This window comes from Sapajus apella, unplaced genomic scaffold (assembly GCF_009761245.1).
Source record: "Sapajus apella isolate SASKATOON/1434 unplaced genomic scaffold, GSC_monkey_1.0 scaffold28, whole genome shotgun sequence".
NCBI classification, from domain to species: domain Eukaryota; kingdom Metazoa; phylum Chordata; class Mammalia; order Primates; family Cebidae; genus Sapajus; species Sapajus apella.
In genome coordinates this window covers 9,980,583-10,052,671 of record NW_022436968.1, presented here as the reverse complement: position 1 = coordinate 10,052,671, position 72,089 = coordinate 9,980,583, and positions in this window count along the sequence as shown.

Here is a 72,089-nt window from a genome sequence, read left to right as displayed (position 1 = left end):
TTACCAATGGCAAATCAGCTTCTAAAACCACCAATTATTTAAATGAACAATTTTGTGAGCATCTAAAAAGGAAGAAAAATGTCATAAAAGACATATTCCCCAGAAGGTATCTTTGAAAAAATATCTTGTGCGATGACAAACTTTTAGCCTTTCATTTCAACCCACATTTTTTGGAGTGTAATAAATCAGGTATAGAGAAGACAACAGTATTAGAAAGCTGTTGATGCATTGCATTGTCTATGTGTGGGTAGGAAGAAATAATCATGAACTCTGCTCTAACAGACAAATGTCAGAGGGAAGAGTATTATGTGACTGAAAGCTAAAATTCTAGTGAAAATGTGTCAGTGTGATTATTAAGGTTGTGTACATTTATAAGAATTTTTTTAAAGATTGTTGAACTCTAAGTTTGGTGTAACAAACAAGACATGCTGACTAAAAATAACCATCCCTATATAAAAATAGCCTGAGTCAAGTCATGCTACAATTTTAAGACTGTTAATAATGGGTCATCATTGTTCAAATGTACATTGAAACGCATTAAGAGAAAAAGGTGATATTAATTTTACGAATCTGTTTTGTTTTGAGATAGAGTTTCTATCTGTTGCCCAGACTGCTGGAGTTCAGTTTTACAATCATAGCTCACTACAGCCCCAAACTCCTGTGTTCAAGTAATTCTCCTGCCTCAGCCTCCTGAGCGGCAGGGACTGCAGGCAAGCACCACCACACCAAGCTAATTTTTTTTTTTTTTTTTTACAATTGGTTTTATTTTTTTTTTAATTTTATTTTTATTTTCAATTGTACTTTGGGCTCTGGAGTACACGTGCACATCATGCATCCTGCAGGATTCTTGCATAGGTACATAATACATGCCATGGTGGCTTGCTATCTCCACTGCTCCCGCCCCCACCCTGTCACCTACATCAGGCATTTCTCTGGGTGTTATCCCTCCCTATACTCCCCACCCACTGCTGTCCCTTCCCTCCATCTCCCCACCTAACCCAGTGAGTATTTTTCCCTTCCCTGTGCCCAAGTATTCTCATTGTTCATCAACCGCCTATAAGTGAAAACATGCACTGTTTGGTTTTCTGTTCTTATGTCAGGTTGCTGAGAATGATGGTTTCTTGATTCATCCATGTTTCTACAAAGGACACAAACTCATCACTTTTTATGGCTGCATAGTATTCCATAGTGTATATGTGCCACATTTTCTTTGTCCAGCCTATCATTGATGGGCATTTGGATTGGTTCTAGGTCTTTGCTATGGTAAACAGCGCCGCAACGAACATACGTGTGTCTTTATAATAGAAAGGTTTATAATCCTTTGGGTATATACCCAGTAATGGGATTGCTGGGTCAAATGGAATTTCTATTTCTAGATCCTTGAGAAATCACCACATTGTCTTCCATAATGGTTGAACTAATTTACACTCCCACCAACAGTGTAAAAGTGTTCCTATATCTTCACATCCTCTCTAGCATCTGTTGTCTCCAGATATTTTAATGATCGCCATTCTAACTGACTTGAGATGGTATCTCAATGTGGTTTTGGTTTGCATTTCTCTAATGACCAATAATGATGATCATTTTTTCATATGTTTGTTGGGCTCATATATGTCTTCTTTTGAAAATTGTCTGTTTATATACTTCACCCACTTTTGAACGGCTTTGCAATTTTTTAGAACTAGGGTTTTGTTGAGTTGCCCAGGCTAGTCTCAAACTCCCAGCCTCAAGCAATCCTACCACCTCTGACTGAACTGCCACACCTGGCCTAAATATGCTGGGTTTTTTTTTTTTTTGTTAAACGTATTCTCTTAAATCTTTCAGAGTGGATGACTTAACACACAATGATTGTTTATTCTTTCATCATATAATGAAAGAATTGTTCTACTTAATATATGTCATCTCTTACATATATACATTCTACTTTAGTATTAGTATAGACAATATTATATGCTTGTGCATTCATTGCAACTATTATACATAGTACTCATAAAATATGTTATCCTTATAAATATCTTCTAATATTAATTTTATATTAAAATTTATATTATATTCAATATTCATTCATTATATGAATATGAATATTGTGTGTGTGAATAAAACATTTGTTGCAATGTATTCAAATATATTTGCAAAAATTATATAAATTTATCAACATGATTTATAAAGTAAAATCATAAGAAGGACTAAATATGATACCAATTCTCATGATGGCATCATAAATACAGTCATTCACTATATTTTACATATATTGAAAATATGTAAAGGCCACCTGTCTTATTTTTGGTTACAAGTTGTATACTATTATTATTACTAATTCTATTGTATGCATACTGTATAATCACAAGTGCAAAAAAAAAAAAAATAGCTTGATGTGGTGGTGCTCACCTCCAGTCCCTGTTGCTCAGGAGGCTGAGGCAGGAGAATTACTTGAGCCCAGGAGTTAGAGGCTGTAGAGAGCTACGATTGTACCACTGCACTCCAGTCTGGGCAACAGATAGAAACCCTATCTCAAAAAAAAATGAAACAGATCCATAAAATTCAGTTTAGGGCCGGGCGCGGTGGCTCAAGCCTGTAATCCCAGCACTTTGGGAGGCCGAGGCGGGTGGATCACGAGGTCAAGAGATCGAGACCATCCTGGTCAACATGGTGAAACCCCGTCTCTACTAAAAATACAAAAAATTAGCTGGGCATGGTGGCACGTGCCTGTAATCCCAGCGACTCAGGAGGCTGAGGCAGGAGAATTGCCTGAACCAGGGAGGCGGAGGTTGCGGTGAGCCGAGATCGCGCCATTGCACTCCAGCCTGGGTAACAAGAGCGAAACTCTGTCCCAAAAAAAAAAAAAAACCCAAGGGTCTCTCTGAAAAAATAAACAAATTCAGTTTAGGATTTACAATCCATTGCTTAAAAAATTGCATTGTTTGATATGGGGGGAATATATATATATATCCCCATATCAAACAATGCATTTCTAAATATATATATATATAAATTTAGAAATCCAGGTGTATATATCTCCAGAGAGACCCTTGGGTTTTTAAATATCTATGTAAAGAAATTTGGCTAAAACTATTTTATTTTTATTAGAGAATTTAAAATAATATTTGAAGAAAATGTTAATGAAAAGATCAAACAATAGAACAGCATGCCATCTAAGCAAAAGAGGTGATCTATGTAAAAGAGGTATGGTCAAAATGTTTTAGTTGCTTAACACATTTATTTCATATATTGAAATACTATTATTAAAGCCTATTATATATTAAAAGAAAAAAGATAATAAATGACTCAAAATTCAATTAATTTTTGATTGTATAAGAGTGACCACCAAAATCTGAATCTCTCAGCATATCCCCCAAACCACTGAGATTAAAAACAAATAAATATGAAATAAATAAATATTATTCATAATCCACAGACAGCTAATTATAGCACAAAGAATAAATATTGCAAACATATAGTTAGCTAAAATTAGAATTGAGGGTCCTGGAAGAAAAAAAAAAGGAAAGGAAAGGAAAGGAAGGGAAGGGAAGGGGAGGGGAGGGGAGGGGAGGGGAGGGGAGGGAAGGGAAGGGAAGGGAAGGGAAGGGAAGGGAAGGGAAGGGAAGGGAAGGGAAGGAAATATTAGAACACAAATCAGTCCTTCATCCAATACATGCAGGAGTAAAAGTATTTTTCTAGAGCAGATGCCGATAACTAGATTCGCTTGGTGATATTCTTGGCCCACCTGCCTGCCCACCTGCCTTCTTTCCCTCCTATCTGCCCTCCTTTCTTCCTTCGTTCCTTCTCTTTCTATTTTCTCTCTTCTTCTTTCCTTCTTTGTACTTTAAAAGAGATTGATATTTTGTTTTACATATACAATGACCCCTCGTTATAAATGCATCAGTATGCTATATTAAATGTGTTAAAAATATTAATAACAAAATTGACAGAAAATTTAAAAAATGTAAATGAACAATAATAATGCTTTCAATAAATAAGAAGGAGCCCAAAAGAAAAATGGCAGAAGACATGAATAGGCATTTCCTTTAGAGAAAATATAAATGGTTAATTATTATAGAAAAATTAGTGAACTTTGCTGGTAAGCAGGAAATACAAATTGAAACCAAAATGAGACATTTTACATCTTCCTGACTGGATCAATTAAAAAGGCTTATAACATGCTCATCCCAGCATTATTTTTATAATCAATTTGGAAAATATTTTGGTATAACCTAATAAGTTTTAACAGATACACCCTTAAAATGCAATGATTCTATTCATTGGTACAATTATAATGATTCAATAGATAATTAGCAAAATAATGTATTGTTTAGGAAAGTGCATATTTGTGACAAAGCTATATAGTAAATTAATAGAATGCTTAACTCAACATTCACTAGAAGAATTACGTCTTCTATTTCTTTTTCTATTTTTAATGTTTGTTATTCTTTTCATTTTTCAAAATGAAAATTTTCACATCATATGGAATATTAAAGGGTATTAATCAATATTCAACAGCAAACTTTAAAAGCTTTCTTCATCTAGAGTTTTATATTGATTGCGAATAGAGGGCTATTGCTTTTATATGTGGAACTTGTATTAGATCAATTAAAATAACAGGTTTTTATTGGAAGAGTTTGATGATTGTTTGGTTATTTATTCTACTGACTTTCTATGTAGACAAACATTTTATGTAAAATAATGACCGCTTTAGTTATTTTCCCCTGACCTTCATCTTTTTCATTATCTTATTGAATTATTTAGACTGTTGAATAAAATCTTACATAGATTTACTTTCAGTGTGTATTTAATTATGTCTTTAATGGGTATATTTATGCAGTTATTCATTTGAATTTACTTTTCTCCACCTGGTATTAAAATTCATGAAAATGGCCAGTTGTGGTGGCTCATGCTTCTAATCCCAGCACCATAAGAGGCTGAGGGAGGTGGATCTCTTGAGCCCAGAAGTTTTGAGATCAGCCTGGGCAACATAGTGAGATCTCATGTCTAGAGAAAATACAAAAATTTGCCAGGCATGGTAGCTACTCAAGTGGCTGAGGTGGATGGATCATTTGAGCCCAAAGGTAGACGCTGCAGTGAGCTATGATGGTGCCACTGGACTCCACACTGGGCAGCAGAGTGAGATCTTGTCTAATAAATAAATTAATGAAATTCATGAAGATTATTTATTTTAAAAATGATTTTATTTTCCAGTGTCTAGATAAGATTTTTTTCAATTTTAAACACTGAAACATGTACCTGTATTGAATGAGTAAATAAATAAAGGAAGGAATTAACTAAGAATGGATATAATGATGTGACACAGTGACATCAAGCAGTTTTGATCTTGCATATAATGAAATTAGTAATTTTCTCCAACTCAATGCAAAGAACAGTGGACCATCCAATATACCCTTTGACAAATTATATTTACCTCAAAGGCAAAAGATAGTTGGGCTCATGGAGTTGTACATCTGCCCATCCCTGCCTTCTTGCAAATGAAATTCACAGTCTTGGGCTTATATTCATATAATCGATGTTAAAAAGTTGGAATGATGTAAAGCGATATATGTAAATGTATATACACAAAAATAAATTATAATTTACATTTATGTCAGCAAAAATCAATTGGATTTTTATCACAAATATTAATAAAACTCATTAATCAAACTCAAAGCACTAAGGTAAGTACTTTGAGTAAAAAGGTTATGTGCCTTTGAGGAGCAAATATGCACATTGCAGTGATAGTTTTAACAAAATGGCTTCTGAACAATAGTAAAATATTATGCACAAAGGTTTACAGGAGAGGTGAAAGAACTGACTAACCCAACCTTAGATGTGGGTGTTTTGACAATGTGTACTTGTCAGCTGTTAAAGGATTACTAAATAATAATGAGATAAACATTAAAGGTAGTTGATACATTTTAATCTAATCATTCCAATCATTTGCAGAGATTTGAAGAGGTATGGTGTATAGCAAGGAATTGCATGCTGTTCAATGTAATTCAATTATAAACTACAAAGTAAAGAGTAAAAGATGAGGCAGAGAGATAAGATGGTTCTAGATATGCAGAAGGTTGTAAATTTGGGGAGGTGTTAAGAGTTTCTATTAAATATTTGAATATGTGGTGTGGTCAGATTTACATTTCAGTCAGATTCTATGATGTTCATAGTAAAACACTGCTTCAGAAATTCAAACAGGGAGATTATTTAGGAGATATTTTACTTTTCTGAAATAAGGCAATATAAAATGGACTGTTCTAATTAAAAAATATTTAGTAATTACATTTGTGATAATTTGTGATTAATTAGATGTAAATAATAGGAAAAAGAAAAAAAAATCATCTATTTGAGCAGTACCATGAATGGCCTTTCTAACCTTAGTGATAGAAAACATTTTGAGGCAAGATAATTCTGGATTAAAAAAGGTAGAATGAGGAGGAGGAGGACTTATAGAATGACTAAGTAAGAAGCTTGGTTAATCTTGGTGCTATCCTCCAACTTAGCAAAGTTATCAAAAGCAACCAGTGTAAAGATTTAATAAACCGAGAAACATTCAAGGAAGCCTATTAAATCTTAGTAAAATTGGAAGTCCAAGGCATTTCAGCCTGAGATGGCTCTCACCTTCCCAACAATTTGCATTCAGTTGCAAAACATACATGTAGAAGTAGATTCATGCAGTTCAGAACCAGTTGTTCAAGGGTCAATTGTGTGTGTGTGTGTGTGTGTATACAAATATATAAAATGAAATATGTGTATATATATGTATAAATAATATACTATTTTTCAGCCTTATTAAAGAAGAAATTACTGCCATTTATAACAATTAGATGAATCTGGAGTACCTCATGTTAAGTAAAATAAGCCTAACACAGAAAAAAAGTACTGCATAATCTCACTTACATGTGGAACCAAAAAAAGATAGTTGAGTTAATAGAAACAGATAGCAGAAAAGTGGTTACCAGAGGCAGGGAGGTGGAGGAAATGGGGAATATGTAGGTCAAAGCATACACATTTGCACTTACGTAGTATGCATAAGTCTAGAAGATGTAATGTAGCCACGAAGACCAGAGTTAATATTATTGTACTGTATATTAAAGATATACTAAGAGAGAGGATTTTAGGTGCTCTTACCATAAAAAGTAACCATGGATGGTAAATATTTTAATGTGTTTTACTACAGTAATTATGTCACTTATGTATATGTCATAGTATGTATGAAAACATGTTGTATGCCTTAAATGCATACAATAAACATTGAAAACAAATATTTCAATGACGTCATTATCCTCTAGACATTTCAACTAATTACTTCATATTTTAGAGAACTGAATATTCAGTTCCTGAACTAGTTAACTCTTTGTTCTTTTGAACTTGAGAAAGGTGAAACAGAAAAAAATATGCATTTTCCACACATGCATTTCTTGATTTTTTCATGTGTTCTGAATTTCCTGTCATGATATCTATTTTTCCCTGTCTGTAACTAGTATCAGTAGTATAAGGAAAAATGGTCTCTCATAGGCTCTGTATACAGAGCAGCAACTTCTAGTAATATACCTAATATGCTTTTTAGCATGTTTTGTCTGAAATTGATGTTGTGGGAGAAAACTAGTGAAGATTGCTAACTTTATAAAATATTTCTAAAGATCCAATTCCTTCAGTAAGTCAGAGACAATCAAACTTACTTTAAAAGTCACAATTTTTTAATCAATGAAGAGAATGCTTCAGGTTGACTCAGTTTTCCTTCATGGTATCTTCTAAATACGTTTCTAATCCATGAAATATTATATATAATCTACATTAAGAGATTTAGCTTGTAATGAAAATTAGATTGTGGTTCAGGCATAAAGAAAATCCACAACCTAGGATCTGATTTTAAATTAATTAACTAGGATAAGTTGTAACATCTTTCATGTGAAAGTAGGTTATTTATAGAATATAATACAAACCAGCAAACATAGTATCTAATATAATAGAAATGCAGCTTTTTGAAATCCCTAAGTTAAATTATTTGAAAGGAATGGCTTTTAAAATTACTGTTAGAAACTATTAATCTATATCAACAAAAACAGGTTTCTTGAATCTATGTATACAATTAATAAGTTGATTCAAAATGAAGTTGATTTTTTAAGCAATTTGCATTTACTTAACACTTACTTCCCAGATAATTAATCCCAAAGACAAAATTAGGTTGGTACGTTTTACATATTTCTAGTCTTGGGGTAAAACACAAACAAGTCTATAGGAAACTATTTGAGAATGATGTTATATCTTCTTTTGACAAATTCTAAAAAAAAATTTTTGCATGCCCATGCAATGTTGTTCTTTTGTTTAAATTACAAAAAGCAAGAGTCAGCACTTTAATTTGCCTACATTATTAAAATTAATAAATCATAGCTTCAATCCTTTATTTGACCTATATTCTTCTTAAGGAGAGAGGAAGTACATGTCCTGCTCTCCTTTTACTTAAATTCACTGAAATAAGGATCCTTTAATGAGAGTTTAAATTTAAAAAGCAAGGCTAAGCTTGGCTCACTTGTAAATCACTCAAGCATATAATTTGTTTTATGTGGTTTGATTGGTGTTTTTGCTAGTCATGATTAATTTGATTATAATCAAGTAATGATATTGCAAAATTGCTTTATTATTTTTAGTTTGGCTGTTTCAATGTGCCTTTCTATGTTCTGTAAAGTCAGCATAAAACCACAGGCAATTCCTAGACTTCAGTGTCTTCTAATGAATATACACAGATAATAACTATTTCCCTATATTCTTTCTGTTTGTTAAGATAGCAAGTAAGAATGCATGTTGTCACATTTTTTTTTGAAACAGAATCTCACTCTGTAAATGCATCTTTAATTTTCCTTATGCCTCTTTTTTTTTTCACTAATCTGTTTATGTGGAATGACATTGTATATGCATCTGCTCTAAAAAGGCATTTAAAATAATTTAGTTAATTCTAGCAGATGGTTTTGGTGCACTGGACCACATTTCCTCAGCCCGTATAATTTAAGCACCTTATATATCCGACATGGCTTTGTTCTGTGTCACTACCCAAATCTTATGTTGAAATGTAATCCCCATGTATTGCAAGAGGGCCCTGGTAGCAGGTGATTGGATTATGGTGGCATATTCCCCTCTTGCTGTTATCATGATAGTGAATGAGGTCTCATGAGATCTGGCTGTTTAAAAGTGTGTAGCCCTTCCACCTTCTCTCCTGCCACCATGTGAAGATGTGCTTGCTTCCCCTTCCACCATGAATGTAAGTTTACTGAGGCCTCCCCAGCCATGCCTCCTATACAGCCTTTTGAACTGTGAGTCAATTAAACCTCTTATTTTTTTAAATAAACTGTCCAGTCTCAGGTAGTTATTTATAGCCATGTGAGAATGGACTAATACAGTATCATACACAGATTTCTAAAATGGTGCACAAAAATACCACTGGCTAGTATTCACACCTCGTGTAATTTCCTCCCTGTGAGCATGCACTGAATCTAGTGACTCAATTTTTAGATAATAGAAAACAGCAAAGATGTAGGTTGCCACTCCTGTAATTAGGTTAAGAAATAAATTTGCTTTCATAATTTTTTCTGACTATTGCTTCTTCCTTGGCTTGGATGATTTGATGAAGCTAACTGCAATATTGAAAAGGTCCTCATGCCAAGCAACTAAGGAAATCCTTCAACTATCAGTCAGATATAAACTGAGACCTTTTGTTCAATTATACATTTAATTCAAATAGCTCACAAAGAACTGAACACTAACAACAACCTTACGAGTCAGTTTAGAAGTGAAGCCTTCTCCATTTAAGCCTTAAAATGACAAAGGCCCTGGCTGACATCTTGAGCACAACTTTTCAGAGTCTTTGAAGCAGACGGCTCAGGTAAGCTATGTCCAAATTCCTAGCCCACAGAAATGCTAAAATAAATTTGTGCTGTTTTAAAAGTCATTAATTTTAAAATAATTTGTTAGACATCAGTTGTTAATTTTTATGCTACAAGTGACAGTTCCATGCACCACTGACTGCCTCAAGCTATAGGAAACCTCTAAACTGCATGCAAATAAATCCCAGAAGTATTTCCCTTAGCCAAATGTGTTTAGTTGTAAATGGACAAGTGACTCAGTCTTCTCATTCTTCTGTGGGACAATTTTGAGGTATTGTTCTATGTGACTTATCAGAAAGGCTACAATGTGATTGAGTGCTCTTTTCTCATATGCCACAGATTAAGAAGATAACAGAGTCTGCAGGAAATATGGGGTATTATGTTGCATGGAGTAAACAGGGCAACGGATAGCAGAAATATAATCAATATTTTTGGATGGGATCTTAACAATAGCTGGTAGCCTGTTGAAAAAAAAAAAAAAAAAAAAAAAAAGATAAATATAGTATCAACTGCCATTACTTGACACAAAAGGCTTACTGAGTTCTGTGCTCTATGTAGTCAGGTAGATTCTGACATGGAATATGTTAGGAGATTAGGGAGGTTATGACTGATGAGAATGGATATAATTAAGAGAATAATAACCTTAACTTTTCATATTCTTAAGATATAGACCATAATTCTGAATTTCTATGACATTGTTAAAGTACTCTCTTGGCTTACATAGACAGAATCTTCCAATTCATGAAAAACAAACTTGGGGCTTGATTTTCAGAGTTATTATTTTGAGGTAATGCCAGTAAAAGTGATAACTTTCTAAGTGTCATATGAGAAAATGAGGATATTGATAAGGAAAAAAAAATACCTTTTTGAAAAAAAAAAACTCTAATAATTTCTTTAGCAACTATTCTTCATGCCTCTAAGCCTGGGAATACCGCATAGATAAAGGAATCCAGCTAGAAACTTGGTAGCAGGAATCTAGATTTGCTTTTATTCAGACATCTTGGCTTTGCAAGTACTGCCATTCAGGTATTTAATGATTGTTTTATATAACTTTACAATATTGTACCCAACAAAACATTGCAACATTAACCTCGTTCACAGTGAAGGATGTAAGGCAATGGATTAATGTTGAGGATGCAATAGTTTTATTATCTATTTCATTAATCAGAAGCAGAAGGCATTCTTAAGCACTTGATGACTCAGTATTTTAGTATAGTGTTGGGTGGATGGCAATTCCTTATGAGTTTGAAATGCTGTCCTGAAGAATGATACTGTAAACCACTGAAAAATAGAGTAGGGCCTCCTAAGTCTTTCAAATATAATCACTATGTTTCTTACTGTACTAGCCAGTCTAGTTCAACTACAGAATTTAGAGTTTAAGAAAGAAATGTTTCCAGTAGGGGTAATAATTATGATACTTTTCAGGGAAATGAGATGACAAGATGGTCATTGGGTTATTTAAAATACACACATCACAGGTAATGAGGCAAGAAGTTTAGTTATGCATTTTTATTGAAGTGATTGACCCTAACAGAGTTATTCTTGTGAAGTTGGGGAAGGAAAGTATATGGATGAAAATTTAGGCATAGTTAATATTTCACCTTGTACTAACACATTCATTAGAGTCTTCAGAAAACAATCATCACAGTCTTCTTCAAACCTATTCAGGTAGTACAAACAGGTTCAGATTCATTAAGAATAAATATTTAGCTCACTCTATTGCACAAAAAAATTTCAATCTTCTGATGTTTTAAATGAAAATATGCAGGACATCAAGTATATGAAAAGTATCTTCTCTACGTAGATGGTCAGTTTCAGACATGAGTACTATAGTATTTAGCCATATTCACTATTTCCGTATCATTTATTTAGCTGTGACATTTAACATTTTCTCTTTTCTGCTATGCTACCCCAATACACATACATACATCCCTTTTTATTGTGTATGTATGCTGTATTGTCATAGTTAAATTTGCCTTACATTTTTCCTACTGCTTACTAGTTATGTGACTTCGAACACTTATTTTGAGAAATATTTAAAAAATAATAATCCTGAATCTTATTTTACAGATAAAAATTCTGAATCTTATTTTACAGACAGAAATTATCTCATTATAAGCATTGCATTACAATGTAGAAGAAGACAATGGACTAAGATGAAAATTGCAGAGAAGACAATAACAAACAGAAGCTTGAAGAATATGTGTCCTATATGGCAGTGGTTGTCAAAATGTGGTCCCCAAGCAAGAGGGATTAATGCCACAAGGGAAATGCTTAGTAATGCAAATTATTAGGCCACCAACCTAGAGTCAAAAACCATGGAGATGACATTAATCAATATGTCTACTAAAAAGCCATCCAAATAATTTTAATCTGTGTTAAAGTCTGAGAAAGCCTGCCATATAGAAAAGTGGAAGAAGTTTGTCTCAAAAAGAGCACAAAGAGTGGGTAAAACTCAGCCCATTTTATTAATGTCATACAGTGTAGTATGGCTGGAGTGCAGTTCATGAAGTGGAGATTGCAGGAGATGAAGTTGGTAAAGAGAGAGGGAAGAACCAGATTTTAAAGGACAATGTAAGTAAAAAATAAAGTTAGCAGGATGGCAGTATATAAAAAAAGAGAAACTGTGAAGCCAGGCAAATCTCAGTTCAAGCCTTAGGATTAGAACATGATTTTAACTTTCTGAACATATAAAAGTTAAGATCTTAGCAAATTAATATAAGTAATTATTCCCCACGTATAAATTAATAATTTGAGTTACTATTCTATCCCAATTGATCTGTAGCTATGTATAATACAATTTATTTGTATAATTACTAATCCATCTGAACTATTTTATTCAACTATATTTTATTTTAAATACATTTTTCATTATTGTATTTAGGAGCTTTCTTGATTATGTCATTGGCATAGGTTTCTTTTGGAAACTTTAGAGTTAATAAATTTACAATAGCTTTATATTTTATAGTTTAAAAATAGTTTCTCAATTTGTTTGAGTATTAAGAAGATTAATAAAATATAATTCCTTCCTACTGACTTATTCTTCAAAATACTCAGCTAAATATTCCACTCGTTTTATCTCTGTTTTGCTCTGCTGAAATTAAGAAAAGTAAAATGCTATGCTGGTCATCTTATGCATATTTCTAGTTTTCTGTTCCTTTTCTATTTTTTTTTTTAATCAAGTAACTGGATTCAGCCTAGATTATTAAGCATTTCTTGTAGGAAAGAAGGGGCAAATTACTGTCTGCCTCTCTGTTGCTTCTAATTTCATTAATACTCTCCATTGCAAAAACAGTCTTCAAATTTTACTCAAGAAGATGAGCTGTAATTTCGTATCTGAACTTATATTTTTTTATTTTTGTCTTAATATCAAAGTTAATTCCATCTACTAAAACTGAAAGAGCAACAAGAGAAAATAAATTGAGGAATCTACTTCCCCTCTATTATTTGTGGGCTTACCTACATTGCAGTATTTTACCAACTGTCTTCCTTGGTAATCATCATGGATAGTCTTATGTGTTAACTTTCCTGGACTATAGTACCCAGTTATTTACTCAAACACGAATCCAGGTGCTGCAGTCAATGTGTTCTGTTGTCATTGTTAACATCTTCATTCAGCTGATTTTAAGTAAAGATTAAATGCAGTAATGTGGGCAGGCCTCATTCAGTCCGTTGAAGGCCTTAAGAGCAAAAACTCAGGTTTCTCTGAGAAAAAATTCTGCTCTGAGACCGGACTGAGTTATCAGGCTGCCCTCATGATTTCCAACTTCGCAGATTCCAGAATCATGAGTCAATTTCTTAAAATAACTATCTCTTACTCTCTGTATATATGTATATATACCTGTTTATCTATCAATCTATCATCTATCTATCATCTATCTGTCTATCTTTCATGTATCTGTCAAATTTTTAATTGGTTCTGTTTCTCTGGAGAACTCAAATAATCTAACCACACTGAGTTCTATAGAGCTGCTTCTGTTACAGTACCTATTTATAAACTAATGTGCATCAAAACCTTCTCAAAATTCAGTGACATAAGAAAAAAAAGGCCATTTAATGCCATGATCACACATCTGTCATTCCACTGAGATTGGTTTATTTATTTTGGCCGAGATCAGCTGGGTGTGTCTCAAAGCTTTGTATTGGGTCTATTGACTTCTCTTTTTTTTTTTCTCATTTTAATGGCAGAAACATAAGAGGTACCTGAACAGAAAATAAGATGGTTCTTAACTCCTTGGCTTGAAAATATGATACTATATCTTTTGCCTTATTCTTTCAGCCAAAATAAATCATACAGTGAAGCAAGACACCAACAGAATGGAAAGGTTCACTCTACCTCTAATGGAAGGATCTTCAGTCCCAGGGAAAAGATACAGATACATAGAGAGGTAAAAACTTGGAACAATATTGTAATCTATTATAGATACCACATCAAAATGCATTTCGATAATGTTATGTTCTGTAACTGCCTTTTGAGAAAAAGTGATAATTTACTTAGCATACTAAGTCACTAAGAACTCATGTAAGAAACATAAATACTATTAACTTTATATAAAAGAGAATTTCCCAGACATTGTTTTGAGAAATTATTTGTTAATATCCCATTGTACTTCTTGATCTGCAGAAATCCCCTAGGAAACAATTGTTCTACAATACATACTCATAGTAAATTTGTTGTTTTAATAAGTTCTCAACATTAAGCTTGTAAAGAAAACCAATAGGTATAGAATTTGCAAACAAAACTTTGTTGCTCATAAAATCTGCACTGCAAAAAAAGAAAACATCCCAATTTTTAACATGCCAAAATAACAGTTTTTTTTTATACCTAATTGTACTAAAATTGCATTGTTGTTAGCAGTTGAATTGGTATTTTATTATGGGAATGTAGGAAAGATAAGACCTCATAATTCTCAATAGGACAAGAGAAGGTATATCTTTTAGCTAAGAATTATTAAACCTCAAAAAAACTATTACAAAGGAATACTGATCATGCACATATGAAAGTGGCCACAGTATTTGTCAGCTAAACTATTGAGAACAATAAAGGATATGTGGACATTTGTCAGGGAAGTAAAATATTTGAGTTTTATGAAGAGGTCAGAAATTTTATCTAGCGGAGTAAAATGTTAAATAAATTTGTTAGCTGAGATATTTCAACCATTAGAACATGTCTGATGAACTTTTATTGATTATGCAAATGCTGATATTTTCATCAATCTCTAAGTACTATTTAAAGTTGTAAATTGCAGGATATGACCTCAAATGCAAACAGCACAGTAAAAGAAACTATCAACAGAGTTTATATGGTTTGGCTCTGTCCCCACCCAAATCTCATTTTGAATTATAACTACCACAATTCCCACAAGTCTTAGGAGGAAACTAGTGGAAGGTAAGGTAATTGAATCATGGGGGTGGGGGTGGGGGGTGGACTGTTTCCTGTGCTGTTCTCTTGATAGTGAATAATGCTCATGATATCTGATGGTTTTAAAAACAAATTTCCCTGAACAAACCCTCTGTCTTTGCTTGTTCCATCCATTTAAAGTGTGACTTGCTTCTCCTTGCCTTCCACCATGATTGTGAGGCTTCCCCAGACCTATGGAACTTTAAGTCCATTAAACCTCCTTCTTTTGTAAATTGCCCAATCTTGAGTATGTCTTTATCAGCAGCATGAAAATAGACAAATGTAGTAAGTTGGTACAAGTAGAGTGGGGCACTGCTGAAAAGATACATGGAAGTGTGGAAGTGACTTTGGATCTTGGTAACAGGCAGAGGTTGGAATAGTTTGGAGGGCCCAGAAAAAGACAGGAAAATATGGGAAAGTTTGGAATTCTCTAGAGACTTGTTGAAGGGCTTTGACCAAAATGCTGATAATGGCATGAACGATGAAATTCAGGCTGAGGTGGTCTCAGATGGAGATGAGGAGCTTATTGGGAACTGGAGCAAAGCTGACATCTGTTATGTGTTAGCAAAAAGACTGGTGGCATTTTCCCCTGCCCTAGAGATTTGTGGAAATTTGAACTTGAGAGGAATGATTTAGGGTATCTAGAAGAAGATATTTCTAAGCAGCAAAGCATTCAAGAGGTGACTTGGGTACTGTTAATGGCATTCAGCTTGGTGCTTGTTTGTTTGCTTGTTTGTGACAGAGGCTCAGTCTGTCACCCAGGCTGGAGTGCAGTGACAGGATCCTGGCTCACTGCAACCTTTATCTCCCCAGTTCAAGTGATTCTCCTGCCTCAGCCTCCCGAGTAGCTGGGACTACAGGTGCCCACCACCAAGCCTGGCTCATTTTTGTACTTTTAGTAGAGACACGGTTTCAGCATGTTGGCCAGGATTGTCTCGATTCACCCACCTCTGCCTTGCAATCCCATTTCTGAGTATATGCCCAAAGGAAAATAAATTATTCTGTGAAAAAGATACATGCACTCATATTCATTGCCACATAATTTGTAATGGCAAAGACATGGAATCAACTGGAGTGGCCATCAATGGTGGATTGGATAGCAACAATGCAGTACATATTCATCATGGAAAAATAAGCAACCATGAAAAAGAATGAAATCATGTCCTTTGCAGCACCATGGATGTATCTGGAGGCCATTATCCTAAACAAATAAATCCAGGAATAGAAAACCAAACACTACAGATTCTTTCTTGTAACTGAGAGCTAAACATTGAGCACACATGGACATAAACATGCAAACAATAGACACTGCAGACTGCTTTGGAGGAGGGAGGGTAGGAGGCATGGATAGAAACACTATTTATTTGGTACTATGATCACTAACTGGGTGATGGGATCTATACCTCAAAATTCTGCACTGCGGGAAGATACTTCTCAGCATCACATAAATACACATGTAACATTCCTGCAGATGTCCCCCTGTTTTTAAAATTAGAACTAAAATTAAAGAACAAAAAAACCCAAAGCGGTAGCATTTTTATATGCAAATAGCAAACTATTTGCAAAGAAATCAAGAAAACAATTTCATTTACAGTAGCTACAAAAAAAAAAAAAAAAAAAAAAAAAAAAAAAACCTAGGAATAAAACCTAGGAATAAATTCAACCAAGAAGGTAAAGACTTCTACAACAGAAACTATGAAACACACTGATAAAAGAAGTTGAAAATACACGATAAACAAGAAGATATTCTATGTTCATTAACTGGAGGAATATATATTGTTAAAGTGTCCATACAACCAAAAGTGATCTGCAAACTCAATGCAATCCCTATCAAATTATCAGTGGCACTCTTCACAGAGATAGAAAAAAGAAAATGCTAAAAATTTGTATGGAAGTGCTAAAAACCCTGAATAATCAAAGCAATTTTGAGGAAAAAGAACAAAGCTGAAGGCCAGGTGCAGTGGCTCGTACCTAAAATCCTAGCATTTTGGGAGGCTGAAGCATGTGGACACAAGGCCAAAAGATTAAGAACATTCTGGCCAACATAGTGAAACTCGATCTCTATTAAAAATACAAAAATTAGATGGGCATGATGACACACGCCTGTAGTCACAGCCACTCAGGAGGCTGAGGCAGAAGAATCACTTGAACCCAGGAGGCGGAGGTTGCAGTGAGCTGAGATCATGCCACTGCACTCCAGCCTGGTGACTCCAGCTCCAAAAAAAAAAAAAAAAAAACTAAGCTGAAGGCATCATACTGACTATAAAATATACTAAAAACTATAGTAAACAAAACAGCATGATATTGGCATACAAACGGACACGTACACCATTGGAAAAAAAATAAAGATCCCAGAAATAAATCCATACATTTATGGCCAATGAAGTTTTGACAAAGATGCCAAGAGCATTCATTGGGGAAAGTATAATCTTTTCCACAAATGATGTTAGGAAAACTGTAGTATCTACATAAGAAAAATTAAATTAGGCATTTATCTCTTATCCTATACAAATCAGCTCAAAGTGAATTAAAGACTTACATGTAAGAGCCAAAACTATAAAGCCATTAGGATAAAACATAGAGGAAGTTCTTTATGACGTTGGTAGGGATAAGGATTTTTTAGATAAGACCTAGAAGACATAGGCCACAAAAGCAAAAATGGACCAATGGCATTACATTGAATTCAAATGCTTCTGCACAGCAGAGGAAACAATCAACAGAGTGCAGAGAACACCTAGAGAATGGAAAAAGATGTTTGAAAACTATACATCTGCCAAGGGTTAGTATCCAAAATAGAAAAGAAACTCAAACAACTCAAAACCAAGAAAAAAAAAAAAAAAACCCACAAATAATTTGATTAAAAAGTGGGCAAACTACCAGAATCGATATATCTTAAAATATGGTATACAGATGGTCAACAGGTATATTAAAAAATGCTCAACATCACTAAACATTAGGGAAATGCAAACCAAAACCACAATAAGATATTCACCTCAGCCCAGTGAGAATGGTTATTATCAAGAAACAAAAGGTAATAAGTGTTGAGGAGGATGTGTAGAACAGCAAATACTTGTGCACTGTTTGTGGGAATGTAAATTAGCACTCCCATTTGGAAAACACTATGGAGATGCCTCAAAGTATTAAACATAGAGCTATCATATTATCTAACAATTATGACACCTAAGTATACATATATATATATATGAAATGAAATTATAACGTTGAAGAGATGTCTGCATTCCCATGTTTATTGCAACACTATTCACAATAGACAAGATATGGAATCAACCTAACTGTTCATCAATAGATAAATGGAAGAAGAAAATGTGGTACGTAATATACACAACAGAATACTATTCAGCTATAAAAGAGACAGCCGGGGGTTGGGGAGGGATAACATGGGAGAAATGCCAGGTATAGTAACCACCTAAAGTAAAATTTAAAAAAAATAAAATTAAAGTTAAAATAATAATAATAAAATAAATTTAAAAATAAATAAAAATCAAGTAAAATTAAATTACAAATTCTTAATTATTATTATTATTTTTTAATCTTCATAATAGAATGATTTACTTTTCTTTGGGCATATACCCAATAATGGGTTTGCTGGGTCAAATGGCATTTCCGGTTCTAGATCTTTGAGGAATCACCACATCATCCTCCACAATGTTTGCACTAATTTACACTCCCGCCAATGGGACAATTCCTATTCCTCCACAACCTTGCCAGCATCCGCCATTTCTTGACTTTTTTTTTTTCCATTTATTTATTTTATTGCATTTTAGGTTTGGGGTTACATGTGAAGAACATGCAAGATTGTTGCATAGGTACACACGTGGCAGTGTGATTTGCTGCCTTCCTCCCCATCACCTACATCTGGCATCTCTCCCCTTGCTATCCCTCCCCAACTCCCCACCCCCCACCATCCCTCCCCTATTCCCCCCAAATTATTTTCTATATATTATCTGTTTATAATCATTTTAATTTGCATTTATATCATTATTTATTATTTAAAATATGCCTATAAAATTATCTATATAAACAAGGTACCGTAAAGGCAGACAAATAATAAGTTCCTACATGTTCAAAGACTGTCAATTATTTACCGAATATTTATTTTTCCTGCCTTCCCCAAAGTTTTGTCTGGGAGGCTGGCAGCCTGCCTAGAAACAGCACTTCCCAGCATTGCTCACAGCTAGTTTTGGCCATGTGACCAGCTTCTGGCCAAAGGCTTATGACCAGGAATTATGCCAAGTTTCTTCACAATCTGTAAAAGAAAATTATTAGATTCTTCCTTCTGTTTTCCTTATCTATTTATTGTGAGGTGTACAGAACTTATGCTTAAAACACAGAGGTGAATGCCACATGCTCAAGATGATGGGGCGAACTCTGAACTTGTCTCCTCTGGATTATTAAGTATGAAAAAAATAAATAATTTACTTGAGTTGTATTTGAGATATCTTTGTTAAATTAGCATTACCCTTATGTAACAACATATCTAATATTAGAAGGACGGAGGCGCTGCTACTGCAAAATTTTGAAATATTTATCACAAATCGAAATTCTTGCACTGGGAAATAAATACTGAAGCTGGAAACCTGGATTCCCTTAATATGCTACAGTAAAAGTGGTCACATATTTCTCATTTTCTATAACTTTAAAGGCGGATCAAATTAATTAAGAAGCCTAAAGATAAAGCAATAGAGATTTTAAAAGGTCTGAAATATGTATGTTTGTTATTATAAAATTGAAAAAAAAATTCTCAGAAAGGAATCCGCCAATTTGAGAATAGAGATATATGAAGTAGAGCTGTGCTAACAAACGTGTTTTCAGTAGGTAGCCTGTAATCAAAATTGACTGATAGTTCAGTGATGTGGGAATTTTCAGGGTTGCAAAAGTACTGTTTCTGAACCTCAAACATCAAGAAGGTGAATGTCGCCCTGTCTTTTTCATGATCTTGGTAAAAACACTCTGTGTGAATATCTTCCTTTCTATGTTGAAGAGTTTATGATTCAATGACTTTCTTAAAGTTAGGAGGAGAAAAATGTTTGTAAATCAGTCAATAACGACACGGTTTCCATCTTCGCAACCTAATTTCTGAGAAAGAGAAAGGAGTCTAAATTAATAAATAATGTATCAGTTTTATTACTTACAATAAGTAAATTTGAGGGGAAATCTTAATTCAGTGGATGCATTTGTTTAATAATATTTTTACCTGAATCAGATTGTCTTGACCACCAAGTGCAGGGAAAACAATGACAAAATGACAGCCCACTTTTCTGTGGCTTGTTTTGGGACTGCCAATGGCAAAATTAATTTTGCTTTCAAATGATTTTAATACCAGTCAGTAAAGAACATATAAAATAACTCTATATACTATAAATGTAAGGTTATTCAATTTTTTATTTCAAGTTTGATTCAGGTATATATATATATACTCACACAATATAGTTAATCATAGGGATTGCAATGAGATGAATTGACAATAGGATATGCCAAGTTTGAACATTCCTATCTCTCATGGTGAAGTTTCCAGAGTGATGGTTAAAATCAAAAGTTTCTTTGAAAGTTACATTTCATAGTAAACACCAAAGTAACTATCGTCAAAATCAATTCTCCTATGTGTTAACTGCCCATAGCATATACTACTCAAAATTTCATCTCCTAAATTTTTTATTATTCTTTGTTTCAGTAAGAGGGAAATTACATTTATGATGATATAAGTGAGGTTCCTAAATTACTTGCATGAGTGTAGGTTTTTGGCAGTGATTTCCTTCAGACCTAAAAATTTAGATTATTCTCTCAGGCATGAGGAGATTAAAGAAGCTATGAAAATTTTATTAATATAATATTGACTGCATACACACAAAATTTTGAAAACAAATAATTCTCAGGCTTTCTTTTGCATACTTAAATGAGAAATATAGTAAAACAAAATTCCTGTTATTGAAATTTATGTTATCTGCCTGCTCTGAAAGTTGAAAACTGTTTTTTGCATATAACCCAATACTTGCCACATCCGTGTGTGCTTAGATAAGGACACCCATATGGTTTAGTAGGAACTGCAGGACTCAATACACCAACAATCCCCAATGCTGGTACCTTTGTAGAGGAGATGAAATGAATAACACAATTTGGAAAATAGTGGATTTTTAATAAATGATAGCTGTGTTTATATTTTTCTCACTATTATTAAAAACATCAAAGAGTCATAAATATTTATTTGATAATTTTTGAGTAAAGATCATGAAAAAGGTAATGTCCTGGTTTCTGTAAGGGAAACTCAGAAATATCCATTAATCCCAGGCCTCAAATTGCTTTAGCTTCACATGAGAATTATAACCTCTTCCTACAAAAACTTTTTTTTGAATTTTCAGAAAAAAAATTCTAACTTACAAGAATATCTTCTGCCAACTTCCATAAACATAAATGGACAGTCCTTTCATGCAATATTTTGGAACTTTAGATTTCTTGTAATTACCAGACTGATGGGATCATCTGTTTATTTAAGATAGATAATCCTGGGACCCAGGAACTAAAATTGTTGCATGATAAGTCTATAAATATCTTTAAAACATCCTTATATTTCAAAAGGCTAAGAATATGGAGGAGAATAAGGAAGAGAGATATTAATAGAAGAATGGGAATGTTTTTAAATATAAAATATAGTAAGATACATTTTGTAGGAAAACTTAAATGATAAAATGTGTCTATAATATATTATACAAATAAGTAAATCACAGTAGGTATGTACAAATTACCATTCAATATAGCACAATATATATAATGTGATAATAAAGATACACATTAAATATCCTTATTTTCATATTTCTCCCACATTCAGAGTATATACCACAACAACTCTTCAAATGCCCATATTTTCTTTCACCTCTAGTCCTTAATACAAGATAACTATTTGCTGAATTATTCTTCCTTGACTCATTTTAAAAGTTTAGCTATCATTTTGTCTGGAATTCCTTTACAGTAAAACTACATTTTTTAATGCTATTTCTATATATATGGTCTACAATTACCACATCAAAGCATTTATAAATGTCTTCTACTAGTTTGTCTTCACCCCTAGATGCTTGTTCAGAATGGCAAATCTCTGCAGATGTCCTAAATTCATTTTCTAGCTGGATGACCTTAGTCCCATTACCAAAAACATCTGTACCACTGTAGACTTCATCTGCAATTTGTATATAATAAAAAATATTCTACCTTTGACAGTTAGAGTAAGTATTGAACAAATTATTATACATAAAGGACTTTGGATAGTATCCAGAATATAAAACATAAGTTGTTTTATTATTTAATATTATATCACCAATTTCCATTAACTAGCATGCAGTACATTAAATATGTATTTATGCAATGAGTATATTATGATGCATAAAGTTTTTAAAGAATGCATGTGAAAACATTGCAAGTGATTTTTTGCATAGAAAAAATTTAAATAATATTATTCTATTTATGTTTTTATATTTTCTTATTTTTTTTTTTTTTTTTTTTTTTTTTTTAGAAATGGAGGTTCACTCTGTTGCCTGGGCTGCTGGAGGGCAGAGGCAGAATCACAGCCTAGTGCAGCCTTGAGCTGCAAGGCAAAAGACGTCCTCCTGCCACAACCTTCCAAAGGGCTGGGATTACTGGTGTCTGCCACCACACCAAGGCTCTATTTTACTTTATATTTAGTTTAGGTTCATTTTTCATTATTTCAGTTTGATATATGTATTAATTTATAAGAAAAATTATGCCCAATCAAAATAAATTTATTCACCAATTTTTACAATTTTAACTTTTTACAATTAAATATTTAATCCATTATGGAATATAATTTATGAAAGCTTATGTTATTTGTTTACTTTAAAAAATGAGTTAGCTGGTATTTGCAGCTTTGTCAGTTATTGGCACAACTAACAGGTGCCAAACCACTTTACCTATGTACTATCTATTTATTAACAATATTTATTGTGTATATTTAAGGAATACAACATAATATTATGGGATACATATAGATAGTAGAACGGTCACGCTATATTGAAGTCCCATTAACTCACATAATTACCATTTTGTGTTTTGTGGTCAAGAGTGGCTAAAATCTACTCATTTAGCGTGAATTTCAAATGCAGTGCAATTACATTACCTGTAATGCTTATGTTGTATAGGAACTGTAGATTTGCTCATCCTGCAGATCTACTGTGTCATATCTTCTGACCTAATCTCCCTATTTCCACCTCTCAACTGTAATCACTGCTTTATTCTCTCTCTGTTTATTTGGTTTAATTCTTTTGAAGATTCAACATATAAATGAGATCATACAATATTTTTTATTCTGTGTCTACTTTATTTTACTAAGCACAATGTCCTCCAGTCTCAAAAATCTTGGTCTTTTAGAGCTGGATAACTTTCTCTTGAATATCTATATCACAGTTGGTTTATACACTAATTTGTCAATGTTCACTTAAGTTGTGTTCATATATTGGCTGTTGTGAATAATGCTAAAATAAACATGGGAGTGCAGATATCCTTAGAAGGTGGTGATTTCATTTCCATTGGGCACATGCTCAGAAGAGACATTGCTCCTCCATGCCCTTTTCCATGATGATTATACTGATCTATCTTCCTAACATTGTACAAGAATTCTCTTTTCTCCACACTGCTGCCAATATGTGTTATCTTTTGACTTTCTGGTAACAGCCATTCTAAAAGGTTCAAGGTGGTATTTCATAGAGGTTTTAATTTGTATTTTCCTGATAATTTATGGTATTAAGCACATTTTCACATATCTGTTGGTCATTTTTATGTTATCTTTGAGAAATGGCTGTCCAGGTCTTTGGCCCATTTTTAAATTGTTATTTGTTTTTCTGCTATTGAGTTGGGTAAGTGCTTTGTACATTTTGGTTATCAACCACTTATAAGATACTGTCATGCACTGCATAACTATGTTTTGGTCAATGAAGAACCATATGTATCATGGTGGTCCCATAAGCCTATAATGGAGCTAAAAATGTCTCATTGTCTACTGACATTGTAGTCATTGTAAAATCTTAGCACAACATATTACCTCTTGTATGTTTAGATATGTTTGGATACACAAATATTTACCATTGTGTTACAATTGCCTGTAGTATTCAGTACAGTAATAATAATATTGTATAGGTTTGTGGACTAGGAGCAAAAGGCTGTGCCTTATAACCTAGGTTTATAATAGGCTATATCAACTAGCTTTGGAAGTACATATTATAATGCTTGTACAATAACAAAATCTTATAACAATGCATTTCTCAGAATGCATTCCTCTTACCAAGTGACACATGAATATATGTGGTCTGCAAACATTTTTCCCAATTTGTAGACTGCCATTTCATTTAGTTGATTGTTTTCTTGGCTGTGAAGAAACTTTTTCATTTAATGTAGTTTCATTCATTTGTTTTTGATTTTGTGGCCTGAGATTTTGATGTGATATAGAAAAAAATCTTTGCCAAAACCAATGTCCAGGAGATTTCCCCCTATGTGCTCTTACATAGGTACAGGGAGTTTGTTGTACATAGTTAAACCTTTGGGTATATACCCAGTAATGGGATTGCTGGGTCAAATGATATTCCTGTTTTTAGGTCTTTGAGGAAACTTGTGTCATGGGAATTTGTTGTACATAGTTAAAATGAAAGTGAAAAAAGTCCCACAGAGTTTTATGTGGCAATTTTGTATCCTGAAACTTTACTGAATTCATTTACTAGTTCAAACAGTTGGTGTATGTGTTTGTGTACATGTATAATCTTTGAAGATTTTTCCATATAGGATCATACCATCTGCAAATAGAGATAATTTTATTCCTTCCTTTCTGACTTAGATGTATTTTATTCCTTTTTCTTGTCTGATTGCTCTTGCTCACTACAATGTTGAACAGAAGTAACAAGAGTGGACAGCCTTACCTTTTCCGAGATTTTACAGAAAAAGCCTTCAGTTTTTCCCCATTGTTTATAATTTTAGCTCTGAATTTTTCGTAAATAGCCTTTATTGTGTTGTGCTCAAGGTTTGAATTCCCCATAAGGTACGGTGCTTTCTTAGCTATGGTACTAGGGGGACATCTAGGTCCCCAAAAGGTAAGCCTCTACTTCATCTTGGGCACAAATGGGAGGATAAACCATGGCCTGGAATGAGGGCATGGAAGACTCTAAGATAGCTTGACCCCATGTGTCAGGGCATAGCAGCAGCTAAGCTCAGGAATGATGCACTCTCTAGTTTGCATGGTACAGTGGCAGCAAAGCCTTTAGGGTGCAATGGCTGCTAGCACCAGCAATAGGATATACTCTAACAGTGACTCTGGTTTCAACATGGCACAGAGCAGTAGCAGCATAGAAATAGGGGTAGGGCACAGTATTGTTCCTTCTCTAAGGGGTAGCACAGTATCTAGACTCTCATCTCTTAGGAGCTTCCTTAGCTTGGCACAGAGCCTGAGAGGACTGCAGGAGTTTCCAGTAGCAAAGACTGCAGGTGTCTGGTGGTGATGGGTTCTCTTGCTTACCATTTTCCCTTGCAGCTTCCCTTCCAGGGTGAAGTCCCTCCTGTTTGAGCTGATCCTGACTTGGAGGACGGAGTGGCAGAGGGCAAGATTTTTTTTTTTTTTTCTATGCATCCATATGGGCTTCTGTGCTCTAAACATTTTCTCCTCCTTCTATGTTGTTCTCTGGTGCTCTTCATTAATTATTTTTTTTGAAATATGCGTGTGTATTTGTTGCTTTGTTTATTTGGCAGGGGAGGAGAAAGAACACTAGGAGCTTCAAGATAGCCGTCTTGTTGATGTCACCATTCATCATGCCATTTAAAAAATATGTTTCTGGAATCCATATCATGATCCACTGAGCTTTTAGATATTTGGTCCTAGTACTAATATAGGTAATTTATTATAGATCTGCAGAGCAAAGAGTTGTCAGCTATAGTAAGGCCTTCCTCAATCATCTCTCTTTTTTTCATTTTTTTTCTTCTCTTCTTGCTCTTACTTTCATTTCATGAAAATTTAGAATTTATATTTTTGTGCCTTATAATGAAAGTTCAAAGTTATAAAGCCAAAGCTACAGGATCTGTAAGCCAAAACAACAGAACTACAGGATCATATGCAATCTTCATGGCAGATTTTAATACATATCTCTGTTAACTGATAGGTGCCCACAGATAAAATGAGCAAGAATATTGAAAGGTTGACAAACACATATAAAATTGAATGTATATCCATATATATAATAACACACTCAATAGAAATCTGCACTCATGAAGAATACACAGTAATTTTCAAGAGCACATGACATATGTACAACAGTTGATTGTATTCTAAGACACAATGCAGTGTGCCTTAGATGAACAATGCACAAAAAGTTTCAGAAATTTGAAGTTAACATAGTTCTCTGATTACTGTGTGTCTACTGTAAAAAATCTACCTGACATATAAATGGAAAAGCTCATATAATTGAAAATTAAGACATATACTTCTAAGAAAAAATAAATGTTAAAATGAATTATGTCAAAAATTAGAAATATTTTGAGTTAAATCATAAATATCAAAACTTGAGGGGAATGGCTAAATCAGAGTTTGAAGGGAATTTTATAGTTATATAGTTATAGATTAAAAAAGAGGAAAGTCTGAAAAACTAATAAACTATGGTGCTATCTCAAAAATGTAAAGCCAGAACAGAGAATTTGATCTAAAGGGTGTGGAAGTAAAAACTTGTAATTTTGTGTCTGTATATATATATTTTTTGAGAGGGAGTCTTGCTCTGTTGCCCAGGCTTGAGTGCAGTGAAGTGATCTCGGCTCACTGCAATCTCCCCCTCCCAGGTTCAAGCAATTCTCCTGCTTCAGCCTCCTGATTACAGGCATGCGCCACCACGCCTGGCTAATATTTTGTATTTGGGGTTTCACTATGTTGACCAGGCTGGCCTGGAACTCGTGACCTCAGGTGATCCACCGGTCTCAGCATCTGAAAGTGCTGGGATTACAGACGTGAGACATCATGCCCAGCCCAAAATATTTTTTAATAAAAAATTTATAATTTATGATCCAAAAATGTGAAGTGTAGATTACTTAAATGACCAATACAATTGATATACTTCTGGATAAATATATTTATTTATTTATTTAAAAAAGAGAAATCACAAGTAATCTATATCAGGATTTAATAGAGAATTCACATTATAAAGCCCGCAGACAATGTAAAGATCATAAAATGACATGGGTGTAAAATTTTGGGTTACCAACAGCATGAAAAGAAAAGAAAATGGCACCTTACACACATAAATTCATTTGATCTTTAAGAGTAGGTAATATCATAAAGAAAAATGTAAGCAAATAAACTGTAAGCTTTACAAGTAGCTGAAAATGAAAATAAATAAATATTACCTTCTATTTAAATAAAAATGGTAACTCAACATAGAACAAATTGCAAGGACAAATAAAGTAACAGTATGGAATAACTATTTCCTGCTATCAGCAACTGTATTAAGTTAAGCATTGCCTTGACCCCAACTTCTACTTCTGGGAATTTCTCCTAAGAAAACAATGCAAAGTGTTATCCGTAATGTATGGTCAAAGATATTCAGCCCATCATTATAATTGGTCAAACTAACAATAATTCTAAAGCACAGGAAAAAGGAAATTATTGAATAAATTAGGTAGATTTATACATTGGAATAACATGCAGCCATTGTAAATACTAGAAATACAGTGTCAGAAAGATTTTTGTTTGTAGAGAGAGTAAAGCAAGATGTAAATGTGTTTATATAGAGTTGCCTTATGTACACAGATATATGTCTTTCCATTTCTCTGTTCATCTACTTATTGATATATAAAATTTCATGATTTAAGAGCTGTATAGCAATAAAGATAAATACATTAGGAGCTTCTATGGAGTGAGATTATAGTTGTTATAATTTTATTTTTTGGCTTTCTGTATTTTTTCTAATTAGCACATTTGTCTTTTCAAAATCAGGAATCAGTTGATGACGTTAATAACCATAAGAGGTGAATCTAGGTATATAGCCAACGTTAAGTAATATTGTTTTAATGATACTTCCTTCAAATTCAGTTTGCTAATTATCACACTCTATAGATGTCATTTGTGTTTGAAGCTTTATTGAAAAGCTGTATTTTTGTCTGTGCAAACAACCTTTCAAAGGCATGCAGAAATGGAGACGTACACTGTTGCATCTGCTGTCATCATGGAGTACTCACAGATCCCAATGCTGTTTTAGGTCACAGAGATTTTTAACAGGTAGTAACAAACTCAGGGAGTTAGGGTTGTGGGTGGTCATAAATACTCAGAGAGGGTTGTATGGTCTGTTTTGCAGAGATTAGTAACTCCCACGGAGAGTGAAATTTCACTGGTCAGTGAAAAGAATTACTGCAATTAGCCGGTAATCTGAAGTACAGTTGGCATAATATTTAAAAGAAGCAGGTTTTGCTGTGCAGTCATTCAGCACAGCATCACTCACTTTAATAGCTATTATGTAAAAAAGTAGAAATGAGGCAGCATAGAAATTTCCAACAGACCCAGATCTTCTTAAAAATAGTACCTTTTCCCAAAGGCCAACTGACTCCATTGGAGGTTATCGTTATTTTAATAATGCTTCTGAAAAGATTAACTAAAAGGTTTCTCACCAGAAACCCAACTTTAGCTGCTTTTGATTCCAGGCAAACTGTTACTCATACAAAAGACTGAGCACATCAGGAAGATGGTTTAAAGATAATTCAATCTTAGAAAAGAAAGTTTTATTAGAAAAAAAATCTAAGATTTCCAAAGTATTTTCTTTATTTTTAAAGTGAGATAAATTTTTGTTTTGTTATTATGATAAGTTTAAGGATAAAATAATATCATCTGGAAAGTTAGGTCTTATAACTTGAATGCCAAAATTATTGCATTCACATGTTTCAAAAGTAATTATAATCAGATGATTAATGGTCTCAGATTTTTTTGAATCTAATGATTACTTTAATATATTGTTGTTTAATGTCTATACATTAGGTTTACTAATAACCGTCATTATTTAGAGAGTTTTATCATAATGGGATGCCCAGAAAATTTTGATACAAATTACATTAAGTGAAAAATTATTATCTTCAGGGCATTTTAGCTTGTTCTATTGCAGTCTCTATCTTTCCAGCTCTATGTCGTCCTCGAACAGGCAGCTTCTCAGATATGATAGCTGTACAAACCAGTGACCTAACAGAAACTGGAAGAGACAGATCAGGTTTGGAGTTCCACAAAAGCCCCATTTCAAGAAAATTAGAAGTTGAGTACTTTGAATAAATGTAGGCCAGCAAATCAGATAACTTAGATGAAAAGAAGATATTCCTAGAGAGATATAAACTACTAAGGCTGACTCAAGAACAAACAGAATATCTGAATAGACCATACAGGTAAATACATTAAATTCACGAATGTAAAACTTCCCACAAAAAAAAAGTCCAGCCCCACCCCTGGCTGTGCTGGTGAGTTCCACCAAATATTAAGGAAAATTAATCCAATTCTTTAGAAATGCTTCTATAAAATAGAAAAAAAAATGAAAATACCTCCTAACAAATTCTATGAGGTGAGTATCACCCTGATATAAAAACCAAAGATATCTTGATTAGTTAATACTCCAGATTAATGTTTCTTATGAATATAGGCACAAAAATATTTATCAAAATAGTAACAAACTGAATCCAGTAATGATGATATGGTCAATGACACTTATCTTGATTATCTAAGATTGGTTTAATACATAAAATAAATTTAATGCCTTATATTTAACAGAATAAATAAACACATCATTTCAATGAATGTGGAAAAAGAAATACCAATTTATAATAAGAATGCTCAATATAGATATACGGAAAGGGACTTTCTCAACCTGTTAAAAGGTATCTAGGAAACTTATTAATGGATCAATAAAATATGGCATGTCCATACAATAGAATATTATTTTGCAACATAATATAGAATACTAATAGATGCTACAACATGGCGAACCTTCAAAACATTATACTAAGGGAAAGAAGCTAGTTCCAATTAGCACGTATTGTATAATTTTATTTATGCACTATTTCTAGAATAGGCAAATCATATAGACACAAAATATATTAATGGTTACTATGAACTTAGGGTGCAGATGGGAGTGAATGTGTGGGAATGACTGGTAATGGTTATGAAGTTTCTTCTGGGAATGAATAAAATATTCTAAAATTAGAAAATTAACAGTAGTCACATAATTATGTGACTACTTAAAAACAACATATTATACACTTTTTTAAAAGACATAAAATTAAACTATTAGTACTTCCATGTTGGTAAGTAATAGCAAGAATTGGGGTATTATATTGCAGCATTTTGAGGTACAAATACTAGGAACCTATAACATTAAAAAATTAATATGATGTTATTCTAAATGTGTCCCAATGAAAAATGTTATATATAATTAATATAACATTAATTTTACTTAACAATAAATAGCAATTGTTTTGTCTTTAGGAGTCTTTTAATTGACCTGAGCAGAAAATGACAAAAAAAAATTTTGGACATTTTCCAAAATTTGTCTCTTTCCACTTAAAAGTTCTAACTAAGGAGACCTGCTGATGAATATTAGAAGTTTAGTATGTTGTATACTTAGCTTGGATTTTATTTGACTTACTTAAATCTGAATTTTCAAAATTATGACTTTTTTGAAAATGAATATGCCTTTAACATACAATTTGTCTTTCATGCTTTTTAAAGTTAAATTTAGTTTCTAAAACTGAAATAAAAATAATATGTGTAAATGATGAGTTCGTGTCCTTTGTAGGGACATGGATGAATCTGGAAACCATCATTCTCAGCAAACTGACACAAGAACAGAAAACCAAACACTGCATGTTCTCACTCATAGGTGGGTGTTGAACAATGAGAACACATGGACACAGGGAGGGGAGCATCACACACTGGGATCTGTAGGGGGGAACTATGGGAGGAACAGTGAGGGGTGGGGAGTTCAGGAGGGATAACAATGGGAGAAATGCCAGATATAGGTAATGGGGAGGAAGGCAGTAAATCACACTGCCATGTGTGTACCTATGCAACAATCTTGCATGTTCTTCACGTGTACCCCAAAACCTAAAATATGTAAAAAAAAGAAATCTAATAAAAACATAACAAACCCTAAGAAATGAGAATAACCTATAGAGTTAATTTAGTAATATATTGTTACAAACACTTCTGCTACTGTTTCAAATAGTGGGAGGAGCACTGATTTTAAATGCCATGCCCCTGTGAGGTCTGGGTCAAGTCCTAGGTTTACCGGTAATTTGTTGTCATAATCTTGGGTTGACATCAAGTACTCTCACTGTCCTTTAATTTCTCGACCTGTAAAATGAAAGGATTGGGCTACATAATCATTAAGGCTACTTCCAACTCTAGATTCCTATTTTTTACAATTTTTCTAGTTTGAAATGTTTATTGATATTTCAATACCATTAAACTTGGAGTAGATTCACTTTAAAAAGTTCTATTACATGCAAAGCACCCCAGAACATACTTAAATAAGAAATATATTTTCAAAAGTTAAATAAAAATCTTACTTTGCCATATAAAAAAGAAATCTAAATATTTAAAATTAAACTAATTTGAGATAAGGGGTTATTGTCAATGAACAGATTTAGTAAACGTATTCTGATATTTCTACTATAAACATTTTTGTGTGATGCTTTAAGCACCTCCAAGGCAGTTTAAATAGGCTCTGTTTAATGCACATATATTTTACTTCTTACTTACACTTTTGCAAACCAACCCCAAAGCTAGCAGAAGAAAAGGAATAACTAAAATAGGATATGAACTTAATGAAACGAAGATGCAAAAATACATACAAAAGTTCAATGAATGGAGGGAGGGGAGGGAAAAAAAAGTTCAATGAAACCAAGAATTTGTTCTTCAATATTCAACAAGATTGATAGACTACTAGCTAGATTAACATAGAAAAAATGACTATATTCAAATAAGTATAATCAGAAATGATAAACATGGTATTACAACTGATATCACAGAAATACACAAGATGCTCAGGGAACAATTTGAGCACATCTATGTAAACAAATTAGAAAATCTAGAGGAAGTAGATAAATTTCTGGAAATACGCAATCTCTCCAAATTGAATCAGGAAGACACTTAAATGCTGAATAAACCAATATGAACCTCTGAAATTAAATCAGTCATAAAAAATATCTGCCAACCAAAAAAGACCTAGACCAGATGGATTTATGATGAATTATTCCAGATGTATAAAGAAGAACTTGTAACAATCCTATTCAAAAAAAAAAATTAAGAAGAGGGACTCCTCTGAAACTTATTCTATGAGGAAATCATCAGCCTAACAACAAAATCTGGTAGAGATATGACAAAGAACAAGATATCCCTCATGATCATAGAAGAAAAACTCCTCAAGGAAATACTAGCAAATTGAATTCAGCAACACATTAATTCATCATAGTCAAGTAAACTTTACTTCAGGGATTCAAGGTTGAATCAACATATGCAAAACAATAAAGGCGATTGACCACCTAAACAGAATCAAAATCATAAGTCATATGATCATCTCAATAGATACAGAATAAGCTTTCAATAAATCACAACATCTCTTCATAATAAAAATCATCAATAAATCCCAATATCTCTTCATAATAAAAATCATCAATAGACTAGGCATTGAAGAAATATGCCCTAAAATAATAAGAGCCATCTATGACAAGCTCACAGCCAGCATCACACTGAATGGGCAAAAGGTGGAATCATTTTCTTTAAGAAGTGGAACTCTCATTACTTGTATTCAACATAGCACTGGAAGTCCTAGTCAGAACAGTCAGGCAAAATAAATAAATAAAAGCCAGCTAAACAGAAAAAGAAAAAGTCAAACTATCCTTCTTTGCTGAGTCTATAATTTTGTACCTAGAAAACCCTAAAGACCCTGCCAAAAGGCTGCTAGAATGCATAAATGACTTTAGCAAGGTTTCAGGATACAAAATTGATGTACAGAAACTAGCAGCATTTCTATACGCCAATATTGTCCAGGTTGATAGTCAGATAAACAATACATTCACATTTAAAATAATTATAAAAAGAAAATAAAATACCTGACGATACAGCTGGCCAAGGAAGTGAAATATCTCTGCAAGGAGAACTATAGTCAGAATGACTATACTTAAAAAGTAAAAAATGCTGACAAGGCTACAAAGAAAAGGGAATGCTTATAACACTATGGGTGGGAATATAGACTAATTTAGCCACCGTGAAAAGTAGTTCTCAATAATTTAAAACAGAGCTACCCGTCAACCCAGCAATTCCATTACTGGAAACATACAAAGAAAAATAGATCATTGTACCAAAAAGACACATGCATGCATTTGTTCTTTGTCACCCTTTTACCATAGTAAAGGAATGGAATCAACCTAGCTGCCCATCATTGGTGGATTGAATAAAGAAATGCGGTACATATACACCGTAGAATACTATGCAGCCATTAAAAAAATGAAATCTTGTCCCTTGTTGAAACAAGTTATGTTAATAAACCTAAGTCTGGTCTATATATTCAAGTACATTGGCTAAATTGAAAAATCATAAAGCAATTTTGATTTATTTCTGAAATTGTTTTTTTTTGGGGGGAGATACATAACTGGAGATTTCAAGGAAAATAATATTTCTTATATATCCAATAAAAATATTCTATTCTTTTTATTAAAATGTTAATATTTGAAATATTTAGTTACTAGGGTTTCTTATAGAATTCTATTTTTAAATAAATAATTTAAATTTAATTTATCCAAAGAAAATTAAACAAGCCTGAGGAACACAGACAATACCAGGTTTGAGTTTTCTTTAAGATATATTCATATTGCTAATTGAAAGAATACAATCTGAAAAGGCCACATAGTATATGATTTCAATAGCCTGAAAAAGGCAAAACTACAGAGATAGCCAACATATCACTGATTATCACTACACTCCAGTCTTAGCAGCAGAGTGAACTCTGCCTCTAAGAACAAACAAAACAAACCACAAAAACAAAAAAACCCACAAACAGACAGGCAAAGAAACAAATAAATAAAGCCATGATGGCAGTATTTCAAAGAGATACAGGAGTCAACTGAATGTGTCACAAATGACCATACTAGGAACAATTTAAACAATATAATAAATAAATAGTATTAAATTATACCCCAGTGTATGAAATAAATGTCTATGAGTTCATACTGTTTCATATATATCAATGAATGAATAATAAATGAATAAATGGAGGAGAAGAGAAAAACCTGTGTGAAGAATTCCAAATAATTTATTTTGATACTTTGTCCTTAAGTAGTTAGACAATAACTTCCTGCTTCTTAAGTGTGGGCTGTACACAGTAACTTTCTTCCCAACAGTGCAATGTGGAAATGGGAAATAATAAAAGAGCACCTATGCAGTAGAGAAACCTGACAAATACTATCTCAAGCCAGGTGATCAAGGCTAACATCAAAGTAATAGGTCACATTGACAGAACCTACACTTAATAGGGTATGATGAAAATGACACTGTGTATCTATAGTTGTTCTCTCAAAACAAATAACCCTACTTTAATCAGGTGGGAAACCTCATACAAATGCCAGTTGAGATATATTCTTCAAGGCATCTCACTAATTATGCTCACAACTGTCAAGGTCATCAAAAACAAGAAACACCTGGGAAACTCTCACAAGAAAAGACCTGAGACATGACAACTAAATGTAATGTGATAATCTGAATTAAACCCTGGAACAACAATAAAAGATTAGAAAAAGTATCCTGAGAAAACTGAAATAAATTATAAACTTTAGTTAATAATAATATGCTAATATGTTGATTCAATTGTGACAAATGTACCAAATTCATGTAAAATGTTAATAATAGAGACGACTGGGTATGGGGTATAGCGGAATACCTTTGTACTATCTTGGTACAATAATTCTGTAAATCTGAAACGATTTTTAATATAAAAACTATTTTAAAATATTATGTTTAAATTTTGATAGGGTAGCTGCTTTTTGACCCTCTTGTTCGTCGGTTAGTTTGTTATTGTGTATTGTGCATTTCATTTATTTTTTTTGGTTACTTGCCTGAAGTGTCTGGTAATCATTGTTTCTTTGCTATTATATATGAAAAACAAAATTACACAATGTGGATATGGGAACAAAAGTTTCTTGATAATTTTATAAGTGACTTTCCATGACCTTGATCCCTCCATAAAAAGATGGGAATGTAGGGATATAGGATTCTGCATAGGAGTGAGCAAGGTGTTCTGATTAACACAATTTTATTTAAGAAGCATATGTAGATAACAGGAAAATGAATGCCCTTAGATAGTTTAACTCATACGGGACAGCCTTTGTGATTTAATTAATACACAGAAATGTGTTTTTAAAATTGTACTTAAATTTGAAAAACAGATCTTTCCCCAGACTTGGTTATAGTATTTCTTAATGCCTGTATTTCTCCTCCTACTTCTGCCCAACACCTCTTGTTTCTTTGTATTGCTTGATTTTAATTGGCAATCTGAGTTTGAAGGGTAGGCATAGGCCACACTCTGTTTTTGGAGCAGTCCATTCATCCATTATCTCTTAGATGATGACCATAATGCTGACTCTGTTCACGAGCTTGTTAACATCCTTTGGGCAGCTCCTGCTGAGAAGCTGAGAAGCATACTCCTCTGTGCTGGCTAATTTTGATTATATTAATAGTTTCATCTGTCCTAATTCATTTTTCAATAAAGTATTATTTTTTTAACATTTTAAAGAAGTTCTTTAAATATTCTCATCTACCAGTGGCATAATTACTTATTTCATTTTTGATGGTGTGTTATTAACTTAAATAAACTTTTTTTCATGCAAGGGATTCTTGAAAGGAGGTCAGGTAAACATGATGGTTCTGGTCAAGTTTTAAATGAGAAACTTCTATAAGAGTCACTTGTGAAATTATGTGAAATATCATTTTCTTCTGTCTATCATAATATGATCTCTAAGTAAAATTTCAATAGATATGATTTAGAATGAATTTTGCCACTCTTATATAATGCTGAGGAATATAAGCTACTTAAGGAACAAATGATATAGTTTGCAACAATGCCAAACAAAAGAAAAACAAATATTTTTATCAACTTAGGCATTATGTTAAATAACAGAAGAATATCATCAAGAATTGCACATAAACGAAATGTAAATATAAAAAGTATTGTCATTGTTTTATTCATCAAGACAATTTACTTACTTTTCTCCATTTATGTGTCATCTGACAAACCTTTGACTTACATAAGACCTTTTCACAAAAATGTGAACCTTTGGTTGGATGGTGTGGGACTAAATTAAATAACTGAATTATATATAAGATATAGATAGATACATATATACTTAATAGATAGACAGATATACGTACATACATACATAATTGAGGATGAGAACCAGATCAGATAATATCCCCCTTCTGTCTTTTCTTAATCTTGTTGTTTTTGTTTTTTGAGGTTTGATTTTCTTCAGCTTCATTGAGGTATAATTGACAAATAAAATTGTACATATTTAAAGTGAACAATATGATAATTTGTTATACATATACCTTGTGAAGTGATTGGTACAATCAGCTTAATGCATCTATCACCCACTGAGGACAAGGTCAAGCCTATTAATCACTAGTCAAACTATTCTGTGTTCATACGTAGGTAAGCTACCTTCTTTGAACAATATATGCACTAAACATTAAAGGGGAAGTATTTCATTGCTTATTCAGTATTGCTTCAAATTATTTTAATTGTAATATTTTCTGATTATGTAGAAATATAAAACTAAGTTTAATTTACTTAATATTAACACAAATTAATAAACCCAAAAATATTAAGTAACATCAATTTAACATGACAGGCTTTTAAACATGACTTTTCTCTATGTAATGCATTGCAAAATCAAAATATGTGTTAAGCAAAATATGACTTTTCTTGGCCTTACTCATTTGAAATATATTGTTTACCTTAAAATAGCGCCTCTGTTCTTTTACCATCTGTACTGTCATTTATATCTTACTATGTATGCTAAGTTGATAATAAAACCAATGTAACTGTAAATGAAAAATAACAGAAGTTTCTTTGTACCACTTGATTTAAATTGGTCATTCAAGTGACTTAGAAAATGTTTACATTATTGTTTTGTATGATTATCAAAAGTAAAACAAAATATGTTACACACACATGTATACTCACACACATGTATGTATGTGTGCATTTGTGTGTATGTTTGTATTTTTTTCTTCAAATAGAACTTTAAAATATGGGGAAGCTCCCCTACCTTTTTCGCGAAATTGTTAGAGGATTGTAGGATGGATAATCAAAACACCTTCCCAGGACCCTATCCAGTGTAACTGACAAAGTATACAATTTTCTATCAGAGTTTTTCTATGAAGAAATCTTTATTAGCAGTTGACTATACGGTGATGAAGTGAAAAGAATGATAAAGTAACAACCTACAAAATATTTATCAATGACAAAGTCACTAGGCATCCCCCCCACCCCCCACCTCCTCAGCCAGGCTGCAGTGCAGTGGTGCGATCTCGGCTCACTGCAACCTCCTACTCTTGGATTCAGGCGATTCTCCCGCCTCAGCCTCACGAGTAGCTGCGACTACAGGCGCGCCCCACCACGCCCAGCTAATTTTTGTACTTTTAGTAGAGACAGAGTTTCACCATGTTAGCCAGGATGGTCTGTATCTCATGACCTCATGATACACCCACCTTGGCCTCCCAAAGTGCTGGGATCACAGGTTTTATATGTTGGTAATATCCAAGATATGACTCACATAAAAAAAAGAATTCATTTTCTTGTGTTGCTTGAAGGATGTTGAGTTATTACACTGAAAGTGTCAAAGATCATTCATTTTATCTTTAGCTAAATATTGTCAATTAAATGTACCTCAACAGCCAAAAAGCTTGATTGGTTTGAGTTTCAGATGTGTACTGGGACAGCATTAATTTTATGTCATCCAGTGCTATCTATAGTGATAGAAAATTAGGGGCAATTACATTTTCTTAATGAGATTCTTCCTGAGAGAGTTAAGCAGAATGCTTGTGATGAGAAACAAACTAGGAGGTTTAACATGAATATATATTTATGTAAATAGCCCTGAGAAAAATTTCAGTCTTTCAAAAGTGTAAAATTAAAATAAACAAAACAACAATTTTTTGTTTAGAATTATCTCTTCTCTGTAATTTGTTTTAAATATTAACTAAATCTTACTACAATAAATCAATAAAATAATTGGCCTGATTTTCTCTGATATTAATTGGTTACTATGCATATATTGAGATGACAATCATACATTTGTATTTCATGTTAACCCAGATAATTGTGATTGGTTTAAAACTATTTGTATACATTGGTATATTACATGTGTTGCTTAAGTATATATTATTTATCAGTGTATATTTAATTCTTAGTAGTCTAGCTTTGAACCCTCCATACCATTTGAAAATTTCAATAAAATGCATTGATAACAAATCATAGAATACTTGAAATTGTAACTGAAGTTTTAGGGTAATGCTATCAAACACATTTTTTGTGATCAAATGGGCTGATTAGATTACTTAATTTAGCTTCTTAAAATACTATAATTTAGTGTATTACATTTAAACATATACAATTTATGTTAGGGATAGAACAATCATAATTAGATGACAGATAGACAATAAAGAAAACCAAAGATAGTTACATGACTCTGGATTTGACAATGTATGCAAGTACAGAAAGATAGGTGTGAAGAGTAACAGCAGAATATAAGGAACAATTAATACTTGCAGCTACAGTAGATAAAGAAAGAAAAATGTCCATCAAAATCTGAGGCCAAATAAATGCAGACATGCAAGAATGCTTGGCAATTGGCGGATCAGAATTATTCTGTGTGTCAACATTGAATCTTCAACCCATTTCAATCTGTCTTCCTTCCATCTTCTCCCTTCCTTCAAATTGTTTATCAGTATGCCATCAATGGCATCCATATTGCAAAACTCAAAAAATACTCCCTATTCCTCTTTCAGTGGGATTTAAATTATTACTCACTCTTCTCTTGAAAAAAGTCATGGTTATATTTCAAGTCAAATTGAAGGAATTTTTTTCTAATTGTCCTGAATCTTTTGACAATTTCTTTGCAGAGGATTAATTTAAAGAATCCTTATTGCTTTAAACATGCTGTTTATGCAACATATAAAAATACATAATTCAATTAGTTTATTAACTTTTTGTGGAAAAAAACAAAGTGAAAATAACTAATAGAAGATATCTAAATTTATTTTTTAGTCTTGAAAATATTTTGTTGGAAGATGTTTTAAGAAGATAACTGTCTTATACTATGCAGCCATAAAAAAGGATGAGTTCATGTCCTTTGCAGGGACATGGGTGAAGCTGGAAACCATTATTCTCAGAAAACTGACACAAGAACAGAAAACCAAACACCGTATGTTCTCACTCGTAATTGGGTGTTGAACAATGAGAACACATGGACACAGGGAGGGAAGCATCATACACAGGGGACTGTTGTGGGTGGGGGATCTAAGGGAGGGACAGCAGGGTCTGGGGGAATTGGGGAGGGATAACATTAGGAGAAATATCTAAGGTAGATGACGGGGGGATGGATGCAGCAAACCACCATGGCACCTGTATACCTATGTAACAATCCTGCACGATCTGCACATGTACTGCAGAACTTATAAGAAAAAAAGAAAATTAAAGTAAATTTTAAAAGATAAAATATAAATAAAAAGAATTTTCAGCACCAGCAACACTATAGGTTGTAGATATAAGCATGACACTACTCACTGCCTATCTTTGAGCTTAAGTTGAATAACTTTAAAAATTTTGTCAGAAGGCGCAAAGCATAAATCCAATAAGTAATTAGCTTACAAATTTGTGTTTTAATTATTTTATTCGAGTATCTAATTATCTTTATGATCTTGTTTATTTTTATTTTTTCCTACTTTTTAAAACTCAATCCCTCATCTGAGTTTAAATACTGTTTCAAAAGCTATTATCACAAACAAATATATTATTTGTCTTCGAATTGCACATGACTCCAGTAGTAATACCTTCACTCTAAAAACATTAATACATTGCTAAATAATCCTTTTTTCATGACAATAGCAAAAGTGAAGCTATTTTTTGCATGAGCTCTTCCAACTACTGTACATACATATTCATCTATTTGCCCAGTAAAAAAGCATGTAGTATTTACAATATGCCAAATTATTTTTAGCCACCGGAGCTATTGTTATATATGAACTAGATATTAATCTAATATCAAGATAATGTTCTTGTTACTTTAGATCATATATTCTATTGGGAAAAGACAGCAAAATATGTAAACAAATATATCAACATTCTAACTTCAGAGAGTAAGTACTGTTAAGAAACTTAATGATATAATAGAGTGACTTGATGAGTAGAATACCATCTAATAAATAGCCAGAGAAAGCTTCTCTGAACATATTGCACATGAGCCAAAGGATAAAATGTCATGTGAAAGCCCAAATTTACTCAGTGGCTAAATCATTGGTATCATGTAGCTTATAAAAATGTGCTTACATTTTTCTTTAACTAGCAGACTTTTTATCATAGAACTAAAAACATATTTTGAAATGGTCCTTTTTAATACTATGTGAAGAACTGACTGCAAAAGTACAGAGGGAAAGCAGATAATCCAATTAGGTGGCTATTACACTAATACGTGCAACTTAAACCAAGAAGATGGTAGTGGAGATAGAAGGATGATGGGCTTGAGTTATACTTTGAGAGAACTGAAAGACTTGTGGTTGCACAGGACATAGCAGTTTAGTGAAAAAAAAAAATAAAAAAAAAAAAATAATCAAAATCACTTGAGTTTTTTCTTCAGCATTTGGTGTTAATGGTGGAGCTGTTTAGTAAGATAAGAAGAATATGGGAAGAAGCATTTTTGAGGGACAAGCAATCAAGAATGTGCTATGATGCATGCCAATATAAAAATCAATTGGAGATATTCAGGAAGTAGCTAGAAGAAAACTATTTTGAAACACATGGAAGATGGCCTTATTAGATAGATATTTTGAAGACACACGCATATTGCTTATTCCAGAATCATTGGTTGAATGCAGGTGGGTTTAGATATGTATTCTTGGGCACCCTGACAGTAAGCTTTAGTTAGGAGATACAGAGTACAGCAAAGAGAATTCATATGTGGTCACTGAGTAAAATACAAAAAAGAAATCAGAAAAAAATGCTGTCATGTCAACATGTCATATTAAGAAAGAAATATGTTTTAAGAGAGGAAATGCTAAATGAGTCAAGTGATACTAAGACTAAGGAATATACCAAAAGGAAAGCACAGAATTTGGTGTAATGGCACTGACAGGATTAGTTTCATTGGAATGCCTGACAGGAAAGTAAATTGAGGCTAAATTAATATCACCGAAGTCAAGGGAATGGCAACAAAGTTTCAACAGTCCTTCAAAATACAAAATTTGAAAGGAAATCCTTTCATTTGTGCAGCATGGATAAATCTGGAAGACATTATGTTAAGTGAAACAAGGCAGGCACAGAAAGAAAAATGCTGACTGATCTCATTCATATATGGAATCTAAAAGAGTTGAATTCATACAAGAAGGGAGAACAGTGGCTACCAAGGGTTAAGAGTAGGGTGGAATGGGGGAAACATTGGTCAAAGAATACAAAATTTCATTTATATAGGAGGTGTAAATTCAAAGATCTATTGTACAACATAGTCACTGTAATTAATAACAATGTATTATATTCCTAAATGGCTAAAAGTATATTCTATGTTCTTACCATAAAAAAATGATAGGTATGTGAGATAATGCATACGTTAAATAGTTTGGTTTAGCCATTCCACAATGTATATATATTTAAAACAACAAGTACATAATAAATACATTTCAATTAAAATGTATTCTTTTTTTTCAATTAAAAGTAAAGTTAAAAATATATAATTTAAGAAAAGTTATTTCGGTAAATGGAGATGTTATGGTCATAATTGATTAGCATGGAAATTATTAATGATTCCACAGTAAAAATAAAATCATTTTAGGAGCAAAGTTCTTGGGAGAGTTAGGGCATATTTGAACTAAAACATGAATGTATGTTTGGCATGGTAGGTTAGACTTATTTTAGAGGGAGAAAGGTTTATTCACTGATATAAACAAGGAAGTTTACATAATTAAAAAGAAAAGTAGTTTTGTAGATTTGGCATTATGTAGTACAGAGAATTTCCGCCTGATTGCTTCTATTTCATTAAGACTCAGTATATATAAAGCTCTTAGAACAGTGTTTGGCCCTGGGTAGGTGTAATTTGTTAGTTATTAATATTTCTTAATGAAGTATGAAGCAAAGCCATCAGCTAAAAATAACAGGGTGGAAAGGTGTGAGAAAAAAATAAAATAATCATAGTTTGGAAGTTACATTTATTTACTTCAAGAGGTTTTCTTTTGTCTTTTCTTTTAAGGAATCTTATTTTGTGTGACTCCCTTGGTCCTTCTCTGATCCTGTACGATTCTGCCCTTGCGAGGCACAGAATCATAGTTTACTGGCAAATTTTGAATTAAATCACTGGACAACTATGCTTTAGTTGCAGTGGAGTTTCTTCTTGGCAGTAACCTCTTTGAATTTAGCAGGCAATCTCCTAACATAATTAGGCTAAGTAAACTTAACTGGGCGAGGCTATTTTAAACTTGAGATCTGTCCTGGTCCATCACTAATGTGCTAATAATATGTGTATATCTGCCACACAATGAAATTTATTATAATATTCTCAAACTTTCTTGTTTGAGAATATTAAGCTTTGTCCTCCAACTTAGACTTCATCATGAACAAAGATGATGGGTTAGCTTCCATCTATTACTCCTTTGTCTTGTTGGTCACTTAGTTTAGAACAGAATCAAGGAACAAAGGAAATGTTTAATTATTCTCCTCAGAGACTACTGTTATCCTCCTAAAGATTACTGGTTATGTAGTCTTGGACAAGTTAATTAATTATATCTTTAAATCAATTTCCACATCAATTAAACATGGATAATAAGAGAACTGATCTCATGAGGTGGTTTGGGGCACTTATAATAATGATTAAAAGTCTGCTTTTAAGTTAGTAAATGCTTTATAAATGCGAACTGCCTTTTGGAATATAAATCAAAAATAAGAATAGCAGCTGACTGAGTGAAACCGAGTACCAAGGGCAGAAAAATAATAGCATAGAAAACAGATCAGGAAACAGAAAAAGTATATTATAAATACTTAGAAAATCTCAATTAGTTCGTTGACATTTTTAGGCTCAATTGGGAAGTATTTCCTCAAGTAGCACATAAAAAAATTAAAAGCTGTTCTTTACTGCATTTCCAAAGTTGTTTGTTGGGATGGTGACAAGTTAAATGTGAAAATACTGTTAATACTTGGATTTTCAATCAAAGTTGGCAATTTAACACCATGAAAATGACAAGATGATCTGGTAGGGTCCAAGTTGGATTCTATTGTGTTATTTGTTAAGCTAATGCCAAATATTCTTTAATGCAAACATTCATTGAAATTGGTAGAAATCTTTGACTTGTTTGCTAAGGGAGAAAGATTTAATTATGCCAATGGCTATCACAATGTTTGAATGGTGAGAAAGTCATCAAAAGCACAATAAGTGCATTTGTTTTTAAAGTTTTATCCTCACCTCCTCTCCCCTTGAAAAGAAACAAAAGGAGTAGACATGAGAGAAGATGGCATTTTAAGTAGAGGGGAAACTTATGCAAAATCATGAAGATAAAAGCAATGCAAATTATTTAAAACATCGAATTGAACATATGGGGCAGAGTCAACAGGTCAGAGTAAGTAAGCTTGAGGTTTAGCCCACAAAAGGAGTGTGAATTTTAGTCTTAAGCTGTTGGAGGAAACAAAGTAAGATGTTAAATATAGAGTGGTACAAAAAGGTTTGTGTTTTAGAAATTTGTTTAATTTATCTTATTCTTTATTTTTGACAGAATAGAATGAAAGCGCATAAGACTGAAGTAAAGGCAGAGAGGACTGTTGGAGGTTATTACCATAAGTTGGATGAGACTGGAATGGAGTCTGATTATAGTAAGTCATCTTATTCTTCAATCTAGGAAAATTACATATTCCTACTCATTGCCATGTGACTGGATGTGATTCCCTGTAAGCAAAGCATACTTCCCTAGGCCACTGAATGAGTTGGCCCTATTATTGTCTGGACTCCTGACATGTGAATGGAGTAAAAGTGTGTCACTTCTGTGAACGCTTTAAGTGTCAATTAGATATATCCTCCTTTCACCTACTAATTTCCTTCTGTAACAAAAACAGCATGTCCCAAAGAAGGACTGATTCTTCCCTAAGTACCAAATGTGAAAACATACTCAACAAAGGATACAGGCATCCACTAGCATCGGAGGACTTCTAACATGAGAGAAAAAGAAATGCTTGCTGTTGAAGGCCACCGAGATTATTAACTCCATAATATTTTGAGGAAATACACTTAAAGCAGCAGTAATGGGGTGAAGACAACCTGGATTAAAAGAAATGCATAAGAAAAATGAAAGATGATTCTCAATCATCCAGGTGAGTAGCTAAACACTATTAAAGTGCAGGCAATATACTCATTTAATTCTCAAAATATTGTTGCAATACAAATATTTTATTTACCCCATTTACAGGTAAAATAACTTACCCTTAGAGAGTCTGTCATAGATCAAACTAGTAGTTCTCAGGAAAAAAGGATGGTAATATGATACTGCATTGTTAATGTAAGAGGAGGAGTATGTTTGTGAATAAAAATGAATAGTAGAAGACATTAAATGGGATTTTCTCATTTAGGGTAGCTGGATCCCCAATTTAAGCATATTCAACTGGTCCATGCTGATATAGTTTGGTTTTGTGTCCCCACCCAAATCTCAATAATAATTGTAATTTCCACATGTCAAAGAGGGACCTGTATTCCTCATATGTTGAGCAAGGGAGGTGATTGGATCATGGGGGTGGTTTCCTCCATGCTATTCTCATTATAGTGAGTTCTCACAAAATCTAGTGGTTTTATAAGGGACTCTTCCCCCTTTTTTCTCTTCTCTCTCTCTTGCCACCATGTGAAGAAGTTCTCTGATTCCCCTTCTGCCATGATTGTAAGTTTCCTGAAGGCTCCTCAGCCATGCAGAACGGCGAGTCAATTAAATCTCTTGCCTTTATAAATAACCCAGTCTCAGGTATATCTGTATAGCATTGCAAAAATGAACAAATACACATGTCTTTGTTATATCCAAAGATTTATTCAAACTACAGCCATTGCTACAACCAATAATCCAAAATTTAAAGTTGCTGTTTCTCCTTCTACATGTCTTGGATCAAATTTCTTTTCATGGTATAATTCTGTTTCCACTAATTGTTTAGAATATGGTTATTAACAATTTAGAGATAATGATCACAGAGGAAGACATATAAACTAAAACTTGTTGAAGATAATTTTATTGGCTCTATTTAGAACTGATGTCCATCTCCTGAACTAATTACTGTGGACTGGGGAATAACTGACAAGACCTGTGCAGCTAGGAGATGTGCAAAATAATGAAATGGAGCATCCCTTGAGAAATAGTTAAAGTTATGAAACTTACTTACTTTTACTGTGAAAAGTAAGAAGAGGCTAGGAAAGATAAAGTACAAAAGGTGTCACTATAGACAATAGTTGCTTGCAAATTTATTGTGAGTCTTATGTGATATATCTAGTGACAGATACATTGTTGGGGCTCAGAAGAAAGCCCTGGACTGAAGCTATAGGTTTTTAAATTATGGGAAGATAGATGGCAATTAAAGATTTAGGTCTTTCTGTAGTATTTTTTATAATTTTTAAGTGAATTTTAGATTCCTTTGATTTTCCAACTTATATTTCTGTAGACATTATAATTTAAAAATTAATTTGAAGAAATAATAAATAATTAATAAATAATACTGATTTCAATTCCTTTGGAAATGTACTCACAGCAGCATTTCTGGATCATATGGTAATTATCTTATTTTGTTGTGGAACCTCCATCAAAGACTGTGTGTGTGTGTGTGTGTGTGTGTGTATCAACATCAAAGAATATGTGTAAATATTATTTCCCTTATTATTTTCATGGCGCTGAGATTCTTCAAGTATCAGACCATGTCTTGGCAATGAGGCAGTATAAAAGTATCATCCTGTACTGTGATCTGAAGAAAAAAAGAAATAATTTCAGGAAAGCATGTTTAAATGTTATGCACCTGGATACTTTCTCAAACACTGTTTTAAGCTATTGTGAAGAAAAAAACACCTAAGAATAGACACCCACCTTTTATGGAATTCAGCTTTTATTATGCATTTATAAAATAGAAAAAAGTCTGAAGCTTTACACACAAACTACTTGACAAGTACTTTTACTGTGAGGTCTAGTACAATAAATCTTTGTTTCCTTTTACCTAAATGACAAGGAGTGCATAATAACTGCATGCTGTTTTAAAGCAAAGTGATATTGTCCTGAAACTTTCATACATGGTTAGAATTAGCACAAGTGAAATTTATTTTACCAGGTTGGCATATGGCAGAAAAGAAAGGATTTAGTACTGTAAACATACTAAACAATATAAGTGTTCTAGAAAAGGTGCATTTTAATAAACAGAATATATTAGGTTTGGCGCAAACATAATTGTGGTTTTTGCCGTTGAAAGTAATGGCAAACACCGTAATTGCTTGTGCACCAACCAAATGCTGTCTGTCAAGTTAGCAATTATTCTAAACTTTCTGAATGAATTATATCAAAAAATCATTTCGAAGGGCCCTGTGAACAAAGAATACAAATATTAATTCAATGTTGATAGAAAAATTTGTTCCAAAGGTTCTCTCAACATAAAACTTCCCTTGCAGTTTTGCAGAGCATACATGTGCAATGCCATGGCTTCTCTACTTACCATAAATATTCTCCTTATTCCTTCCAAGTCTCAGTAATGTGCTTATGTATCTAGCTTTCTTTCTTTACATCAACACTTTTGTTTTTGTTTACATCTACTTTTAATTGTCTCCTTTAGCCATTCTATATATGACCATCAATTTAAAATAACTAATATAAAAAATAATTAAAACATCAACAAGAACAATCTAATCCTTTTATTGACTTAAATTACATAGACATTATATATAGTCTAGTAGGTAACAATTACTACACACATTTGCAAATCAATTATTTTCGTGTAGTAGCATCTTTATTAATATTTTATCTGAGAATGTGGTGAAATATATACTATCCTAACAATAATTCTTTCCTGTTATTGTAACATTTGCCTTTTAGTTTCTGTTATTATTAAAGGTTCAAGACGAGACTGAAGAAAACTTTTGAAATGGACATATTATTCACTAACATTTAACTTTAAAGAAAACAATTGCATTTTAAAACTTGGTAGCTGAGTGTTCAATTAGAGAAAAATAAATTGTGATATGACATCCCACCTTGAAGAAGAGTAAGCAATTTAGGATGATTTTTTTCCATACTGAGATATAAATAGGCTAACAAATATTGAATATTTAACATCAACATTTTGTATATTTTAGTTTTATTTTTCAAACAAATATAATTCATGCATATCAGTCCCCATCAATTATTCCAGCTATAGTTAAGGAATGTGAGGATTTTTAAAAAATACCTTATTTTCTAGACCTTCTTTATTATTTTCTTGTGTCTTATATGCTATAGTGTTTTGAACAGAATGCATATTACTGAGACCAATAGAAACTCTATTTATCTGTGAATATCACTATCATTGCAGTGTCTTCTTTTTTTTTTTTTTTGAGACAGTCTCCCTCTGGTAATCCTGGAGTGCTGGAGTGCAGTGGTATGATCATAGTAGCTCAGCCTCAGCTTTCTGAGTAGCTAGGACTACATGAATGCACCACCACACCCAGAAAATATAATACGTATTTATTTTTTGTAGAGACAGGATCTTGCTATGTTGCCCAGGCTGATCTCAAACTCCTCTTCTTAATCAATTCTCCCACCTCACCTTCTCAACGGGCTGAGATTAAAGTCAACAGCCACTGTGTCTGGCTGATAATTACTTTTTAATAATTAAAACAGAATAACATTACTGAGAAGGTAACGAAAAGATTAAGAAACATCTAATTTTCGTTATGCTATAAACCAATTATATTCTATTATGTCCCACTAAATAGCTACAGGAAATAACACAAAATATTATAAACTGTTTAAGAAACAATATCTATTAACTTAATGTGTTACAGGCTAAAGACCTATAAGAAAATATACCTATGCATATGTTCTATTTGACATTGATCTACTTTAATATTTCCCTGTTCAAACAAAGTTTATATAGGGAGAAGGTCCGGAAAAAGTTAAGTCCAATTGTAGGATTTACATATAACTAGGCCTAACTGCTAAACTGGTATGTCACTCCAAGAAAATTGATATGACTAGTAAGTGGCTCACTTCAGGAAGTGAGAACCTAGGCCCTATGAGTAAATCGGTAATTTAGAAACAAAGATTCTGGGAGAAATAAATATGTAAACAAAATTTCAAATAAACCATAAAAGCAAAACAAAACTATAAACTCTTAGCCACCAAGTACACCATGTTGGTACTGCCAAAGGAAAAAAAAGAGACACATTCCCTCTTATTTCACTGAAAACTAGCATGCAATATGGCCACTGTGATGTAATCTCTGTCAATGGATGCTGAAATAACAATAGACTCCAGCGGAAGACGTAAGTATCCATGAAGATACAGCAGTGGAGTTTCTATTCCAGATGGAGGAGTGTATTGTCAGGGGAGCAAAAGAGAGAGGGCAGGGTAGGATATGAAAGGGAGATAAAAAGATAGGGAGGGGAAGAAAAAGAGAGAGGAAGAGAAAGAGGAAGAGAGGGAGAGAGTAGTCTAGAAAGGAAGAACAATGATGTTTAACAAAAGACTGCTGCACCTGCCAAGAGGAACCATATCTCTCCCAAGAGTCACAATAACAGATAATAGAGAAGCAATCAGTTATACAGGAGAATATCAGAAATACTTAGTAAAAAAGACATTTATTTTTCTTTTCAGTGAGCATAAGTTCACCTCGGCATTCCCGGATTTTTTTTTTCTTTATAGCTGGGGTAGATTGTGGTGAACTTAGTAGAAACTATAGATTTTATATCAGCATGTTTCAGCTACAGTGAATTTGAGTGATTAAAAGTATTAATATCCAAACTGTGCACATGGGTGCAAAGCAGGTTCAGTGTGAGCTGGTTACCAATTTTTCTGAGTTCAATTATAGGAATCAGAGTCATTACCTACAGATGGGCATCAAGGGATATAAGAAGGCTAGGATTGGTAAACAGTTGGTCTCCATGGCCCAGAAAAGCCACCCAGGAGAGGAATGGAGTCTCATTTATAGGCGCCCCACTTGAACAGCAGCTGAGGGACCCTGGAAAGCAGTTGCTTTGGGTTTTAAAACCTGAGGAACATTCCTACTAGGCATAAGCATTGAAGGACATTCTGTTTCAGGGAGGAACTAGAATAGTTCCAGTCAGTCTCTCTTGTCTCAGGATATTGCATTCCCACAACAATCAATGGTTATTCTTGAGAACTACAAAGCAAGAAAGAGAAAAAAATGGGTTGACCTAAGGCCACACAGAGAATTTTTCCATGACAGGAAATAAGGCTCTAAGAAGCATTTATTATACTTAATTCTTGAAGAAAAATAATACTGATTGTATATCATTGAATATAGAATTTTGACTCTGTGGAATGGAATTGACATAATGTAAAATTATTTATAAAAGCTCCAATATTATTGTCTTAAAAAGGAGTTATGATAGATATTTTGGCCAAAGTGATTGTGGAAATAGTTTGTCTATAGACAGTTGTCAGCAAAGACCCCAAATAGCATTTTCTCTAATAGTGTACTGAACAAAATACAATTATAAAATTTATGCTCACAATAGTGTCTTGCATTATTCTGTTTCCATATTTATATATTACCCAGAAAAGCTCATTTACAAAGACAGTCATATTTTTGGCATAGAAATTATGTATAAGAGTTTCATGAGATACTTTGAAATGCCTCCAAGTTATTCCTGGCAAAAAAGCATCCCAAATTATGATTTCTTCTCTCATGCATTTTGAGTTAAAATTATAAAAACAAATGTAAAAATAACATACAGTGAGTAAAATGACTTGTGTTCAGAATAAAGAGAAAATGCTATGCTTCATTCTAAATCCATCCATAAAATTAAAAGATACTTGCAAGCAATAGGCACATTTTGTTTTCATCTTGTGTTGCTCACACTGCCTAGCATGGTTACTTACTTGAATTAGAGGCTTCTTAAATGTGAGTCATTTCTTTTTTACCATCATTGATTTATGTCTTTCTCTATCTCCATACACATTTGAACATGAGATACCATTAGAGTCTTATATATGAAGAGAGAAAAAACATACATGTATATCCACACATATATATGTATATATATCCAAAATACAAATAATACAGAGACCAGAAAAGTGTGGCTTATAATCTATATATTTTGAAATTAAAAATTAAAAAAACTGAATGAAAAAGAAAATTCTGAAATATTATGAACATTATTAGCATTGAGACTTAAATGATTTGAATAATTACAAGGCTACAGGTCTGTATTATTTGTTTCCTTCTCTTCACGAAACATTCATCTGTGATTTTCTTCATAAACCAAGTGTTACATTGTTAAAAAAAAAGAAATGATAAAAGACTCAGATGGCATCTTATGTTTAAATTAATAATTCCCAAGGAGTGCACAATTAAAAACTAAAGTATCTGGAGCAATTTGCTGTATATAGGGTAAAGAAAGGAAATACGTAGAGGCAGATGTAAAACCCAAGAGAATAGGGATCACTTATTTCCAGTGTTACAGCAAATCAAACTATGTGGGCCAAGCCACTCCCCACAGAGTGTGTTTTAATTGGAATCATGTTAAAAGTGTACTTTGGGGAGATTTAACATCTTAAAGGTATGTAGTCTTCTTATTCATGAACATAAATGTAACTGATTTTAATGAAGCGTCTTTATCCCACATCAATAATGTTTTATATATTTTTAACATATGCTTTTGGACTTAGTATCTTTAATGTAATTTTAAGTATGCTGTTGATTTTAATAGCACACCTAGCATATTTGACGATTTTTTAGAACCATGTTTAGCATTCTCTTCTATGTGAGAGAAATAATATATTTTAATAATATATTTAGAAATAATTATATTTAGTAATTAGTATTTTAAATAATACAATTTAGTAATTTTAACTATGTTAAAATAGTTTTTAAGTTTTCCAAATTTAAATTAAAAAATGTTTTCAAATAAGGATATATTTACAATGTCAAATCCATATTTTAGAAAATTTCATGATGTTGGGAAAATAAAACTGAAAAATAATTTTAAAACTCTCTTTCAAAAATTTAAAGACACTATGGATATTATTTCTTAACCCTTATAATTACTTTTCAACAGTTATTTATTGCATCATGAGATACTCTTCATTATTATCATTAGGATTGTATATCCCTGGCTTAATTTGTCTACAATAAAAATATTTCGTACTAACAATTTTCTTAATTTCAGACTATAAGTACTGTTTTTATTATTATAGCATTACTGATAATTTCTTGAGAACAAAAAGGAAATTTTTAATAAATAATTTACATACATAAAAGGTGGGTTTGAAGATGGGACTGAGTTTCATTATCCTACCTCTCTCTTCTCTTTGCTTCTAAGGTTCAGAATAAAATGTAAACACGAAGGACAAAAGACAAATGAGAAGAGCCAGCTTATTGATGACTGGGTAGCACTCTAACATGTTTTGAAGGAGTGCAGAGCTCAGCTCACAATGCGTAAGCGGGACCTCCAGAAGCCTTTCTCTAGAAATCAAGATTGTCAGCTTTGTAGAACAGACTGTAAGCTGAAGTAACCAATCAGCCACACACAGAGATGGAAGAGAGTGTCTGAACTTTCCTCAGAGTGGCAAGTCTTGTTAGTATTTATCACAGAAGATAGAACAAAAGATTGTGTTACACATACATATGAAGCAACATGAAAAAGACTATAACATGAATTTCTACCTTCAAGGCACAGTTAACAAAGCCACTTCATAAAATGTGCTGCCAATGAAATAACTTCACTGCAAAATTTCTGTTTCTCTTTGGTAATTTTAACTTTTGATTCTCTCTGCAATACCTTTAGTTTGCATATACATACCCATGGAGTTCAAAATCACCTAACTGCTATTGCTTAACCTCCCAAACATAACTGTATTCTTCTCTTGAGCCCTAGATAGTATCTTGATTAATAATTCAAGTCACATTACAACATCTTTTCCAAAACACTTTCCTTTCATATGTGCCCTTAACAACAACATCAAATCAACAATTCATTGAATGGCTATCAGACTCAGACAAATGTTCCAGGTACATGGAATAAGATGCTTAAAAAAAAAAAAAAAAAAAAAAAAAAAACAACAAAAACCCAAAACAAGCAAAAACAATCAATCATTTGGCCTCATGGAGTTTATGTCATTATAGGAGGAGATAAGGAAAATAGTAACTTTAGCAAAAATTTGAAGGAAGTGATAAAATAAGTCATTGGAATACCTAATGGTGGGCATCTCAGGCAATTGCACAAAGCTGTGGCATGACCACTGTGGCATGATCACAGCAGCAGAGACAATGATGGCTGGGACAAAATGAAGGAGACAGAATAGTTGGAGAGATAATTAGTAATTTCTAATCAATTTCCATACCCTGTTTTACCTATCTAAATATTTATTATACATGTCCCCTTCCCTAAATCTGTACAATTGTTCTACATAAAGCTTCATCGTCTTTTGGTTATTATTACCACTGTATCTTTATTATGAACACAAGGCTTACTGCAATAAATCTTCCACTGGAAACTTGCTAGAGCCTTTTAAATTAAAAAAATTAAAAATCAACATCCTTACTGGCTTCTATGGTTCTGGTCTTATTCTCCTAATTGATCTACAAAAATTAAGGTAGAAGACACTTTCAAATATAGTAACCCCATCTCACTAATAGAAATGTCAGCTCAGAGAAAAACTTCAAGACAGTGTGTTATGGCCTCACCTTCTCTCTGAAGCCCTCTTCTGCTGTTGCTCAAGCTACTCTACCTTTTTCTCACTATGCTTCAGCCACTCTTACTTTTTTCAGGGTCTCAGACTTCCTTATCTCTTTTTCCATTCTCAAGCATGAGATATTCTTTTGCATCACTTCCTATGTTGAACGGCTTCTTTGTGCTGTATTCTAATATTTTTCAAAGCACTGTTTAAAAGGCCACCTACTAAAGATATTTTCTCCAGGTCCTTGCTATTGTAAACAGTGCTGCAATGAACATTCGTCCATAGACGATAGACTGGATAGGGAAAATGTGGCACATATACACCATGGAATATTATGCAGCCATCAAAAACGATGAGTTTGGGTCCTTTGTGGGGACATGGATGAACCTGGAAACCATCATTCTCAGCAAACTGACAGAGGAGCAGAAGATCAAACACCGCATGTTCTCACTCATAGGCGGGTGTTGAACGATGAGAGCACATGGACACAGGGAGGGGAGCACTACACACTGGGGTCAGTTGGGGGGAAATTGGGGAGGGACGGTGGGGGGTGGGGAGCTGGGGAGGGATAGCAGGGGGAGAAATGCCAGATGTAGGTGATGGGGAGGAAGGCAGCAAATCACACTGCCACGTGTGTTCCTATGCAACAATTTTGCATGTTCTTCACATGTACCCCAAAACCTAAAATGCAATAAAATAAATAAATGGGGAAAAAAAAAGATATTTTCTCTGATTTCTTCTTCCTATGTAATCGAAATTAGGGATATCCTGTTTAGTTTCAGAACACATTGTGTTTCCTTCACAGTACTCACCAGAATTTGTAATTTTGCATTTATTTTTGTATCTAGGGTAATTGGCCATTAAAATATATGTCTTGAGGATGCCTTTCATATGTTTCCCTTACCCCTTTTTCTCCCAGAGCCCAGCATAGTATATATAGTGCTCAAAAAAAATTTATTCAAGAATTACTGAATAATATATTACCAATAACGTTTATTTCCTGATTACCTAATATGAATAAGCAATGAGTCAGATACATGCATACAGATCTGGAAAACAATTGCACAAATCATATGTTACAGTGCCAATTTTTTAATTCACAACTTTTAAAATTCTGATTTAGAATCTTAAAAATTACCCTAAACCATAAAATTGATAAGATTCAGGTACAAATTAAACATAAGAAGTCCCACTTCTATTTCCCTCACATTTCTTTCATTCTCTAAAATTACAATTTTTTTTTCTTTTCAAGGGAATGTAAGGATTAGTATTGATATCAAAATTAATAGAAAAATTTAAAAACATACCTTTACTGTTTTAAATTATTGTTCATATTTGATTTCATGCTAGTGTACTGGCTTCTTAGTTCTGTTCAAAATTTAAGGTGAGTGAGATCTCTTGGTTTCTGCCAAGAGACACATGTCACAGAAAACACCAAGAATCTCGCATAAATAATTAAGTTACCATTAAGATTTATTGGTTTCCCTAGTAACCTACCTATTGCTGACACTGACAACCTAGAGATAGGCTGCTTCTCCTAAAAATGACGACATATTTCTTTGCTTTCAGAAACTTTTTGGCTTCTTTGACTGCAAAACTTTCTAAGACTTACTGGATATTGACAGTTCATGCTATTGAATCTTCCTAAAATGTACACTTTAGTTAGTCCATCATGTTTTCTCTAAGAGATCAGTGTGTTTCCTTTTCCAAAAAAAAAAATGAAAATATTTACATTTATTAAAATTGAAAGTTTATTTTTACATTATTCTGTTCTTTAAGAACTAAATTTATCTTGTCTGAAAAGCCAATATTGGTACACTTTTGTTCCTTGTGGATTGATATATCCTTATTGTTAATGGAGTGGGGTTTTTTTTCTATAGAAAACAAAAGACATTTCAACCTTCACTTTACTGCCTTCTTTTCTTGAATTTTCAGCTATACCACCACATTCACCTCTTTTCGTCATTATTTCTTGAAGCTTTTATCATTAGTGTTTTAACTATAAAATGACTGGCATTATCAATGAAACAGTTTATTATCACTTTTTATGTTAACTGTATTAAATGCCACAGTCTAAAATATTTTAATATGTATGTAGCTTCATAAGTATTATCCAGGTCTGACTTGTATATTTAGACATCTTGATTAAATTGAGTTGTAGCCTATGTCCTCATCATGTTTTAAAGGATTCTGTTTGATGGAAATATCCTTCTTCTGGAGAAATGGATGCTCTAAAGAAGTTCCCTGAGAGAGAGCATAATGATAAAAGAATCATGAAATATGATGTCATTCTACATTATATGCTTCTTTTCTCTTGAAATGATTTGTCAGTCTTCAGATGTGGATGAATACTGAATTAGCGCCTAACATAGTTTAGGTAGTAAAACCCATCTTCTTCATGTGTGGATGCTTTGCCATGGCGGCAGAGTACCTGGCATGAATTCTTCCATGTGTGTTTAGCACTGACCAAAAGAATAAGAAAACAGGAATCAGAAAACAGCACGGCATTGTGAACTACTTATAGAAAATTGAGGTTTTAATCTATGGCAGTCACTGTCATCTTTACTTATCCTAGTATGTGCCTTAAGCTGACTACAAGGAAAGGAGTGAGGCATTAGCCTTATCCAAAAAAAAAAAAAAAAAAAAGGTGATAAAACCTTCTTCTTATCCAGTTGCCCATCTTGACCACTATACTCTTTGATGCAGTGGTTAGGCAGAATCCAACTAGTCCAAATAGCTACTTGTAAGAAGGCCAAGAATTTAACGCCAAATCTAGCAATTCTCAAGAGATGCTTAATTACTCACAGGTGACGTTTCTAGGCAACCACTTCACCTTCCGATTTCACTGCTTCACCTAAGTGTGATGCTCAGTTTGCTCTATTGTTACTGAATGATAAAAGAGATGGAGAAGTGCAGTACGAAGAATTTATTTTAAACCAGTTCAAAATAGAGATTTAGGAAAAGAGACTTTAAAATTCAATTCTGAATTGGAAGTTATGCAAGCACATTTTAATAAACTTTCCCACATGGTTTAAGAAATTACTTTTAGTGAACAGAAATTTAGAATAAAATTTTAATTAAGGGTAGAAAGATTATTTGAAGAAAAAGTGTTATGTTTGAAATCATAAATACTTTAGACCTGATGCTCCAGATACCATGATCAATAGGCTGTGCCTTTGGGCAGACACAGCAGTTCTCACAGTTGCAGACCCCCGCTATTTCAATAGAATTGTCAAGGACAATATCTCCTAAAAAATATTACTCAAAGCTTCTGAAGCAGAATTACTATTCCTACAATGTCTTTAATTTGCAATCATCAGTTCTTGACCTTAGATTTAGAACCTGAAAGTTTTCCTGCTAAGAACTTGTTATCTCTTGCTTGAACTATGAATAATTTACCCATGGCCATGCCCCTGATTTTAATTTTATAGGCTACATAATGTTTCAATACAATCTTTAGGCTGTTTAATCATGCCCTTTCACATACCAGATTTCTATATTCTCATATCTGTAAGGGGATTAAAATTCATATCAACGCTGTTCTTTGAAGTGGCCTAGTTGGAAGGGGCTTCCCTGTATTTGATACCAAGGATAAGGTCTACCCCCATGCTCTGCTGGATTGATAAATGCTGGATTGATTTCACCTCTAAAGCCCTTCCCTTAGGAAAGCTGGGTCAGTGAATATAAAGGTCAGTTTTACACATGCTGAGCATCTATCCTTTGTGCTAATAATATTCATAAATTGTGAATATTAGTTCAGACATTCACTCATTAAGACCCTCAACAAATACTAATTATCTACAGAGTGCCAACTGCCATCAACAGTCTACTCAGAGTTTATTATAATAAGGATACACCTGCCTTTATGTATTATATTCTGGAAGGGAATGTGCCTCCTCCTTTATTGTTGATCTTTAGATTCTTAGTCTTTAGCCAAGATGTAACATTATTTTTCTGTGCCAACTAAAGCAACATATTGAATCAATGGAAGGGAGACTCTCTCTGAATTTCCAACGAACTGACTTTCCAGGTTATCTAGCACTTCTATTTTATTGTAAAATATTCCATGTTATGTCTATCTCACACCAAAGGTTTATAGCGATTATTTTACTAGATGTATTCTGTATTTGTCCATTCTCACTCTGCTATGAAGAGGTACCTTAGACTGGGTAATTGCTAAAGAAAAGAAGTTTAATTGACTCACATTTCCACATGGTAGGGAAAGACTCAGGAAATTTACAGTCATGAAAGAAGGATAAACAAACACATTCTTCGCATCCAGATCATGCTGATGCAGAGCCAGGAAAACTCTGCTTCTGTGGCTTTGCAGGTACAGCCCCACTCCTTTGCAGGGTACAGCAGCCCTGCTGCTTTCATGGACTGGCATTGAGTGTCCATGGCTCTTCCAGGAACATAGTGCAAACTGTGAGTTGATCTACCATTCTGGGGTCTGGAGGATGGTGTGTCCCTCTTCTCACAGCTCTACCAGGCCGTGCTCCAGTGGGGACTCTGTGTGGGGGCTCCGACTCCACATTTTCCTTCCACACTGCCTTACCTGAAGTTATCCATGTGGGCTCGGCCCCTGTGTGAATTTCTGCCTGGACATTAGGAGTTTCCACACATCCTTTGAAGTCTAGGTGGTGATTCCCAAACCTCATTTCTTGACTTCTACACACCTGCAGGCCCATCACCACATGTAAGCAAGCCATCAAGGCTTGTAGCTTACACTCTGAAGCAATGGTCTGAGCTGGCCCCTTTAGCCACGGGTAGAGCTCAAGCAGCTGGGGCACGGGGCACCATGTCCCAAAGCTGCACAGAAGGAGGATGGCTGGGCCGGGCCTAAAGTATTATTTTGACCTTTGAGACCTCGAGTCCTGTGATGAGAGATGGTGCTGTGAAAGTCTCTGACATGCTCTAGAGACAATTTCCCAATTGTTTTGCTGATTAACATTGTGCTCCTTGTTTTTTATGCAAATATCTGCAACTGGCTAAATTTCACCCCATAAAATGTGATTTCTTTTCTATCACATCATCAGGCTGCAAATTTTTCAAACTTTTATGTTCTGCTTCCTCTTGAATGTTTTACCACTTAGAAATTTCTTCTGCCAGATACCCTACATCATCTCTGTCAAAAGTTCAAAGTTTTCTAGATCTCTAGGGCATGGGCAAAATGCTGCCAATCTTTTTGCTAAAGCATAACAAGAGTTAACTTTGCTTCAGTTCCTAACAAGTTCCTCATCTTTATTCGAGACAGTGTCAACATGGACTTCATTGTCCGTATCACTATCAGGTTTTTGGTCAAAGACATTCTACAAGTCTCTAGGAAGCTCCAAACTTTCCCACCTCTTCCTGTCTTCTGAGCCCTCCAAGTCTCTAGGTAGCTCCAAACTTAAGTACATTTTCCTGTTGTCTCCTGAACCCTCCAGACTGTTCCAACCTCTGCCTGTTACCCATTTCCAAAGTCACTTCAACATTATTGGGTATCTTTATAGAAGCACCCCACTATCTGCAGTACCAAATTACTGGATTAGTAAAAAATCACAATCTGTTTTTATTCATAATCTATTTATATTCATTTTATTTGGTATTGAAATTACAGAATAGGATCAAATTTATTTAAACATAAAAATAAAAAGTATAAAAGCAAGAGTATCATTTCCTATGGAAAAAATGTATGATTTATGATGCTGTAATTTAAGATAAGCTCAAGAAATAATTACACAAGATCTATAAAAGACTAAAACAAATTATCAACATCTTTAAAACATTATCTTCAGAATTGTTTCTCAAATATCTCTGACTCTAAAACCCACAATATAGAAAAAGGTGGTGTTAAGACAGTGAAATATTTGTCATTTATGTTTTTCCCTGCAAGTCTTGTATCACTGTAATTTAAGGTGTAGTACTAATTTTTAAATTATTACATAATAATTTGAAGTTAAGTATCAAGAAACTACTTCAAAATAACTTTTTTTTTTAAATTGTACTTTAGGTTCTAGGGTACATGTGCAGATCATGCAGGGTTGTTGCATAGGTGCATACATAATCTAGTGGTTTGCTGCCTCCATTCCCCCTTCATCTATATCCAGCATTTCTCCCCAGGTTATCACTCCCCACCCTCCCACCACTTTTAATTCATCTTGACTATAAATGTGAAATTCTTAGGAGGTACAATAGGTGGAGGAGTGTATTTCAGACTTAATTTTAAGTAGACTTCTTGATTTAGTTAAAAAAGAAAGAAAAATAGTGGTCAAACAAATTTGAAAAATCTCACATTCTTTTATCGTGCATATTACTTTTATGAATAGTTTTAAAATAAAGAAAACTCTTTAACTAACTTTGTTTATAACTCAGCATTCCTTATTGTCTTTAACCATGGTTCCTGGTTCTACCTAGAAACTAACATCGCATGAACTAGTGATTGTGAAACATAGTTTCAGAAATGCTGAGGCACAAAATGCCTTTTTTATAAATCTATAGATTTTAGTAGGGTACATGAAACTTATTACCATGTATTCATATGCCAGTTGCAGAGCAAAATGTGTTGCTAAAGTAATAATATGAGGGTAAACATATGCAATTTAGAGTACTCTTCACAAAATGAGAATCTCAAAACCTCCAAGATTTCTCTATAAATGTTCAGAAGTACAACACAGGACACATATTTTATTAAAGATTGATTAAAAATGTTTGGTCTTTTTTTATTTCTGAATTTTTGGTTTAAAACTTATTTGGAAAGATTTTATTGTAAAATTCATGAAAGTGAGTTGGGTATTTTTCCTCCAATGACATAGAATGCCTTGGATATGATTTAGAATGGAGGCAGTAAATGTAGATAAGGCTTCAGCATAAAAGCACTAAGAGAAGTATGGGGAGTAGTGTGTTCAGACAGGGATCAACTGTGTACATCAATCTCTGCACTCTTCTCTGCATGCAAATGAAATTAATAAATGTAATGTTCACCAGAATAAAGGCATGCCTTTCACAACTGTAAATTTTATATCATCAGTTTTCAATGAAGAGAATATAAATATGCCCACTCTCAAGTCAGAAAGATCCAGGTTGATGTAAAGTGCTTGCCAGAATATGCATCCACTTGAACATAACTACGGCTGCTGTCACATAATTCACATTCTTAATGCAGGACTTGGCACAGGTAGAATTTTTTTTGATGGGAGGACACATCAGAGCTTACATTCTAGGCAATAGTTTTTTGATGGATAGTATAAAATGGAACTATACTTTGCATTATGGTGAACCATTTAAATGTCCAGGAATGGACACTTATTATCATCAGTATATATACCTTATTGCAGATTTTTTTTTTACTTATTTGGCAGCAAGCCCAATTAATATAATTAATCATATTATTACATGGATTTTAGGTTAAAGCTAATTTTAAATGGAAAATATACACTTCCATATCTTATTTTATATTATCTTATGGTATACCATTAATATACAATCACCATCTTAAATTCTACCTTAAAAATTGGTAAAAATAAATATGAAGATATTTATATATACAACTATATATACATATATACATGTATGTATACCCACACACATATTCACATGACTCATGCCTTTTGCCTCACATTTAAAACTATAGTTTTAGAAGATATTTTGCAAACAATATTCACAATGGTCTTACCATAAGCTGTTAACACAGCTAAATTTAAGTTAAAATTGATCTATATTGTAAAATCATCTATGTTGTAAAATCGTCATCTAATAATCATGTATAGGAAGCAAGGGGAGGTCAAAGAACATTAGAAACTCTGAAACAGGAGAGGTGATTTGAATGTAAGGCAGTTTTAGAGGTCTCAGAAGAATGAGCCTATGGATTTAAGCTTCAGTTTTGCATCACTAATACTAGCAATTTACATGTGTACATTTCTTCCAGTCTTCCTATCAAATGATATATTCTCTTCTATGTTTATACATTTTTATTCTTCATAGGTTGATATGGTTTGGCTCTGTGTCCCCATCCAAATCTATCCTTGAATTGCAATCTCCACAATCCCCACATGTCAAGGAGGGGACCTTGTGGGAGGTGATTGGATTATGGGGGTGGTTCCCCTATGCTGTTATCGTGATAGTGAGTGAGTTCTCATGAGAGCTGATGCTTTAATAAGGGGCTCTTCCCCACTTCTCTCATTTGCTATCTGTCATCTGCCAGCACGTAAGATGTGCCTTTCCTTTTCTCTTGGCTTCCACTGTTACATTAAGTTTCCTGAGACCTCCCCAGCCATGCAGAACTGTGAGTTAATTAAACCTCTTCCTTCATAAATTATCCAGCCTCATGTATGTCCTGACAGCAGTGTGAGAATGAGCTAACACAGTATGCACTTATTGTTTTATTTAGTTTCTGTTTCTTTATCACTTCAGTTAAAATTGCCACAGCATAGCATCTTCTAGCTTATGTATGTTTTAGTTTCAACTTCTGCTAATGCCTGATTAATTTCATATTTCTCATTTTTTTCTTGAGAATGAAAAATGATGACACTTCAGTTTATGGGTTCACAAAATACAATATCTTAATGACTAACTACTCTAATGATGGTGGCAGTGACCTGACTAGAGCAGCCACCGTGGAGACGCCAGCTCAGCAGGGGAGGCATGGCTGGGATTGTGCACTCCGCTGAGCCGGCAGGAGCCATGAGAACTGGGAACATGTGGGATCCCTGTCCCCTACAGAGTTGGCAACGTGGGAGTCCCATGCTCCCAGGCACACTTGCAGCCTCCTAGATGTGGCTCTGGACCCAGGCATCCCTGTACTCTCAGGGGCCCAGGAAGCCCCTGTCCTCCGCCTCAGAAGTCCCTGTCCCCACTCCCTGGTCTCTCCCTGCTCCTGGTGTCTGCTCTGATTTTGGAGCAATGTTGGGGCCAAGCTTTGGTCCTGTCATGACCCAGCCAGGTGTGCATGTACTTGGTGCAACACTCACACACCAGCCCCCTGCTGTCTTGGTCCCTTCAGACTCTGGGTGACAATGAGCATGAGGAGGAGGCTAGGAGGTTCTGAGGCCAGCTCAGCATGGACCTGCAGGCACTCCTCGACACAAACAGCCTGGGTGCCATGGATGGCATATTAATGGCAGCAGGAAGACAGGTTCCTGGTGGAAAGTGGCAGGTCCCCGGTAAAATCTCATCTTGAAGCCAGGGATGGCCTGAAGCCTTGGGGCTGGGTGGCCAGTTTCAGGTGGATTCTTCAGCCCAAAGTGAGAACTTACAGTGTTTTTTCTAGGGCCACCCATGGCCACCCATGGACAAATCACAACCCACTTCTCCCTTCAGAAACTGTAAGAACCCCAGACTCAGCCAGACTCAGACAGATGTAAGGTTGACCTGTCTGTGGAAAAGCGCTGCCCACTAGTGGTCTTGTCTCGACTGAGACTTGGTCACCCATCGGGACAAACTGCCTGTGGAAAGGAATTATCCACTTTGGGTCTCCCGAGAGCTGTTTTGTTGCTCAATGAAGCTCCTCTCCACCTTTCTTATCTTCCAGTTGTCCACATACCTCATTCTTCTTGCATGCAAGACAAGAATTTGGGACCCACCAACTGGCAGGACTGAAAGCTCTGTAACACAAACAGGGTTAAAATATGCCCCCAGCTCACCATGGCATGGGTGACAAGAAGGAGAGAAGAGCTTGGCCGTTCTGAGAGCCTAGACCTCGGGATTCTCCAAGCCAAGGTTGTGACATGCTGTAACACCCTTTTGGGGGCTCTCTGGTTCCTGGCATCTCTGGGCTTTGGGGCACTATCGTGTGCCCTAGTCCAGCTACTGGTGCCTGCAGCAAAAGTCACTTGTTGTACGTCTGTCCAGCTGCAGCATCACACAGAGCTACACCTGTGCCAGTGCCTGGAGCTACCTACCCCACTGCAGCCAGCACACCTATCTGTGCACAGTGACTGGATTCCATGCTCACTACTCACACACCCCTTGCCACTCTGCACATGGGTTACTTCTGGCAGGCATGGGATCTGGGCCAGTAGAAATGGCTGAGCATAGCCTGTCAGGCCAAGAGGGTGAAGGGAGCCCAGCGACACAAGCAAAACCCAAGAGGAGGCACTGCCAGCTACAGAGGTTTCTAACAGGTGAAGCCACACTGTCAAGATCCCTTGAAACTAATACAGCTTGGGTCAACTGTGTTCCCAATGTTCAGTCATTTATGATTGTGAAATCCAGTCATATTGCCTGTACAGAATTACTCTATATGGTATCTCTGAGAACTCTTCGTGATGTGTCAGGCTCCATAATTAGCATGTGAACTATAAAATATAATTATTTTCTGCTATAATTATATTCTGAGTTAAGTTGTCTACACAGTATTTTCTAACTAAAATGTGATGACTTTGTGTAACTACATATTAGATAATACCCCCTGAAATACAGATTTCAGACAAATATTTAAGTCCCTGTAGCACAGACACAAGAATTTAACTCCCCTACATATTTCATTCTGAGGTGTTACTTTGTTATTGTTACCATAATATTTAAAATTCTTTTTAGTAAATATTTTCTAGATGCAGCAGAATTTTTATGAAGTCTGTAGATTAAAGGAATTATAAACAAGTGGTACCTGTATACCAATCAACTTTATTTGTTTAAAGAAAATATATTACTAACATGTGTGTGTTCTTGTGAGCTTTCCCTTATTTCGTCTCTCTCACCTATGGAGTGATCAATATTCTGAGTTTTTTAAATATATAATAAAGTTTTTTTTGCTTTTCTTTGTAGATTTATCACATATTTCACGTACTAATAAAGTATACTGTATTTTAAGTTTTTCTTCTTTGTAAAATTCTAAGCATGTTACACATACATTTTTAAGCTTAGCTTTTTGCACTTAACATTAGGTGTTTGTTTAAAATGTTTTCTAACATTTACTTATACCAGTCTACTCTCAGCTATAAAACTAATTACTCCTTACCTTCTGTGATTTGTCCTTTCATTTTTTTGCAATATTTTAATAAAAATATTTTCTTAATTTTAGTGAATTAATATGCATCAACCTTTTCTTTTGTGATTTGTTTTCTCTGTTTCTTGCTTAACACATGCTTTTTGAGATGTCCTCTTACACCTGTCAGAATGGCTGCTATTAGAGTCAGAAAACCACAGATATTGGTGTGGACAGGGAGAAAAGGAAACACTTATATACCTTCGGTGGGTATGTAAATTAGCTCAAACTTTACGGAAGACATTATTGAGCTATCGCAAAGAACTAAAAATAGAGCTACCATTTGATCCAACAATCTTACTACTGGGTATCCACCCAAAGGGGAAAAAAATATATACAAAATGCACCTGCACTCACATGTTTGTTATAGCAATATTCACAATAGTAAAGTAATGGAACCAACCTAGGTGTCCATCAATGGTTTACTGGATAAAAAATATATGATACATATAATACACCTGCATAGTATTCTATGATGTGTGTACATATATATGTATGTATTTAAATATGTATATTTACATAAATAAATAAATATATATATATATATGTATATATATATATATGTACCATTGTATGTCTACATGTAACCATTGTTGGGCTCCCTCTTTTAAGTTATAACATGTCATACTTGATTGTCTGCTTAGGAGAGAGTTATTTAGGGTAATGGCCTCCAGCTTCGTTTATGTTTCTGTGAAGAACATGATTGCATTTTTTGAACACCTGCATATAGACACACACACACACACACACCAGGTGTAAAAATCCAACTGTAAAAAAGAATGCAACATGTCCTTTGTAGCAACATGTATAAAGCTGGAGGCCATTATCCTGGGTAAACTAACTCCTAAGCAGAAAATCAAGCATTATGTGTTCTAACATAAAAATGGGAGCCCAGCAATTGGTACATGTAGACATAAAAATGAAAATAGTAGGCTGGACACCGTGGCTCACACCTGTAATCCCAGCACTTTGGAAGGCCAAGGCAGGAGGATCACGAGGTTGAGATATCAAGACCATCCTGGTCAGTGTGGTAAAACCCCATCTCTGCTAAAAATCCAAAAATTAACTGGATGTGGTGGTGTGCACCTGTAGTCCCAGCTACTCGGGAGGCTGAGGCAGGAGAATTGCCTGAACCTAGGAGGTGGAGGTTGCAGTTAGCCCAGATCTCACCAGCCTGGTGACAAAGCAAGACTCATCCCAAAAAAAAAAAAAAAAAAAAAAGTATATAGTCATCACCAAGGACTCTGAGATGGGGCCGAGAGGTGAGAAATTGCCTATTAGATACAGTGTTCAATATTTTGGGTGGTGGGTACACTGGATGCCCAATCTCCACCATTGTGTAATATACCAATGTAACATACATGCACATGTACCTCCAAATTTGAATTTTTTAAAAAGATATGCTTTTATATTCCTAGCTCATATAGATATTTTCCTATATTGCATATCAAACTATTTGACATTTACTTGTTAACATTAAGTCTTTAATCTACATGGAATTAATTTTTTTATATGTTGGGACAAAGTAGTCTAGTTCCTTTTCTTTCTTATATTGATTACTAACAGTCAAAACCAAAAAAAAATTGTTCAATTTAGTATGTCCTGAGTTTTTATTATGTTTCATCAATCACTGTACGTTTAAATTCTCTTCTATGTTGGTAGATGTGTTTATTTTCCTTTACATTATTTTAAAAAGAAAGAAAAAGAAATAAATGAAAAGAAATTGAAGAAATGAAATTAAGAAATTAAAAAGAAAGCAAAAGAAATTAATGAGTGTTGGAGATACTCAGATGGAAAGCCTACAAGATGACCAAAGTTTTATGAACAACTGGATTCAAATATTCTAACAATGACCTTAAAACCTGGTTTATATGGTTTGACTGTGTCATCACTCAAATCTCATCGAGTTATAGATCCCATAAATCGCATATGTCATGGGAGGGTCGTGGTGGTAAATAATTGAATCTTGGTGATGGATCTTTCCCATGCTGCTCTTGTGATACTGAATAAGTCTCATGAGATCTGATGGTTTCACAAAAGGGAATTCCTCTGCACATGCTCTACCTTTGCCTGCCACCATGTAAGATGAGCTTTTGCTCTTCCTTTGCCTTCCTCCACAATTGCGAGGTCTCCCAAGCCATGTGGAATTGTGAGTCAAATAAACATCTTTTTCTTTGTAAATTACTCAGCCTTAAATATGTCTTTATTAACGGCATGAGAATGGACTAATTCATTGGTCATACTTCATCACTCGATTTTTCTTTGCTCTGTTTCATCCTCTCAGATGACTCTCTCTACCCTGCCAGCTCCCGGGGGATTCACTCTTTCCCAAAATTTCAATAAATATACTGGCCTTGTGTGATTGGTTCAATAGGATCACATACCAATTTCTAATCAAAGCTAAGGAATATAAATAGTTGGTGGGTTTAGAATGTGCCCATTCTGAACCGGGATTGAGTTGAATCTTATTCAAACCATGCAAACTAAAATCAAGGGAGAGAGTTGTTCAAACTGCCACTGATTACCCAAAGTAACTTTTAGATACATTTTTAACATTAAAGATTATATTTTATAAAATTTATATAAATAGAATCATTCAGTATGTAATGTCTGTGTCTACTTATTTTGTGAATTGAATTGATGCTATTGCAAATTGTGGCAGTTAACTAATTTTTATTGCTATATAGAATTGCATTGCATGAAAATATAATAAAATATTTTTTCCACTGTTGATAGATATTTATTTGGTTTTAAATTTGAGGCTACTCAGAATAATGTGCTTATAAACATTCTTGAACTTTTTTTTGATTATGCATGGTTGTGTGTTTTTTTCCCTATCTACCTAAGGTTCATATTGCTGAATTATAAGATATAAATATGTTCAGCTTTATTAAATATTCCTAAAAAGTTTGCAAAAATAATTATATCAGTTTATACTTCCAGTGTTCATGAAAGTTGTTCATATCCTTGCCAACTCACTAACATCTACATCGTGGCTTTACTTTGAAATTTCCTCCTCGTAGATGAATATAATTCACATGCTTAATGACATATGGATATTTTCTTTTATCCAGTGAATGGTAACATCTTTCCCCATTTTACTATTGGGTTGTTCTTTTCTCATTGATTTGTAAAAGTTTTTTGAAGTTGTCACTCATCTCACTACTGCCCTGTTCATTTTGTTTTTATTCTTTGTTCCCTAAGTCTATTATATTGGTTAGTTTTTAATGAATGGCTTCAAACTCATACATTTTTTAGAATCATAAATGTTCTGCTAATTCTACCCAGTAAATTTTTAATCTCCTACAGTGTAGTCTTCATCTGTAGATAGTTGATTTAAATGGTATCCATATTTTCCATATCACTGCTTAATTTTTGAACATATGAAATAGAATTATAATAATTGTTATAATGTCTTTCTCTTTTTTTTGGTAAGTAAATGCATCTTTAGTTGGACATTTAACCTTGTAATACGAGTACAGTTTACATTCTGAGCTTTTTAAAATTATTTTTATTTATTATTATTATTTTTGAGACAGGGTCTTGCTCTGTCGCCAGGCGCCAGGCTGGAGTGCAGTGGTGCAATCTCAGTTCACTGCAACCTCCGCCTCCCAGGTTCAAGCAATTCTACTGCCTCAGCCTTCCCAAGTAGCTGGAAGTACAGGCGTGCACCACCACGCTCAGTTAATTTTTGTATTTAGTAGAGACGGGGTTTCTACTAAATGTTGGCCAGGATAGTCCCCATCTCTTGACCTCATGATCTGCCTGCCTTGGCCTCCCAAAGTGCTGGGATTATAGGTGTGAGCCACCGTGCCTGACCCATTCTGAGCTTTTTAACTACAGAGAAGAATGATTTGTAATAATGAGTTATTAAAATTTGATACTTAAGCCTCTGACTAGCTTTAAAATATATTTTATTTATTAATTAAATCATTCTTACTCTTTGTCAGTTTTTAAATAAATATTTATTAGTATCTACTGTGTTTATAAGTTGTGCATTTACCAAGGAATCAATAGTAAAACAGATAGATGTGTGTTTTTCCTTGTGTAGTTTATATTTCAACAAAAACGTAGGATTTGAAGAAGATTTTATTATGATAATTGTAGTGGAAAAATACATGGTATTAGTATATAATTTTTTATTTTATTTCTAAATTACAAATACGGTCAATGTTTTCTTTCCCTTGTGACTAGGATAATGTTTTGTACATAGTAGTATTTGTGTAATTATTTGCTTAAACTAGGTTGAACTTACATCTTCCCATTTTACTTTTCTGTAGTAAGGAGTTTGAGTATATCTACAGACATTTGATTGAAGACATATATGAGAATTTTATTTTCCTAAATGTTTTGTTTTCAATAATTTATAAATGATTATCTTAAGGATACATTTTAATGGTTATTTTTACTTGTATTATCAAATGAAAATTTTTTAAAGGTGGATGAAACTTTATTATAAAGTATTATAATAAATCTACTAAGCTTTAACAGTTTTTCATCAGGACAATCATAAAATTAAAATAAATTGGAAGCTCTACTAACCTGCTAATATTTCACCAACTTTCATTTTCCCCCATCTTTATTCTATTTTAATACTTTATTTCAATCTCACTTGAAAGAATGTAGACTAGAATAATAGATAATAGATTAAGAAATGTGTTTTCCACTCATCATTCTCATCAACTTCATCATCTTTATCATCATCCTATGTCATCTAATTTGCATTCAGACATCACCTATTTTGTTTTTCATCTTAAGTGTCATCATGGCAGGGACAATAAAGACTATTAGTTGTATATTCACTAGCTTATATTTATTGATGGATTATTCTGTTTTAAGAAAAATTATAATAACTTTCTTTGTATCTACTTACAATTTCATCTGAGCATTAATATGTATATGAAGAAACTGAGTTACTAAGACATTATGAAACCTCTCAAGAACACAGAAGTAATGAGGAGAGAAACTAGGATGCAAAACTAGGCGGTATGAACCAAGAAGCAATTTTATCCACTTTATTATTGGAGACATGGATATATTTAGACATAGAAAAGTGCTTTGATGTTAGTTTATTTGGGGTCATGTCATACTATGTGCCTATTGCTGGGGAAGAAAATAATCATCTCAACAGTGAGACTGCATTTAATAGCATATTATAAATTATTTCTCAATTAAGTAGAAGAGAAAATAAATCTAATGAGCACTGTGTAACTAATCACTGTATGCCTCATAAATTCTTGCCTATTGATTTTCCTTAAAAAAGTAAAAGCTCACAATCCACTGTCTGATTCCTTACTATAGAAAAGGGATTACTAAAGGTAGGGAAGGCAATGGGTTTACACATACCTAAAATGGAAGAGAGAAGTTAATGCAGAACTAAAACTGAATAAATAAGGACACATAGGTGGAGCCTTTTTTCCCCCACCCTCTATTTTACCACCACCACCAATAACCACAAAAAGAATGCCATCAGTGACATTAGTAGCTTAAATGTTAAAATAATTCCTGTCCTTTGAGATTATATCAGTGGTGGAAAATTCAAGAATCTCTTTTCAAACCTGTCAGTTAAAAGAGAATTTTTCCTTCTGTAATGCCATGCCGCTATTGTGACTATTTTTTACTGAAAATTATTATATCACGCCTTGTCCTTTAGCTATCTATGCACATGGTTGCCTATCCTAATAGATTTCTTTTTGTGTTGCTGTTTGTTTTTATTATTTTTTATTTATTTTTTATTATACTTTAAGTTCTGGAGTACGTGTATAGATCGTGCAGGTTTGTTACATAGGTATACACGTGCCATGATGGTTTGCTGTATCAACCCCCACCATCGTCATCTACGTTAAGTATTTTTTCTAATTGTATCACTCCCCAATCCCCACCCCCTTCTATCCCTCCCCTACCCCTCCCACCCCCCAACAGGCCCCACTACGTAGTGGTCCCATCTCTGTGTCCACGTGTTCTCATTGCTCCACACCCAATTATGAGTGAGTATATGTGATGTTTGGCTTTCTGTTCTTGTGTCAATTTCTGAGAATGATGGTTTCCAGCGTAATCCATATCCCTGCAAAGTACATGAACTGATTTTTTTATGGCTGCATAGTATTCCATGGTATATATGTGCCACATTTTCTTTATCCAGTCTATCATTGATGGGCATTTGAGCTGGTTTCAGTCTTTGCTATTGTAAACAGTGCTGCAATAAACATATATGTTCATGTGTCTTTATACTTGAATGTTTTATAATCCTTTGGGTATATACCCAGTAATGGGATTGCTGGGTCAAATGGTATTCCTATTTCTAGATCCTTGAGGAATTGCCACACTGTCTTACACCATGGTTGAACTAATTTACACTCCCATCAACAGTGCCAAAGCATTCCTATTTCTCCACATCCTCTTCAGGATCTGTTGTCTCCAGATTTTTTTTAATGATCGCCATTCTAATTGGTGTGAAATGATATCTCAATGTGGTTTTGATTTGCATTTCTCTAATGACCAGTGGTGATGAGCTTTCTTTCATATGTTTGTTGGCTGCATAAATGACTTCTCTTGAAAAGTGTCTGTTCATAACTTTTGCCTACTTTCTGATGGGGTTGTTTGTTTTTTTCTTATATATTTGTTTAAGTTCTTTGTAGATTCTTTATATTAGCCCTTTGTCAGATGGGCAGCTTGCAAAAATTTTTCCTATTGTGTTGGTTGCCATATCATTCTAATTATTATTTCTTTTGCTGTGCAGAAGCCCTTACATTTAATTAGATCCCATTTGTCTATTTTGGCTTCTGTTGCCATTGCTTTTGGTATTTTAGTCATGAAGTCCTTGCCTATGTCTATTTCCTGAATGGTATTGCCTAGGTTTTCTTATAGGGTTTTTATGGTGTTAGGTCTTATGTTTAAATCTTTAATCCATCTGGAGTTAATTTTTGTATAAGATGTAAGGAAGGGATCCAGTTTCAGCTTTCCGCACCATTTATTAAACAGGGAATCCTTTCTCCATTGCTTGTTTTTGTCAGGTTTGTCAAAGATCAGATGGTTGCAGATGTATGGCATTACTTCTGAGGCATCTGTTCTGTTTTATTGATCTATGTCTTTATTTTGGTACTAGCACCATGCTATTTTGATTACTGTAGTCTTGTAGTATAGTTTGAAGTCAGGTAGCGTGATGCCTCCAACTTTGTTCTTTTTGCTTAAGATTGTCTTGACTATGTAGACTCTCTTATGGTTCCATATGAAGTTTAAGGTGTTTTTTTTCCCCCAGTTCTGTGAAGAAAGTCAATGGTAGCTTGATGGGGATAGCACTGAATGGCTGACATCATGAATTTGTTTTGTGAATGATGGGACCTAAAATCTTACAAAGAGTCCTTAGAAATTTTTAGTGAAATTCACTAAATGTCCTTAAACATTGGAATAATATACTTTGGCTATGTATTACACAAAGATATAATTTTGTTGGAAACTAAGCCACAAAGGAAGTCTTAATAGAACTTTTTTCATGAAGCCAGCTATTTAAAAATTTCCCTTATAGCCACTACAAAATAGATAACTATACAGCATGACTTTAAAACATGAAAAAGCAAGCTTAGCAAGATATTCAGAACATATATGTAATATATACTTGGGAAATGGTAATACATATGTATTTTGTTTGTTTCTTTTATTGTTTCAGCCCTAGGTTTTCAATGCTAACTGGAA